General features: G+C 46.0%; 1 protein-coding gene across 1 annotated transcript; it reads right to left on the reverse strand.

Annotated features, from left to right (window-relative positions):
• Positions 1-31,552: 31,552 nt before the first annotated feature.
• On the reverse strand, positions 31,553-35,993 carry LOC109786487 (uncharacterized). Its single transcript, XM_020345059.4, has 10 exons — positions 35,703-35,993; positions 35,174-35,338; positions 34,700-34,880; positions 34,449-34,505; positions 34,294-34,364; positions 34,045-34,120; positions 33,891-33,950; positions 33,701-33,798; positions 33,561-33,621; positions 31,553-32,261 (listed from the first exon to the last, which is right to left on the reverse strand). The coding sequence occupies exons 1-10, from the start codon at positions 35,834-35,836 to the stop codon at positions 31,878-31,880; spliced, it is 1,287 nt and encodes a 428-aa protein (XP_020200648.1). The 5' UTR covers positions 35,837-35,993; the 3' UTR covers positions 31,553-31,877.
• Between the last annotated feature and the right edge of the window lie 36,096 nt (positions 35,994-72,089).

Consider the following 72,089-nt stretch of genomic DNA (forward strand, 5'->3'; position numbering starts at 1 on the left):
AAGGAGTGTTTGAAAGGACTTTTTCAAAGAAAGACCTCGGCGAAGCTGCTTACATATTGAGCATCAAGATCTATAGAGATAGATCAAGACGCTTGATAAGTTTTTTCAATGAGTACATACCTTAACAAGATTTTGAAGTGGTTCAAAATGGAACAGTCAAAGAAAGAGTTTCTTGCCTGTGTTACAAGGTGTGAAATTTGAGTAAGACTCAAAGCCCGACCACGGCAGAAGATAGAAAAAGAATGAAAGTCATTCCCTATACCTCGGCCATAGGTTCTATAAAGTATGCCATGCTGTGTACCAGATCTATTGTATACCCTACACTGATTTTGGCAAGGGAGTACAATAGTGATCTAGGAGTAGATCACTGGACAGCGGTCAAAATTATCCTTAGTGGAAAAAGGATATGTTTCTCGATTATGGAAGTGACAAAAGGTTCGTCGTAAAGGGTTACGTCGATGCAAGTTTTGACACTAATCTAGATGACTCTAAGTCTCGGTCTAGATACATATTGAAAGTGGGAGCAATTAACTAGAGTAGCTCCGCGCAGAGCATTGTCGACATAGAAATTTGCAAAATACTTACGGATCTGAACGTGACAGACCCGTTGACTAAAATTATCTCACAAGCAAAACATGATCAGATCTTAGTACTCATTGGGTGTTAATCACATAGTTATGTGAACTAGATTATTGACTCTAGTAAACCCTTTGGGTGTTGGTCACATGACGATGTGAACTATGGGTGTTAATCACATGGTGATGTGAACTATTGATGTTAAATCACATGGCGATGTGAGCTAGATTATTGACTCTAGTGCAAGTGGGAGACTGAAGGAAATATGCCCTAGAGGCGATAATAAAGTAATTATTTATTTCCTTATATCATGATAAATGTTTATTATTCATGCTAGAATTGTATCAACCGGAAACTTGATACATGTGTGAATACATAGACAAACAGAGTGTCACTAGTATGCCTCTACTTGACTAGCTCGTTGATCAAAGATGGTTATGTTTCCTAGCCATAGACATGAGTTGTCATTTGATTAACGGGATCACATCATTAGGAGAATAATGTGATTTACTTGACCCATTCCGTTAGCTTAGCACTCGATCGTTTGGTATGTTGCTATTGCTTTCTTCATGACTTATACATGTTCCTATGACTATGAGATTATGCAACTCCCATTTACCGGAGGAACACTTTGTGTGCTACCAAACGTCACAACGTAACTGGGTGATTATAAAGGTGCTCTACGGGTGTCTCCAAAGGTACTTGTTGGGTTGGCGTATTTCGAGATTAGGATTTGTCACTCCGATTGTCGGAGAGGTATCTGTGGGCCCACTCAGTAATACACATCACTATAAGCCTTGCAAGCATTGTAACTAATGAGTTAGTTGCGGGATAATGTATTACGGAACGAGTAAAGAGACTTGCCGGTAACGAGATTGAACTAGGTATCGAGATACCGACGATCGAATCTCGGGCAAGTAACATACCGATGACAAAGGGAACAACGTATGTTGTTATGCGGTTTGACCGATAAAGATCTTCGTAAAATATGTGGGAGCCAATATGGGCATCCAGGTCCCGCTATTGGTTATTGACCGGAGACGTGTCTCGGTCATGTCTACATAGTTCTCGAACCCGTAGGGTCCGCACGCTTAACGTTACGATGACAGTTTTATTATGAGTTTTGATGTACCGAAGGAGTTCGGAGTCCCGGATGAGATCGGGGACATGACGAGGAGTCTCGAAATGGTCGAGACGTAAAGATCGATATATTGGACGACTATATTCGGACATCGGAAAGGTTCCGAGTGATTCGGGTATTTTTCGGAGTACCGGAGAGTTACGGGAATTCGTATTGGGCCTTAATGGGCCATACGGGAAAGGAGAGAATGGCCTCAAAAGGTGGCCGCGCCCCTCCCCATGGTCTGGTCCGAATTGGACTAGGGAAGGGTGGCGCCCCCTTCCTTTCTTCTCCTTTTCCCTTCCCTTTTTCCTATTCCATGTGGGAGGAGGAATCCTACTAGGACTAGGGAGTCCTAGTAGGACTCCACCCTTCTGGCGCGCCCCAGGGGCTTGGCCGGCTGCCTCCCCCTTGCTCCTTTATATAAGGGGGCAGGGGGCACCCCATAGACACAACAATTGATCTATTGATCTCTTAGCCGTGAGCGGTGCTTAGGCGAAGCCCTGCGTCGGTAGAACATCAACATTGTCACCACGCCGTCGTGCTGACAAAACTCTCCCTCAACACTCGGCTGGATCGGAGTTCGAGGGACGTCATCGAGCTGAACGTGTGCTGAACTCGGAGGTGCCGTGCGTTCGGTACTTGATCGGTCGGATCGTGAAGACGTACGACTACATCAACCGCGTTGTGTTAAACGCTTCCGCTTTCGGTCTACGAGGGTACGTGGACAACACTCTCCCCTCTTGTTGCTATGCATCACCATGATCTTGCATGTGCGTAGGAAATTTTTTGAAATTACTACATTCCCCAACAGTCCCCCCATGCAGGTGGGCCCCACTCCGGAATCTTCTAGAACCTTCCCGGTACAATACCAAAAATCCCGAACATTTTCGGGTGGCCAAAATAGTACTTCCCATATGTAGATCTTTACCTCCGGACCATTCCAGAACTCCTCGTGACGTCCGGGATCTCTTCCGAGACTCCGAACAATTTTCGGTAACCACATACAATTCCCATTACAACTCTAGCGTCACCGAACCTTAAGTGTGTAGACCCTACGGGTTCGGGAACCATGCAGACATGACCATGATGCCTCTTCGGCCAATAACAGTAGCGGGATCTGGATACCCATATTGGCTCCCACATGTTCCGTGATGATCTCATCGGATGAACCACGATGTCGGGGATTCAATCAATCCCGTATACAATTCCCTTTGTCCATCGGTATGTTACTTGCCCGAGATTCGATCGTCGGTATCCCTATACCTTGTTCAATCTCGTTATCGGCAAGTCTCTTTACTCGTTCCGTAACGCATGATCCCGTGGCTAACTCCTTAGTCACATTGAGCTCATTATGATGATTCATTACCGAGTGGGCCCAGAGATACCTCTCCGTCATATGGAGTGACAAATCCTAGTCTCGATTCGTGCCAACCCAACAGACATTTTCGAAGATACCTGTAGTGCACATTTATAGCCACCCAGTTACGTTGTGACGTTTGATACACCCAAAGCATTCCTATTGTATCCGGGAGTTGCACAATCTCATGGTCTAAGGAAATGATACGTGACATTAGAAAAACTCTATCAAACGAACTACGCGATCTTGTGCTATGCTTAGGATTGGTTCTTGTCCATCACATCATTCTCCTAATGATGTGATCCCATTATCAACGACATCCAATGTCCATGGTCAGGAAACCACAACCATCTATTGATCAATGAGCTAGTTAACTAGAGGCTCACTAGGGACATGTTGTGATCTATGTATTCACACATGTATTACGGTTTCTGGTTAATACAATTATAGGATGAACAATAGACAATTATCATGAACAAGGAAATATAATAATAACCATCTTATTATTGCCTCTAGGGCATATTTCTAACAGTCTCCCACTTGCACTAGAGTCAATAATCTAGTTAGATTGTGATGAATCAAACACCCATAGAGTTCTGGCGCTGATCATGTTTTGCTCGTGGAAGAGGTTTAGTCGACGGATCTGCGGCATTCAGATCCGTATGTACTTTACAAATATCACATGTACATGTCGCCACGACGCTTTGCTTGCAACTGCACCAGCTGACTGCCCCATCATTCAAAATATACACGTATCCGGTTTGTGACTTGGAGTCATCCGGCTCTGTGTCGAAGCTAGCATCGACTTAACCCTTTACGACGAGCTCTTTGGCACCTCCATAAATGAGAAACATATCCTTAGTCCTTCTCAGGTACTTCAGGATATTCTTCACCGCTGTCCAGTGTTCTATTCCGGGATCACTTTGGTACCTCCCTACCAAATTTATGGCAAGGTTCACATCAGGTCTGGTACACACCATGGCATACACAATAGAGCCTATGGCTGAGGCATAGGGGATGACACTCATCTTTTCTCTTTCTTTAGCCAAGGCCGGGCGTTGAGCTGCGCTCAATCTCACACCTTGCAATACAGGCAAGAACCCCTTCTTGGACTGATCCATATTGAACTTCTTCAATATGTTGTCAAGGTATGTGCTTTGTGAAAGACCAATGAGGCGTCTCGATCTATCTCTATAGATCTTGATGCCTAATATGTAAGCAGCTTCTCCAAGGTCCTTCATTGAAAAACACTTATTCAAGGCCTTTATGCTTTCCAAAAGTTCTATATTAGTTCCCATCAACAATATGTCATCCACATATAATATGAGAAATGCTACAGAGCTCCCACTCACTTTCTTGTAAATACAGGCTTCTCCATAAGTCTGTATAAACCCAAACGCTTTGATCATTTCATCAAAGCGAATGTTCCAACTCCGAGATGCTTGCACCAGCCCATAGATGGAGCGCTGGAGCTTGCATACCTTGTCATTATTCTTAGGATCGAAAAAACCTTCCGGCTGCATCATATACAATTCTTCCGTAAGGAAACCGTTAAGGAATGTCGTTTTGACGTCCATTTGCCAGATCTCATAATCATAGAATGCGGCAATTTCTAACATGATTCGGACGGACTTCAGCTTCGCTACGGGTGAGAAGGTCTCATCGTAGTCAACTCCTTGAACTTGTCGATAACCCTTAGCGACAAGCCGAGCCTTATAGACGGTCACATTACCATCCGCGCCAGTCTTCCTTTTAAAGATCCACTTATTCTCTATGGCTTGCCGATCATCGGGCAAGTCCACCAAAGTCCATACTTTGTTCTCATACATGGATCCTATCTTGGATTTCATGGTTTCAAGTCATTTGTTGGAATCCGGGCCCGCCATCACTTCTTCATAGTTCGAAGGTTCACCATTGTCTAACAACATGATTTCCAGGACATGGTTGCCGTACCACTCTGGTGCGGAACGTGTCCTCATGGACCTAAGAAGTTCAGTAGCAACTTGACCCGAAGTTTCATGATCATCATCATTAACTTCCTCTCTAGTCGGTGCAGGCACCACAGAAACATCTTCCTGAGCTGCGCTACTCTCCGGTTCAAGAGGGGGTACCTCGTCAAGTTCTACTTTCCTCCCACTTACTTCTTTCGAGAGAAACTCTTTCTCCAGAAAGGATCCATTCTTGGCAACAAAGATCTTGCCTTCAGATCTGAGGTAGACGGTATACACAATAGTTTCCTTAGGGTATCCTATGAAGACGCATTTTTCCTATTTGGGTTCGAGCTTTTCAGGATGAAGTTTCTTGACATAAGCATCGCATCCCCAAACTTTCAGAAATGACAGCTTAGGTTTCTTCCCAAACCATAATTCATACGGTGTCGTCTCAACGGATTTAGACGGTGCCCTATTTTAAGTGAATGCGGCTGTCTCTAAAGCATAACCCCAAAATGATAGCGGTAGATCGGTAAGAGACATCATAGATCGCACCATATCCAATAGAGTGCGATTATGACATTCGGACACACCATTACGCTGAGGTGTTCCAGGCGGCGTAAGTTGTGAAACAATTCCACATTTCCTTAAGTGCGTGCCAAACTCGTGTCTCAAGTATTCTCCTCCACGATCTGATCGTAAGAACTTTATTTTCCTGTCATGTTGATTCTCTACCTCGCTCTGAAATTCCTTGAACTTTTCAAAGGTATCAGACTTGTGTTTCATTAAGTAGACATACCCATATCTGCTTAAGTCATCAGTGAGGGTGAGAACATAACGATAGCTACCGCGAGCCTCGACGCTCATTGGACCGCATACATCAGTATGTATTATTTCCAATAAGTTGGTTGCTCGCTCCATTGTTCCGGAGAACGGAGTCTTGGTCATTTTTCCCATGAGGCATGGTTTGCACGTGTCAAATGATTCATAATCAAGAGACTCCAAAAGTCCATCTGCATGGAGTTTCTTCATGCGTTTGACACCAATGTGACCAAGGCGGCAGTGCCACAAGTATGTGGGACTATCATTATCAACCTTACATCTTTTGGCATTCACACTATGAATATGTGTAACATCACGTTCGAGATTCAATAAAAATAAACCATTGACCAGCGGGGCATGACCATAAAACATATCTCTCATATAAATAGAACAACCATTATTCTCGGATTTAATGAGTAGCCATCTTGCATTAAACGAGATCCAGATACAATGTTCATGCTCAAAGCTGGCACTAAATAACAATTATTGAGATTTAAAACTAATCACGAATAGAGGTAGCGTGCCGACGGCGATCACATCGACCTTGGAACCTTTCCCGACGCGCATCGTCACCTCGTCCTTCGCCAGTCTCCGCTTATTCCGCAGCTCCTGTTTTGAGTTACAAATGTGAGCAGCTGCACCGGTATCAAATACCCAGGAGCTACTACGAGCGCTGGTAAGGTACACATCAATAACATGTATATCATATATACCTTTGACGTTGCCGGCCTTCTTATCCGCTAAGTACTTGGGGCAATTCCGCTTCCAGTGACCATTTCCCTTGCAATAAAAGCGTTGGGGAACGTAGTATTTCAAAAAAAATCCTACGATCACGCAAGATCTATCTAGGAGAAGCATAGCAACGAGTGGGGAGAGTGTGTCCACGTACCCTTGTATGACCGATCCTAGCACCAAACGTACAACACCTCCGTGTTCAGCACACGTTTGGCTCGATGACGTCCCTTGTACTCTTGATCCATTTGAGGCCGCGGGAGAGTTTCGTCAGCACGACGGCATGGCGACAGTGATGATGAATTTACCAGCGCAGGGCTTCGCCTAAGCACTACGACGATATGACCGAGGTGTGTTTCTGTGGAGGGGGGCACCGCACACGGCTAAAAGATCAACTTGTGTGTTCTAGGGTGCCCCCTCCCCACGTACATAAAGGAGGGAGGGAGGGAGGAGGAGGCCGGCCAAGGGTGGCACGCCCAAGGGGGGGAGTTCAAGATGGGAATGGGCCGGGTCGGCCCGCTGGGTCACTGACCCGGCCCAAAATGTCGAGGCCAATGGGTCTGGTGGGTTGGGCTTGAATCATAAACGGGTCAGTGCAGCCGGCACCATGCTACCCGATGGGTCACACGGGTCGACCCAACCATCTGATTGCGCTGCTCCCGACGATCTCTGTCTGCCGCCGTCGGCTGCCCCCGACCATCTCTGTTGGCCTGCTGCCGCCGGTGTTCCTCCTGCCTGTCGTTCGTCATCTCAGTCGCCGTCGAGCTCGCCGACCTGCAGTCCCGTTCGCCGTCGAGCTCGCCGACCTGCAGTCGCAGGTGAGACTCTAGCTGGCTTCCTCCCCTTCCCCTTCCCAGCTCAAAGCCAATCCTAGTTTCGTTCTTGGGCAGTGCTGTATGGTAGCTCAACCTACAGTGTGTTTGGTCAGTGATGTGTTCTTGGTCAATGCTGATAATTCAACTCGGTCCTACAGTGTGTGTGTGTGTGTGTGTGTGTGTGCAAGTTTTCCTACATGTGAAGCCAACCATCAGGATGGCCTTTGAGTTTTCTCGTATAGTAGTGCTTGGTGTTGGTTCTTTAGTAGTTTCAGGAATGGTGTTGGTTCTGCTTGGAGTTTCCTATATGTGACTTCTTTCATTCTACTATGAATCTGCAGTAGTTCTTTCCTCAATGAATGTAGATTGTCATGTACTGGATGTGAAAAGAGTTGAAATTGGACTTGTGATTCTTTTGTAACTTCTATTTATTTCATATTATAGCTAAATTTCGGGTCGGCCCTAGGGTACCCAATGGGCCAGCGAGGCCATAGGATTTTGTCAGCATGGGTCGACCCATGGCCCCCTGAAATTGGCCTTGAGGCCACGGGCCAGGTCCAAGGCCAGGTCCGGGCCGGCCCATTCCCATCTTGAGGGGGAGTCCTACTCCAAGTAGGATTCGCCCCCCCCCCCTTTCCTATTCCCACAAGGAGAAGGGGGGAAGGAGGAGGAGGAGAGAAGGAAAGGGGGGCCGCCCCCCAACCCTAGTCCAATTCGGTTTGGGCTAGGGGGGCACACGCCACTCCTTGGACTGCCTCCTCTCTTCCACTACTAGGCCCATGAGGCCCAATAACTTCCCGGGGGTGTTCCGGTAACCCCCGGTACTCCGAAACTTATCCGAAACAACCCAAACCATTCCGGTGTCCGAATGTGGCCTTCCAATATATTAATCTTTATGTCTCGACCATTTCGAGACTCCTCGTCACGTCCGTGATCTCATCCGGGACTCCGAACAACCTTCGGTCATCAAATCACATAAACCCATAATACAAATCGTCATCGAACGTTAAGCGTGCAGACCCTACGGGTTCGAGAACTATGTAGACATGACCGAGACACATCTCCGGTCAATAACGAATAGCGGAACCTGGATTCTCATATTGGCTCCTACATATTCTATGAAGATCTTTATCGGTCAAACCGCATAACAACATGCGTTGTTCCCTTTGTCATCGGTATGTTACTTGCCCGAGATTCGATCGTCGGTATCATCATATCTAGTTCAATCTCGTTACAGGCAAGTCTCTTTACTCGTTCTGTAATGCATCATCCCGCAACTAACTCATTAGTTACATTGCTTGGAAGGCTTATAGTGATGAGCATTACCGAGAGGGCCCAGAGATACCTCTCCGACAATCGGAGTGACAAATCCTAATCTCGATCTATGCCAACTCAACAAACACCATCGGAGACACCTATAGAGCATCTTTATAATCACCCAGTTACGTTGTGACGTTTGATAGCACACAAGGTGTTCCTCCGGTATTCGGGAGCTGCATAATCTCATAGTCAGAGGAACATGTATAAGTCATGAAGAAAGCAATAGCTATAAAACTCAACAATCATAATGCTAAGCTAACGGATGGGTCTTGTCCATCACATCATTCTCTAATGATGTGATCCCGTTCATCAAATGAAAACACATGTCTATGGTCAGGAAACTTAACCACCTTTGAATAACGAGCTAGTCTAGTAGAGGCATACTAGGGACACTTTGTTTTGTCTATGTATTCACACATGTATCAAGTTTCCGGTTAATAAAATTCTAGCATGAATAATAAACATTTATCATGATATAAGGAAAAAAATAACTTTATTATTGTCTCTAGGGCATATATCCTTCAGTCTTCCACTTGCACTAGAGTCAATAATCTAGTTCACATCGCCATGTGATTTAACACCAATAGTTCACATCGTCATGTGATTTAACACTCTATAGTTCACATCGCCATGTGACTAATACCCAAAGGGTTTACTAGAGTCAATAATCTAGTTCACATCGCCATGTGATTAACACCCAAAGAGTACTAAGGTGTGATCATGTTTTGCTTGTGAGAGAGGTTTAGTCAATGGGTCTGCCACATTCAGATCCGTGTGTATTTTGTAAATTTCTTTGTCTACAATGCTCTACAATGAGCTACTCTAGCTAAATGCTCCGACTTTCAATATGTATCCAGATCGAGACTCAGGGTCATCCAAATCGGTGTCAAAGCGTGCATCGACGTAACTCTTTACGATGAACTCTTTATCACCTCCATAACCGAGAAATATTTCCTTATTCCACTAAGGATAATTTTGACCGCTGTCCTGTGATCCACTCCTGGATCACTATTGTACCCTCTTGCCAAACTCATGGTGAGGTTCACAATAGGTCTGGTACACAGCATAGCATACTTCATAGAACCTATGACTGAGGCATAGGGAATAAATTTTCATTCTCTTTCTATTTTCTGCCGTGGTCGGGTTTTGAGTCTTTACTCAACTTCACACCTTGTAACACAGGCAAGAACTCCTTCTTTAACTGTTCCATTTTGAACTACTTCAAAATCTTGTCAAGGTATGTACTCATTGAAAAAACTTATCAATCGTCTTGATCTATCTCTATAGATCTTGATGCTCAATATGTAAGCAGTTTCACCGAGGTCTTTCATTGAAAAATTCTTATCCAAGTATCCTTTTATGCTATCCAGAAATTCCGTATCATTTCCGATCAACAATATGTCATCCACATATAATATCAGAAATGCAACAGAGCTCCCACTCACTTTCTTGTAAATACAGACTTCTCCAAAAGTCTGTATAAAACCATATGCTTTGATCACACTATCAAAGCGTACATTACAACTCCGAGATGCTTGCACCAGTCCATAAATGGATCGCTGGAGCTTGCACACTTTGTTAGCACCTTTTGGATCGACAAAACCTTCTGGTTGCATCATATACAACTCTTCTTTAAGATATCCATTAAGGAATGCAATTTTGACATCCATTTGCCAAATTTCATAATCATAAAATGCGGCAATTGCTAACATGATTCGGACAGACTTAAGCATCGCTACGGGTGAGAAGGTCTCATCGTAGTCAACTCCTTGAACTTGTCGAAAACCTTTCGCAACAAATCGAGCTTTGTAGACAGTAGCATTACCGTCAGCATCAGTCTTCTTCTTGAACATCCATTTATTCTCTATGGCTTGCCGATCATCGGGTAAGTCAACCAAAGTCCGCACTTTGTTCTCATACATGGATCCCATCTCACATTTCATGGCCTGAAGCCATTTTGCGGAATCTGGGCTCATCATCGCTTCCTCATAGTTCGTAGGTTCGTCATGGTCAAGTAACATGACCTCCAGAACAGGATTACCGTACCACTCTGGTGCGGATCTTACTCTGGTTGACCTACGAGGTTCGGTATTAACTTGATTAGAAGTTTCATGATCATCATCATTAGCTTCCTCACTAATTGGTGTAGGAATCACTGGAACCGATTTCTGTGATGAACTACTTTCCAATAAGGGAGCAGGTACAATTACCTCATCAAGTTCTACTTTCCTCCCACTCACTTCTTTCGAGAGAAACTCCTTCTCTAGAAAGGATCCATTCTTAGCAACGAATATCTTGACTTCGGATCTGTGATAGAAGGTGTACCCAACAGTCTCCTTTGGGTATCCTATGAAGACGCATTTCTCTGATTTGGGTTCGAGCTTATCAGGTTGAAGCTTTTATAAGCATCGCAGCCCCAAACTTTAAGAAACGACATCTTAGGTTTCTTGCCAAACCATAGTTCATATGGTGTCGTCTCAACGGATTTAGATGGTGCCCTATTTAACGTGAATGCAGCTGTCTCTAATGCATAACCCCAAAATGATAGTGGTAAATCGGTAAGAGACATCATAGATCGCACCATATCTAATAAAGTACGGTTATGACGTTTGGACACATCATTACGATGTGGTGTTCCAGGTGGCGTGAGTTGCAAAACTATTCCACATTTTTTCAAATGAAGACCAAACTCGTAACTCAAATATTCGTCTCCGCGATCAGATCTTAGAAACTTTATTTTCTTGTTACGATGATTTTCCACTTCACTCTGAGATTCTTTGAACTTTTTAAATGTTTCAGATTTATGTTTCATCAAGTAGATATACCCATATCTTCTCAAATCATTTGTGAAGGTAAGAAAATAACGATCCCGCCGCGAGCCTCAACACTCATCGGACCGCATACATCAGTATCTATTATTTCCAATAAGTCAGTTGCTCGCTCCATTGTTTCGGAGAACAGAGTCTTTAGTCATCTTGCCCATGAGGCATGGTTCGCAAGCATCAAGTGATTCATAATCAAGTGATTCCAAAAGCCCATCAACATGGAGTTTCTTCATGCGCTTTACACCAATATGACCTAAACGGCAGCGCTACAAATAAGTTGCACTATCATTATTAACTTTGCATCTTTTGGCTTCAATATTATGAATACGTGTATCACTACGATCGAGATTCAATAAACCATTTATATTGAGTGTATGACCATAGGAGGTTTTATTCATGTAAATAGAACAACAATTATTCTTTGACTTAAATGAATAACCGTATTGCAATAAACATGATCCAATCATATCCATGCTCAACGCGAACACCAAATAACATTTATTTTAGGTTCAACACTAATCCCGAAGGTAATGGGAGTGTGCGATGGTGATCTTATCAACCTTGGAATCGCTTCCAACACACATCATCACCTCGCCCTTAACTAGTCTCTGTTTATTTTGCAACTCCCATTTCGAGTTACTACTCTTAGCAACTAAACCAGTATCAAATAACAAGGGGTTGCTATAAACACTAGTAAAGTACACATCAATAACATGTATATCCAATATACCTTTGTTCACTTTGCCGTACTTCTTATCCGCCAAGTATCTAGGGCAGTTCCACTTCCAGTGACCATTTCCTTTATAGTAGAAGCACTCAGTTTCAGGCTTGGGTCTAGCTTTGGGCTTCTTCATGGGAGTGGCAACTTTCTTGTCATTCCTTTTGATGTTTTCCTTTCTTTTCCTTGCCCTTTATCTTGAAACTAGTGGTCTTGTTAACTATCAACACTTGATGTTTTTCTTGATTTCTACCTTCGCCGATTTCTGCATCGCGAAGAGCTTGGGAATCGTTTCTGTTATCCCTTTCATATTATAGTTCATCACAAAGTTCTAGTAACTTGGTGATAGTGACTAGAGAACTCTGTCGATCACTATCTTATCGGGAAGATTAACTCCCACTTGATTCAAGTTATTGTAGTACTCAGACATAATGAGCACATGCTCACTAGCTGAGCTATTCTCCTCCATCTTGTAGGCAAAGTACTTTGTCAGAGGTCTCATACCTCTTAACACGGGCATGAGTCTGAAATACCAATTTCAACTCTTGGAACATCTCATATGCTCTGTGGCGTTTAAAACGTTTTTGAATTCCCGGTTCTAAGCCGTAAAGCATGGTGCACTAAACTATCAAGTAGTCATCATACCGAGCTTTGTCAAACATTCATAACATCTACATCTGCTCCTGCAATAGGTCTGTCACCAAGCGGTGCATCGAGGACATAATTCTTCTGCGCAGCAATGAGGATAATCCTCAGATCACGGACCCAGTCTGCATCATTGCTACTATCATCTTTCAACTTATTTTTCTCTAGGAACATATCAAAAATAAAACAGGGGAGCTATACGCGAGCTATTAATCTACAACATAGATATGCAAATACTATCAGGACTAAGTTCATGATAAATTAAAATTCAATTAATCATATTACTTAAGAACTCCCACTTAGAGAGATATCCCTCTAGTCATCTAAATGATCACGTGATCCATATCAACTAAACCATGTCCGATCATCACGTGAGATGGAGTAGTTTTCAATGGTGAACATCACTATGTTGATCATATCTACTATATGATTCACGCTCGACCTTTCGGTCTCAATGTTCCGAGGCCATATCTGCATATGCTAGGCTCGTCAAGTTTAACCAGAATATTCTGCGTGTGCAAAACTGGCTTGCACCCGTTGTATGTGAACGTAGAGCTTATCACACCTGATCATCACGTGGTGTCTCGGCACGACGAACTGTAGCAATGGTGCATACTCAGGGAGAACACTTGTACCTTGAAATTTAGTGAGAGATCATCTTATGATGCTACCGTTGTACTAAGCAAAATAAGATGCATAAAGGATAAACATCACATGCAATCAAAATAAGTGACATGATATGGCCATCATCATCTTGTGCTCATGATCTCCATCACCGAAGCATCGTCATGATCTCCATCGTCACTGGCGCGACACCTTGATCTCCATCGTAGCATCGTTGTCGTCTCGCCAACTATTGCTTCCATGACTATCGCTACCGCTTAGTGATAAAGTAAAGCAATTACATGGCGATTGCATTTCATACAATAAAGCGACAACCATAAGGCTCCTGCCAGTTGCCGATAACTTTTACAAAACATGATCAACTCATACAACAATTTATATATCATCACGTCTTGACCATATCACATCATAGCAAGCCCTGCAAAAACAAGTTAGACGTCCTCTACTTTGTTGTTGCAAGTTTTACGTGGCTGTTACGGGCATAGCAAGAACCGTTCTTACCTACGCATCAAAACTACAACGATTTTTCGTCAAGTGTGTTGTTTTAACCTTCAACAAGGACCGGGCGTAGTCACACTCGATTCAACTAAAGTTGGAGAAACAGACACCCACTAGCCACCTATGTGCGAAGCATGGTGGTAGAACCAGTCTCATGAATGCGGTCATGTAATGTCGGTCTGGGCCGCTTCATCCAACAATACCACCGAATCAAAGTATGACATGCTGGTAAGCAGTATGACTATTATCGCCCACAACTCTTTGTGTTCTACTCGTGCATATAACATCTACGCATAGACCTGGCTCTGATACCACTGTTGGGGAACGTAGTACTTCAAAAAAATTCCTACGATCAAGCAAGATCTATCTAGGAGAAGCATAGCAATGAGTGGGGAGAGTGTGTCCATGTACCCTTGTAGACCGAAAGCGGAAGCGTTTATCAACGCGGTTGATGTAGTCGTACATCTTCACGATCCGACCGATTCTAGCACCGAACATACGGCACCTCCGTGTTCAGCACACATTCAGCTCGATGAAGTCCCTCGTACTCTTGATCCAGTTGAGGCCAAGGGAGAGTTTCGTCAGCACGACGGCATGGCGACGGTGATGATGAAGTTACCGGTGCAGGGCTTCGCCTAAGCACTACGACGATATGACCGAGGTGTGTTTCTGTGGAGGGGGGCACCGTACACGGCTAAAAGATCAACTTGTGTGTTCTAGGGTGCCCCCCTCCCCACGTATATAAAGGAGGGAGGGAGGAGGAGGCCGGGCAAGGGTGGCGCGCCTAAGGGGGGAGTACTACTCCAAGTAGGATTCGGCCCCCCTTTCCTATTCCCACAAGGACAAGGGGGGAAGGAGGAGGAGGAGAGAAGGCAAGGGGGGCCGCCCCCCAACCCTAGTCCAATTCGGTATGGGCTAGGGGGCGCTCGCCACTCCTTGGCCTGCCTCCTCTCTTCCATTACTAGGCCCATATGGCCCAATAACCTCCGGGGGGGTTCCGGTAACCCCCGGTACTCCGAAACTTATGCGAAACAACCCGAACCATTCCGGTGTCCGAATGTAGCCTTTCAATATATGAATCTTTATGTCTCGACCATTTAGAGACTCCTCGTCATGTCCGTGATCTCATCCGGAACTCCAAACAACCTTCGGTTATCAAATCACATAAACTCATAATACAAATCGTCATCGAACGTTAAGCGTGCGGACCCTACGGGTTCGAGAACTATGTAGACATGACCGAGACACATCTCCGGTCAATAACCAATAGCGGAACCTGGATGCTCATATTGGCTCCTACATATTCTACGAAAATCTTTATCGGTCAAACCGCATAACAACATACGTTGTTCCCTTTGTCATCGGTATGTTACTTGCCTGAGATTCGATCGTCGGTATCATCATTTCTAGTTCAATCTCGTTACCGGCAAGTCTCTTTACTCGTTCCGTAATGCATCATCCCGCAACTAACTCATTAGTTACATTGCTTGCAAGGCTTATAGTGATGAGCATTACCGAGAGGGCCCAGAGACACCTCTCCGACAATCGGAGTGACAAATCCTAATCTCGATCTATGCCAACTCAACAAACTCCATCGGAGACACCTGTAGAGCATCTTTATAATCACCATAAGTTGTGACGTTTGATAGCACACAAGGTGTTCCTCCGGTATTTGGGAGTTGCATAATCTCATAGTCAAAGGAACATGCATAAGTCATGAAGAAAGCAATAGCTATAAAACTCAACAATCATAATGCTAAGCTAACGGATGGGTCTTGTCCATCACATCATTCTCTAATGATGTGATCCCGTTCATCAAATGACAACACATGTCTATGGTCAGGAAACTTAACCATCTTTGATTAGCGAGCTAGTCTAGTAGAGGCATACTAGGGACACTTTGTTTTGTCTATGTATTCACACATGTATCAAGTTTTCGGTTAATACAATTCTAGCATGAATAATAAACATTTATCATGATATAAGGAAATAAAATAATAACTTTATTATTGCCTCTAGGGCATATATCCTTCAAAAAGCACTCAGTCTCAGGCTTGGGTCCATTCTTTGGCTTCTTCTTCCCGGGAACTGAATTACCGGGCACGGCAACTCCCTTGTCGTCCTTCTTGAAGTTCTTCTTACCCTTGCCTTTCTTGAAACTAGTGGTCTTATTCGCCATCAACACTTGATGTTCATTTTTGATTCCCACCTCCGCTGATTTCAGCATTAAATATAACTCAGGAATGGACTTCTCCGTCCCTTGTATATTGTAGTTCATCACAAAGCTCATATAACTAGGTGGAAGCGACTGGAGGATTCTGTCAATGACCGAGTCATCTGGAAGATTAACTCCCAGTTGAGACAAGCGGTTGTGCAACCCAGACATTTTGAGTATATGCTCGCTGACAGAACTATTTTCCTCCATCTTACAACTGTAGAACTTGTCGGAGACTTCATATCTCTCGACCCGGGCATGATCTTGGAAAACCATTTTCAGCTCTTGGAACATCGCATATGCTCCGTGTTGCTCAAAACGCTTTTGGAGTCCTGATTCTAAGCTGTAAAGCTTGCTGCACTGAACTAGGGAGTAATCATCACTACGCGACTGCCAGGCGTTCATAATGTCTTGAGTTGCTGGGAAAATGGGTGTGTCACCTAGCGGTGCTTCAAGGACATATGCTTTCTTGGAAGCTATGAGGATGATCCTCAAGTTACGGACCCAGTCCGTATAGTTGCTTCCATCGTCTTTTAGCTTGGTTTTCTCTAGGAACGTGTTGAAGTTAAGGGCAACATTAGCGTGGGCCATTGGATCTACAGGATAGATTGTAAAGACAATTTTAGACTAAGTTCATGACAATTAAGTTCATCTAATCAAATTATTTAATGAACTCCCACTCAGATAGACATCCCTCTAGTCATCTAAGTGATACATGATCCGAATCGACTAGGCCGTGTCCGATCATCACATGAGACGGACTAGTCATCAACGGTGAACATCTCCATGTTGATAGTATCTACTATACGACTCATGTTCAACCTTTTGGTCTCTCGTGTTCCGAGGCCATGTCTGTACATGCTAGGCTCGTCAAGTCAACCTAAGTGTTTCGCATGTGTAAATCTAGCTTACACCCGTTGTATGCGAACGTTAGAATCTATCACACCCGATCACCACGTGGTGCTTCGAAACAACGAACCTTCGCAACGGTGCACACTTAGGGGGAACACATTTCTTGAAATTTTAGTGAGGGATCATCTTATTTATGCTACCCTCGTTCTAAGCAAATAAGATGTAAACAGGATAAACATCACATGCAAATCACAAAGTGACATGATATGGCCAATATCATCTTGCGCCTTTGATCTCCATCTTAGAGGCGCGGCATGGTCACCATCGTCACCGGCATGACACCATGATCTCCATCATCGTGTCTTCATGAAGTTGTCTCACCAACTATTACTTCTACTACTATGGCTAACGGTTAACAATAAAGTAAAGTAATTACATGGCGCTTATATTGACTCGCAGGTCGTACAATAAATTAAGACAACTCCTATGGCTCCTGCCGGTTCTCATACTCATCGACATGCAAGTCGTGATTCCTATGACAAGAACATGATCAATCTCATACATCACATATATAATGCATCACATCCTTTTGGCCATATCACATCACATAGCATACCCTGCAAAAACAAGTTAGACGTCCTCTAATTGTTGTTGCATGTTTTACGTGGCTGCTATGGGTTTCTAGCAAGAACGTTTCTTACCTACGCAAAAGCCACAACGGTGATATGCCAATTGCTATTTACCCTTCATAAGGACCCTGTTCATCGAATCCGATCCGACTAAAGTGGGAGAGACAGACACCCGCTAGCCACCTTATGCAACAAGTGCATGTCAGTCGGTGGAACCTGTCTCACGTAAGCGTACGTGTAAGGTCGGTCCGGGTTGCTTCATCCCACAATGCCACCGAATCAAGATAGGACTAGTAACGGCAAGCAAATTGACCATATCATCGCCCACAACTACTTGTGTTCTATTCGTGCATAGAATCTACGCATAGACCTAGCTCATGATGCCACTGTTGGGGAACGTAGTAATAATTCAAAATTTTCCTACGTGTCACCAAGATCAATCTAGGAGATGTTGGGGAACGTAGTATTTCAAAAAAAACTACGATCACGCAAGATCTATCTAGGAAAAGCATAGCAACGAGCGGGGAGAGTGTGTCCACGTACCCTCGTAGACCGAAAGCGGAAGCGTTTAACGCGGTTGATGTAGTCGAACATCTTCGCGATCCAACCGATCAAATACCGAACGCACGGCACCTCTGTGATCTGCACATGTTCAGCTCGGTGACGTCCCACGAACTATAGATCCAGCTGAGGTCGAGGGAGAGTTTCGTCAACACGACGGCGTGATGACGGTGATGATGAAGTTATCGACGTAGGGCTTCGCCTAAGCACTACGACAATATGACCGAGGTGGAAATCTATGGAGGGGGGCACCGCCCACGGCTAAGAAATCAACTTGTGTGTCTATGGGGTGCCCCCCTCCCCCGTATATAAAGGTGTGGAGGAGGGGGCCGGCCGGCCTCATGAGGCGCGCCCCAAGGGGGGAACCCTACTCCTACTAGGAGTAGGTTCCCCCCTTTCCTAGTCCAACTAGGACGGGGGAGGAAGGGGAAGAGGGAGAGAAGGAAAGGGGGGCCGGCCCCCCTCCCCAATTTGGATTGGGCTTGGGGGGGGCTCCACTTGGCCGCCTCCTCCTCTCTTCCACTATGGCCCATGAAGGCCCATTAACCCCCCGGGGGGTTCCGGTAACCCCCCGGTACTCCGGAAAATGCCCGAACCTATCCGAAACCTTTCCGGTGTCCAAACATAACCTTCCAATATATCAATCTTCATGTCTCGACCATTTCGAGACTCCTCGTCATGTTCGTGATCACATCCGGGACTCCGAACTACCTTCGGTACATCAAAACACATAAACTCATAATACCGATCATCATCGAACGTTAAGCGTGCGGACCCTACAGGTTCGAGAACTATGTAGACATGACCGAGACTCATCTCCGGTCAATAACCAATGGCGGAACCTAGATGCTCATATTGGTTCCTACATATTCTATGAAGATCTTTATCGGTCAAACCGCATAACAACATACGTTGTTCCCCTTGTCATCAGTATGTTACTTACCAGAGATTCGATCATCGGTGTCATTATACCTAGTTCAATCTCGTTACCGGCAAGTCTCTTTACTCGTTCCATAATGCATCATCCCGCAACTAACTCATTAGTCACATTGCTTGCAAGGCTTATAGTGATGTGCATTACGGAGAGGGCCCAGAGATACCTCTCCGACAATCGGAGTGACAAATCCTAATCTCGATCTATGCCAACTCAACAAACACCATCGGAGACACCTGTAGAGCATCTTTATAATCACCCAGTTACGTTGTGATGTTTGATAGCACACTAAGTGCTCCTCCGGTATTCGGGAGTTGCATAATCTCATGGTCATAGGAACATGTTTAAGTCATGAAGAAAGCAATAGCAACAAACTAAACGATCATCGTGCTAAGCTAATGGATGGGTCTTGTCAATCACATCATTCTCTAATGATGTGATCCCGTTCATCAAATGACAACTCATGTCTATGGCTAGGAAACTTAACCATCTTTGATTAACGAGCTAGTCAAGTAGAGGCATACTAGTGACACTCTGTTTGTCTATGTATTCACACATATACTAAGTTTCCGGTTAATACAATTCTAGCATGAAAAATAAACATTTATCATGATATAAGGAAATATAAATAACAACTTTAATATTGCCTCTAGGGCATATTTCCTTCAGTCTCCCACTTGCACTAGAGTCAATAATCTAGTTCACATCTTTATGTGATTAACACCAATAATTCACATCTTTATGTGATTAGTTCACATCTCCATGTGACTAATACCCAAAGGTTTTACTAGAGTCAATAATCTAGTTCACATCGCTATGTGATTAACACCCACAGAGTGATCATGTTTTGCTTGTGAGAGAAGTTTAGTCAACGGGTCTGCCACATTCAGATCCGTATGTATTTTTCAAATTTGTATGTCTACAATGCTCTGCACGGAGCTACTCTAGCTAATTGCTCCCACTTTCAATACGTATCCAGATTGAGACTTAGAGTCATCTGGATCAGTGTCAAAGCTTGCATCGACGTAACCCTTTACGACTAACTTTTTGTCACCTCCATAACCGAGAAACATATCCTTATTCCACTAAGGATAATTTTGACCGTTGTCCAGTGATACACTCCTGGATCACTATTGTACCCTCTTGCCAAACTCATGGTGAGGTATACAATAAGTCTGGTACACAGCATAGCATACTTTATAGAACCTATGACTGAGGCATAGGGAATGACTTTTCATTCTCTTTCTATTTTCTGCCGTGGTCGGGTTTTGAGTCTTTACTGAACTTCACACCTTGCAACATAGGCAAGAACTCCTTCTTTGATTGTTCCATTTTGAACTACTTCAAAATCTTGTCAAGGTATGTACTCATTGAAAAAACTTATCAAGCGTCTTGATCTATCTCCATAGATTTTGATGCTCAATATGTAAGTAGCTTCACCGAGGTCTTTCTTTGAAAAACTCCTTTAAAACACTCCTTTATGCTTTCCAGAAAATTCTACATTATTTCCGATCAACAATATGTCACTCACATATACTTATCAGAAATGATGTAGTTCTCCCACTCACTTTCTTGTAAATACAAGCTTCACCGCAAGTTTGTATAAAACTATATGCTTTGATCAACTCATCAAAGCATATATTCCAACTCTGAGATTCTTGCACCAGTCCATAGATGGATCGCTGGAGATTGCACACTTTGTTAGTACCTTTAGGATTGACAAAACCTTCTTGTTGCATCATATACAACTCTTCTTTAAGAAATCCATTAAGGAATGCAGTTTTGACATCCATTTGCCAGATTTCATAAAATGTGGCAATTGCTAACATGATTCGGACAGACTTAAGCATCGCTACGAGTAAGAAAATCTCATCGTAGTCAACATCTTGAACTTGTCAAAAATCCTTTTCGATAATTCGAGCTTTGTAGATAGTAACACTACTATCAGCGTCCGTCTTCCTCTTGAAGATCCATTTTATTCTCTATGGCTTGCCGATCATCGGGCAAGTCAACCAAAGTCCATACTTTGTTCTCATACATGGATCCTATCTCAGATTTCATGGCCTCAAGCCATTTTGCGGAATCTGGGCTCATCATCGCTTCCTCATAGTTCATAGGTTCGTCATGCTCAAGTAACATGACCTCCAGAACAGGATTGTCGTACCACTCTGGTGCGGACCTTACTCTGGTTGACCTACGAGGTTCGGTAGTAACTTGATCTGAAGTTTCATGATCATCATCATTAGCTTCCTCACTAATTGGTGTAGGCATCACTAGAACTGATTTCTGTGATGAACTACTTTCCAACTCGGGAGAAGGTACAATTACCTCATCAAGTTCTACTTCCCTCCCACTCACTTCTTTTGAGAGAAACTCCTTCTCTAGAAAGGATCCATTCTAAGCAACGAATATCTTGCTTTTGGATCTATGATAGAAGGTGTACCCAACAGTCTCCTTTGGGTATCCTATGAAGACGCATTTCTCCGATTTGGGTTTGAGCTTATCAGGTTGAAGCTTTTTCACATAAGCATCGCATCTCCAAACTTTAAGAAATGACAACTTGGGTTTCTTGCCAAACCACAGTTCATATGGTGTCGTCTCAACGGATTTAGATGGTGCCCTATTTAACGTGAATGCAGCCGTCTCTAAAGCATAACCCCAAAATGATAGCAGTAAATCAGTAAGAAACATCATAGATCGCACCATATCTAATAAAGTGCGGTTACGACGTTCGGACACACCATCACGTTGTGGTGTTCCGGGTGGCGTGAGTTGCGAAACTATTCCGCATTGTTTCAAATGAAGACCAAACTCGTAACTCAAATACTCTCCTCCACGATCAGATCGTAGAAACTTTATTTTCTTGTTACGATGATGAAATTCTTTGAATTTTTCAAATGTTTCAGACTTATGTTTCATCAAGTAGATATACCCATATCTGCTCAAATCATCTGTGAAGGTAAGAAAATAACGATACCCGCCGCGAGCCTCAACACTCATCGGACCGCATACAAAAGTATGTATTATTTCCAACAAGTCTGTTGCTCGCTCCATTGTTCGGGAGAACGGAGTCTTAGTCATATTGCCCATGAGGCATGATTCGCGAGCATCAAGTGATTCATAATCAAGTGATTCCAAAAGCCCATCAGCATGGAGTTTCTTCATGCATTTTACACCAATATGACCTAAACGGCAGTGCCACAAATAAGTTGCACTATCGTTATTAAACTTATATCTTTTCGCTTCAATACTATGAATATGTGTGTCACTACTATCGAGATTTAGTAAAAATAGACCACTCATCAAGGGTGCATGACCATAAAAGATATTACTCACATAAATAGAACCACCATTATTCTCTGATTTAAATGAATAACCGTCTCGCAACAAACAAGATCCAGATATAATGTTCATGCTTAACGCTGGCACCAAATAACAATTATTCAGGTATAAAACTAATCCTGAAGGTAGATGTAGAGGTAGCGTGCCGACGGCGCTCACATCGACTTTGGAACCATTTCCCACGCGCATCGTCACCTTGTCCTTAGCCAATCTCCGCTTAATCCGTAGTCCCTGTTTCGAGTTGCAAATATGAGCAACAGAACCAGTATCAAATACCCAAGCACTACTGCGAGCATTAGTAAGGTACACATCAATTACATGTATATCAAATATACCTTTCATTTTGCCATCCTTCTTATCCGCCAAATATTTGGGGCAGTTTCGCTTCCAGTGACCATTTCCATCGCAGTAGAAGCACTCAGTTTCAGGCTTGGGTCTAGCTTTGGGCTTCTTCATGGGAGTGGCAACTTGCTTGCCATTCTTCTTGATGTTCCCTTTCTTTCCCTTTCTTTCCCTTTCTACTTGAAACTAGTGGTCTTGTCAACCATCAACATTTGATGCTTTTCTTGATTTCTACCTTCGTCGATTTCAGCATCACGAAGAGCTCGGGAATCGTTTTTGTCATCCCTTGCATATTATAGTTCATCATGAAGTTCCAGTAACTTGGTCATAGTGACTAGAGAACTCTGCCAATCACTATTTTATCTGGAAGATTAACTCCCACTTGATTCAAGCGATTGTAGTACTCAGACAATCTAAGCACATGCTCACTGGTTGAGCCATTCTCCTCCATCTTGTAGGCAAAGTACTTGTCAGAGGTCTCATACCTCTTGACTCGGGCATGAGTCTGAAATACCAATTTCAGCTCTTGGAACATCTTATATGCTCCGTGGCGTTCAAAATGTTTTTGATGTCCCGATTCTAAGTCGTAAAGCATGGCGCACTAAACTATCAAGTAGTTATCATACCGAGCTTGCCAAACGTTCAAAACGTCTGTATTTGCTCCTGTAATAGGTCCTTCACCTAGCGGTGCATCAAGGATATAATTCTTCTGTGCAGCAATGAGGATAATCCTCAGATTACGGACCTAGTCCGCATCATTGCTACTATCATCTTTCAACATAGTTTTTCTCTAGGAACATATCAAAAATAAAAGGGGAGCTACATCGCGAGCTATTGATCTACAAGATAGTTATGGAAATACTATCAGGACTAAGTTCATGATAAATTAAAGTTCAATTAATCATATTACTTAAGAACTCCCACTTAGATAGACATCCCTCTAATCATCTAAGTGATCGCGTGATCCATATCATTTAAACCATGTCCGATCATCACATGAGATGGAGTAGTTTTCAATGGGGAACATCACTATGTTGATCATATCTACTATATGATTCACGCTCGACCTTTCGGTCTTAGTGTTCCGAGGCCATATCTTCATATGCTAGGCTCGTCAAGTTTAACCCGAGTATTCTGCGTGTGCAAAACTGGCTTGCACCCTTTGTATGTGAACGTAGAGCTTATCACACCTGATCATCACGTGGTGTCTCGGCACGACGAACTGTCGCAACGGTGCATACTCAGGGAGAACACTTGTACCTTGAAATTTAGTGAGAGATCATCTTATAATGCTACCGCCGTACTAAGTAAAATAAGATGCATAAAAGATAAACATCACATGCAATCAAAATAAGTGATATGATATGGCCATCATCATCTTGTGCCTTTGATCTCCATCTCCAAAGCACCGTCATGATCACCATCGTCACCGGCTTGACACCTTGATCTCCATCGAAGCATCGTTGTCGTCTCGCCAACTATTGCTTCTACGACTATCGCTGCCGCTTAGTGATAAAGTAAAGCAATTACATGGTGATTGCAGTTCATACAATAAAGCGACAACCATATGGCTCCTGCCAGTTGCCGATAACTGTTACAAAACATGATCATCTCATACAACAATTTATATATCATCACGTCTTCACCATATCACATCACAGCAAGCCATGCAAAACAAGTTAGATGTCCTCTACTTTGTTGTTGCTGCTACGGGCTTAGCAAGAACCATTCTTACCTATGCATCCAAACCACAACGATTTTTTGTCAAGTGTGTTGTTTTAACCTTCAACAAGGATTGGGCGTAGTCACACTCGATTCAACTAAATTTGGAGAAACAGACACCCACTAGCCACCTGTATGCGAAGCACGACGGTAGAACCAGTCTCATGAATGTGGTCATGTAATGTCGGTCTGGGCCGCTTCATCCAACAATACCGCTGAATCAAAGTATGACATGCTGGTAAGCAGTATGACTATTATCGCCCACAACTCTTTGTGTTCTACTCGTGCATATAACATCTACGCATAGACCTGGCTCGGATGCCACTTTTGGGGAACGTAGTATTTAAAAAAATTCCTATGATCACGCAAGATCTATCCAGGAGAAGCATAGCAACAAGCGAGAAGAGTGTGTCCACGTACCCTCGTAGACCGAAAGCGGAAGCGTTTAGTAACGCGATTGATGTAGTCGAACGTCTTCGCGATCCAAACGATCAAGTACCGAACGCACAGCACCTCCGCGATCTGCACACGTTCAGCTCAGTGACATCCCGCGAACTCTAGATCCAGCTGAGGTCAAGGGAGATTTTCGTCAGCACGACGGCGTGATGACTGTGATGATGAAGTTACCAACGCAGGGCTTCGCCTAAGCACTACGACAATATGACCGAGGTGGACATCTGTGGAGGGGGCACCGCACACGGCTAAGAAATCAACTTGTGTGTCTATGGGGTGCCCCCCTCCCCCGTATATAAAGGAGTGGAGGAGGGGGCCGGCCGGCCTCATGGGGCGCGCCCCAAGGGGGGAATCCTACTCCTACTAGGAGTAGGTTCCCCCCTTTCCTAGTCCAACTAGGAGGGGGAAGGAAGGGGAAGAGGGAGAGAAGGAAAGGGGGGCCGGCCCCCCTCCCCAATTTGGATTTGGCTTGGGGCGGCGCGCCCCTCCACTTGGCCGCCTCCTCCTCTCTTCCACTATGGCTCGTGAAGGCCCATTAACCCCCCGGGGGGTTCCGGTAACCCCCCGGTACTCCGGAAAATGCACGAACCTATCTGAAACCTTTCCGGTGTCCAAACATAACCTTCCAATATATCAATCTTCATGTCTCGACCATTTTGAGACTCCTCGTCATGTTCGTGATCACATAAGGGACTACAAACTACCTTCGATACATCAAAACACATAAACTCATAATACCGATCGTCATCGAACATTAAGCGTGCGGACCCTACGGGTTCGAGAACTATGTAGACATGACCGACACTCATCTCCGGTCAATAACCAATAGTGGAACCTGGATGCTCATATTGGTTCCTATATATTCTACAAAGATCTTTATCGGTCAAACCGCATAACAACATATGTTATTCCCTTTGTCATTGGTATGTTACTTGCCCGAGATTCGATCGTCGGTATCATCATACCTAGTTCAATCTCGTTACCGGCAAGTCTCTTTACTCGTTCCGTAATGCATCATCCCGCAACTAACTCATTAGTCACATTGCTTGCAAGGCTTATAGTGATGTGCATTACCGAGAGGGCCCAAAGATACCTCTCGGACAATCGGAGTGACAAATCCTAATCTCGATCGATGCCAACTCAACAAACACCATCAGAGACACCTGTGGATCATCTTTATAATCACCCAGTTACGTTGTGATGTTTGATAGCACACTAAGTGTTCCTCCGGTATTCGGGAGTTGCATAATCTCATAGTCATAGGAACATGTATAAGTCATGAAGAAAGCAATAGCAACAAACTAAACGATCATCGTGCTAAGCTAACGGATGGGTCTTGTCAATCACATCATTCTCTAATGATGTGATCCCGTTCATCAAATGACAACTCATGTCTATGGCTAGGAAACTTAACCATCTTTGATTAACGAGCTAGTCAAGTAGAGCCATATTAGTGACACTATGTTTGTCTATGTATTCACACATGTACTAAGTTTCCGGTTAATACAATTCTAGCATGAATAATAAACATTTATCATGATATAAGGAAATATAAATAACAACTTTATTATTGCCTCTAGGGCATATTTCCTTCAGGAGATGCTAGCAACGAGAGAGAGAGAGTGCATATTCATACCCTTAAAGGTCGCTAAGCGGAAGCGTTACAAGAACGCGGTTGATGGAGTTGTACTCGCGGCGATTCAAATCGCGGAAGATCCGATCCAAGCGCCGAACGAACGGCGCCTCCGCGTTCAACACACGTACAGCCCGGGGACGTCTCCTCATTCTTCATCCAGCAAGGGGAGAGAAGAATTTTAGGGAGAGCTCCGGCAACACGACGGCGTGGTGGTGGAGCTCGTGGTTCTCCGGCAGGGCTTCGCCAAGCACTACGGAGGAGGAGGAGGAGGTGTAGGAGGAGGGAGGGTTGCGCCAGGGGCAAGGGGTAAAGCTCCCATGCACCTCCCCACTATATATAGGGGTGGAGGGGGCTGGTTTCTTGCCCTCCAAGTCCATTGGGGCGTTGGCAAAGGTGGGAGGAAAGAAATCCCATCCTTTCTCTTCCCCACTGATTGTTATCCCCCTTTTTAGGGATCTTGATCTTATCCCTTCGGGATATGATCTTATTCCTTCTAAGGGGGATCTTGGTGCGCCTTGACAAGGGGTGTGGGGCCTTGCCCCACTACCCACGTTCATGTGGGTCCTCCCATGCAGGTGGGCCCCAGTCCGGAATCTTCTAGAACCTTCCCGGTACAATACCGAAAAATTCCGAACATTCTCGGGTGGCCAAAATAGGACTTCCCATATATAGATCTTTACCTCCGGACCATTCCAGAACTCCTCGTGACGTCCGGGATCTCATCCGAGACTCTGAACAATTTTCGGTAACCACATACAATTCCCATTACAACTCTAGCGTCACCGAACCTTAAGTGTGTAGACCCTACGGGTTCGGGAACCATGCAGACATGACCATGATGCCTCTCCGGCCAATAACAGTAGCGGGATCTGGATACCCATATTGGCTCCCACATGTTCCGTGATGATCTCATCGGATGAACCACGATGTCGGGGATTCAATCAATCCCGTATACAATTCCCTTTGTCCATCGGTATGTTACTTGCCCGAGATTCGATCGTCGGTATCCCTATACCTTGTTCAATCTTGTTATCGGCAAGTCTCTTTACTCGTTCCGCAACGCATGATCGCGTGGATAACTCCTTAGTCACACTGAGCTCATTATGATGATGCATTACCGAGTGGGCCCAGAGATACCTCTCCGTCATATGGAGTGACAAATCCTAGTCTCGATTCGTGCCAACCCAACAGACATTTTCGAAGATACCTGTAGTGCACATTTATAGCCACCCAGTTACGTTGTGACGTTTGATACACCCAAAGCATTCCTACGGTATCCGGGAGTTGCACAATCTCATGGTCTAAGGAAATGATACTTGACATTAGAAAAGCTCCAGCAAACGAACTACGCGATCTTGTGCTATGCTTAGGATTGGGTCTTGTCCATCACATCATTCTCCTAATGATGTGATCCCGTTATCAACGACATCCAATGTCCATGGTCAGGAAACCACAACCATCTATTGATCAACGAGCTAGTCAACTAGAGGCTCACTAGGGATATGTTGTGATCTATGTATTCACACATGTATTACGGTTTCCGGTTAATACAATTATAGCATGAACAATAGACAATTACCATGAACAAGGAAATATAATAGTAACCATTTTATTATTGCCTCTAGGGCATATTTCCAACAACAGCCTCCCGACGCTGAAACTCCTCCCTCCACTCGGCGTTCGACATGCCGGTGGTTTTGCCATCGGCGCCCTCAGCTTCCTCTGGTTCGGCTGGGTAGAATCGGCAGCGGCAGTGGCGCGAGGGGCCGAATACTTCTTCGGCAGCATGGCGGGCCGGCAGCCAGATGGCGGGGAGCGGGAGGAGAATGGCGGGAGCAGAGGGGCAGAAGGGAGGAAGCAATGAGAAAATGGAGGGAAAAGTGGGGGAACGGCGGGAAAAGTTCTGTCTGTCGCCGACAAAGCGGACCCACGCGCCTTTTCGCTTCGGCCAGCACCCCCTGGGGGATGGGTTCGGCTCGGGTTCGCCGGCTGTTATTTCGGCCCAAACCGGCGACAAACAAGGACCTGGGGGCGCGACTGGGCCGATTTTTCGCTGCCGGCGCTAAAAAAGAGCCCTGGGGGCATGTTAGGGGGCGAGTGGAGATGCTCTGAGTGTAACTCTGCCCAGAAACGTCGTATTGGACCAATCCTCATAATACTCACTTTGTAGCAAAATGTAAAACTTTTTTTTGCATAGGGATATAAACGTTACTGTGGGAGTAAGGGCACCACCAATGCCGACTCTCGAACCATCCACAACCGTTCGAACTGTACGGTCCGAACGTGTTTTGCCATCCAACGAGGTCCTGCATCGGCCCGTCGACCGGTCTAGATGCATTTTCTCCCTTAAACCGGAAACATACTGGGGGCGTTGGGGGCGTCTGAACCGCTGCCACGCCCGCGTTTGACTAATCTAGACCACCAAAAAACCCTTCCACGCCCGCACGCTTTTCCACCCGAAGCCAGATGTCTGCATTCGCGTCACTCTAAAGCGGCCGCTCCGCATTGATGCCGGCCCAGAGTGGACATGACCTCTCGCTGACGCCGACATGAAGCGGCTCGCCGGCTGAGGGCGCCACCCGCGCCGCGTCCCTGATCTCCGCGCTTGTTCAATGCAGGAGAGACGTTTACTGGACGGGGAGGGACGGATATCTACCACGCCCGTTCAATGCCCGTCCCTCCTCTGCTGCCTCTAAACAGGCTCGTCGGCTGAGAAACCAATTCCGGCGTCCGCGCATTGACGCCCTGGACTCTTGGCCTCACCGGCATCCACTATTCAAAGGCGGACACACTCGGCGAACAACACACCACAACCCCATCTTCTCCACGTCTTCCTCCCGTGCACCACATTTATCATGACCGCGAGCGGGAACGCTCTGTGGGAGGACCTGAAGACGGAGATGAAGCACGAGGTCGCTGCCCCTGCGGCCGCCTGGCAGAGTCGTCGTGCCAGGCGGATCGAGGTCGGCATGCCGGCCAGCTCCCCCGAGGTCACCGACAAAGACAACCCCTATGATGGAGACGGGTTCCGACGATGACTCAGCGTCGGAGCCCGCACCGGTGCATGTCGGCTTGACCATGGAGCAGGCAGACGCACTTCAACACCGTCATGGCGGAGCAGCCTGTGTCGGCACCTATGTCGCTGTTCTGGCAGGCGCAGGAGGAGCAACGGTACAACTTGATCCTCCTCGTTTAGCACCGGTTGGCGGAGGGCCAGAGCTATGGCGAGCGAGCGAGCGAGAAAGCCATGGCGGCCATGGCCCGCAGCGAACCCCAACTTCGTCGTCGAGCAGTAGGCGCTCTACGAGGCCGTCCGCACTCAGACACCGCTCACAATGCAAATGCGGAAGCGGCGCTAGCGATCGCGGACTAGAACGCCGCCAATTGCGCGTCCTACGCGTCGCCAAACACTGTTTGACCGCATCGGTGGGATGACGACAGTGCCGGTCCCTCCATTTTCATCGTGGACCTCATGTCCACCGGCGATGGACATGTTGCGGACTCCTCTGAGGATGAGTAGGGCATGAGATGCAGCAGGGCCTTGTGTCCCAAGTGGGCCGGTCCGTCTGCCATGTTCTACTCTTTTTCGCCGGAGACCGCACCTTCAATTCACGGATCTTGTCCTCGTCTCTCATGGAGACGGCAGATGGAGGAAGTAGTCGCCGGAAGGGAACAATAAGGACTTGGACGACGAATGCCGCCGTAGTCTAGGTTTTGGTCTGGTCTCTCCCCCCCCCCCCCCCCCCCCCCCCCCCAATGAAAACTATTTGAAATATAATGAATGTGCTCCGTTTTTTTTTAATATCATTCGGTTTGCGTGAATTTTGTTGTTTAAATTTGTTTTTAAAATATATGCGGACGGATGCGGTGTTCGGTTTGCGGGTGAGATACCCTGACCGCCAATATGATAATTGTCACTTGCCGCCAATATGAGGCGATAGATGATCATTGCACGGACGCGTCGCTCGTCGCGGGGCAAACCTTGTCCTGGCCGCCGTCATATCGTAGGTCGTGTCACGGCAAAGGGAAGACGGCCGGGGGCCGACGGAGTACTCTCGCTCACGACCTCCCAACCGACCGTCGGTCGAGATCACGACGCCAAATTGGCAATCAGGGAGGACGTGCGTACGGAGTTAGAGCTGCAGCAAGCAATTCGATGCGTTCCGAGGACGAGCTCGTGTGATTAGTACTGGTAATAATTGTTGCGCGATGGAGATACAGTTACGTGCGGTTATCTTGGACCGGCGACTTGGTTCGGATTGAGTCCAGTTTTGTAATGACAGGTTGACACTTTCAAGTCACGGCTCTCCCAAACAGTCACGGACTGCTGATTAACGGGGCATGGCAGGCAGCCGTCTTAGTCAGCTTAAGACGGAAAATGCTTTCTTGTGCAGAACTCTTAACCATCTCATCAACCGTGCTCGCCTTTGCATCTCTCCCTAATTAATCAGCACCGGACAGGGTTCTTATCTTAGGTGCGTGAGAATAAATTCCCCGGCCGGGCCCCTGATTAGCAACCCTTCGTCTGGCCCTGGACGACAAGCTGTGAACTCCCTAATAATGTAGAGTACAAAATACTAAAGACAAACCGGCGATCGCTGGGAAATATTCTTCTCCGTTTCAGAGCTAAGACACGACATGTGCGGAGAAACGCCAAGAGGCAGGCCGGCGCATCACGTTGAGACGATCATTGCACGGAAGCCTTCCGCGTTGCGTCGCGAAAGCGGAAGGGCCACGAGAACCTTGTCCTCACCGCCGTCATATCCAAGATCGTGTCACGGCAAAGGGACGACAACGGCCTGGGCCGGGGCCGGGTAGGCATCCTCGCACGCCTTCCATCTGTTGAGGTCGCGACGGCAAAGCAATCAGGGAGCACGCAGTTTAGAGCTGCAGGCTGCAGCAATTCCCTAAAAACGAACTCGTCTGACGGTGATTACCAGACGATAGTGATGCGTGCAGCTAACATTCCATGTCACAGCTCGTGACAATCACGGGCTGCAACTTAACAGACAATGTGCCATTTCGACCGAAACAGTTTGCGTAACCAGCCGCCCTGCCATTGGATTACGACTCGCAAGAAAAGATGGTCGCTGAGCCTGTTCTCACATTTTGTCAGTGCATTTCTTTCTTGCACTCTCGGCCTCTCATGGTACAACGCGGCGGCGAGGACCCGTGATCTGGTGGTGTTTGCAGGCCAGGCAGGGCTTACTTCTTGATCTTCTTATCGTTCCTGCCCCTCTTCCGCTGCTCCCGCCTCTCCTCCGAGTAGTTCTTCTTCACCAGCATCTTGTGCATCGAGACTCTGAGGGCGGCCAGCACCGCCGCCAGCACCTCCTCCTGCTTTGAGGCGTCAAGGCTTCCCTGCAGCGCCAGCAGAAGCTTCTCGCCATGTGGTACTTCGCTGTCCTCCAGGACCGCAGGGTCGGCTGATAGATCCTTCTGGGAGCGGGGGATGATTCTGACACGGGTTAGTAACTGGGAGGTGGCCTGGTTAGGCATGTTTGATGCGCCCATGACAGTCCACAGAAGATCTGCGGATGAGCTGTAGGCTAAGCTAGTGGGAATGTAGCTCTTTTCCGTTGTAATCACCTGCAAGTGGGCACGAGGCATAAGTTATAGGTAGATGATTTGTAAACAACTCTGCAAACAAGAGATTATTAGGTTGCGAGTCAAAAGGGAAACGGGCAATGCACACAACCAAAACAACCGCTGGCCTTTGCAATAACATGATGATTTCAAGAGCTTGTTGGCACATGCAGGATGCATACACCCAGAATTACCAGTAAGCAGACCGAGGATGCAGCAAGATGGCAAGAGACATGTATTAAGCATCAAATCTTTAAATTTAACTAACTAGTAGTTACTAATTAGCAGGCCTAGTAAAGCTACTCCAAATCATTCTTTAACCAGATTAGTTAATCAGTCTTGCTAAGTCTCAGTCGACTGAGACTTCGTTAAGTCTCAGTCAATGCTATATCCGTGAGATCTCACATTAAGAATCCGTGCAAAATTTTCTTTTCAGTTTTTTCTTTTTCTCTCTTGCATGCTATGTCACTTGACTGAGACTTGGTTAAATCTCAGTTGACTGAGACCTAGCCACACCTTAGTTAAGAAACTCTATTTGTTATGTCAGGACAGCAACATACAGTCTCGTGGTCAGGTGCGGCTGAGGAACTAGCCAATAGCCATGTACAGCAACCAGCCCAACTGATAGATTGCTCATCCTTCAATTTGCTTGCTTTCTTCTGTTAGCCTTATTACCTAACCCTTTTAGTTCAAACTTTTATACAAGATTGTTAGGCCTTAGGATACGGCCTACTCAAGGGATTCGGCTGAATATTCACTCACAAACAACACTAAAGACAAAAGAAGTGCATCCTTTCAGGCTTTCAGCTGTCCCGTCCTGGGCCTCGGTACAGTAGTTACCAAAACGAGCTCCGGTTTATCACATATTAGGTAGTGCAAATGGATATTTATACCAGTTATTTTAATTGCAAAGGCATGCGCTAGGCTTCATAGCTACTCCCTCCGTTCCAAAATAGATGACCCAACTTTATACTAACTTTGTACTAAAGTTAATACAAAGTTGACTCATCTATTTTGGAACGGAGGGAGTAGTAAATTAAGTATGATCTAACCGGCACAGGCTAAACTGCTGCAAGACACCTATAACTAATATGAAAAGCTTTTCTGGAACCAAGGCCTAGCAAGTGGATAGCGCAGACACTAAGCCTTTAATAAATCAACACAGAGCCATTGATCAGCATAAGACTAACAGCAGTAGTAATGATACGAAAAATATCATTTTAAAACAAGATTCTGCTAATGCTCTTCTATCTGAATCCGTTGTGTTGAAGAACGTGAAGATTGCTTGACAAAGAGATGTACCTTCAGAAAAGACAACTTCTTCGCTACGAGATCACATGCTAAGAGCATTATGCCATTCAAACTGCAGTGTTTTAAAAGAACCCAAGTTACTGACAAACCACTTTATTAGATGTTGAATAAATGCCATCACTCAACCTTACCTTTGAATAGCTACAGCAACCAGTGAGTCATCATTTGTCAAACACAAGTCTGCAATGGCTAGATTGCTATCTTCAGTTTCATTTGGCTGTTCTCCCACCTGTAAGTAGTTTTAAGAACTAATTAGCTACAGTATAGCTTGAAATTTTGCGAACTGGCATAAAGCTTGAGACAATATTTTCCAGCTTTTACCTTGTCTTTGACTTCATATGTATCAAGGAGGCAGCCAGTTATGTAATCCCATAACCGAACCTTAAACAGATAAAAAAGGGAACAACATCACAAGAAAGCTTTGGCTAAGTTTATTCGGACAACATGCCAGATTTCAAAATGAATATGTACACACAGATGAATCACCGCCTCCCGATAATAGAAAGCTTGATCCTCCAGAATGGCTTGTGAAGGCAATGGAAGAAACGAATCTGCATGAGTAGTCACCTCAATTATGGAATACATAAACCACTATGTTAAAACATTTAGTTGTGAAACTACAACAACTGGGATAATGATTTAAAAAAAATCATGGCTGTGTAGATATGGTAGGAACTTGAACTGTAAAAAATGAAGAAAAAGATACACTGTGAACTGAACATACTCTGTATGTCCAAGGCAAAAGCTCTGTATTTCAGGAGCCCCTTTTATGGGATTCTTTGGAAATGATGTAACCTGCAAAAACAATTACATGAGTAAGACAAATAACTCAGAACTGTCCCACCAAGGCAACTACTTTGAAGTACAGAAGTCCCATACTCGGATTTTGAAGTCCCGGTCAGCAGTGGCAATGAAGCGTCCATCCGGTGAGAATTTCTACATTATCAAATAAATTATATAAGTAAGCATGGTTATATCGACATGAACAGAAAAAATTATTGAAGTGTGACACAGTGACAATCTGACAGACTACAATAGATTTGTCAACAGGTTTACTAATTAATAGAATATGAAATGGAGGAGGCACAGATAAATCACACATGGTGCATAAGGTGAAAATTTGTCCATACCATGCTAGTAATAATACTGCAGTAGTGACCATAAAGTGAGACAGGTTTGTTATCAGATGACACCTGCCCTCCACCATGTTCCCCCACAGTAACTAACCAAATGACACCAAATTTATCTGCAAATGTCACATACAGGCCATCTTTGCTAATAGCAACTGCGCTAACCCTCTTTTCAGAAGTTCTGCAGAAGTGAAAATATTGCAAAATAAATCATATGCATGCTCAACAAATTTAGTAGTGTTAACAAGAGCACAATAATAAACATATGCACTCTTCAAATACCAAGTTCATTGCAGTTATCAACTGAATACATGCAAAATAAAAGGCTACTAAGATAAGGAGAGGGTTCTCATACAGACACACACCATATAACAGAACGACACTTTATTGACTGAATATGTGCAAAATAACAGGTCCACTATTTGGTGTCTTCATCGTGTTAGCAAGATTGAGAAAAAAAAAAGCAGCACTCACATAGTCTGGATGCAGCGCCATGAGTCAGTCTTCCAGATCTTCACAAGCTTATCATCACCGGCAGATGCGAACAAGGCACCATCAGCACTAAACGAAATTGCTCTAATAGCATCCGAATGAGAACAACCACCAGAATCATCTGACAATGAAACTGCACAGCCGCCCCTGGACGCACAAAACAAATCATCATTCGCATTGCTCATCAAGCAAATTGCATTAAAAATAAAACTTTACAATGAGAAGTATGTATGTGTATTAGACAGTACAAAACTAAGCACCCGAGCTTTTACAAAATAGACAGCAGAAACGTTTTACACATCTAAAATTCAGTAGCCATTCTTCCACACATAAGACATCTGAATCCAAACTACTGTCGGTACAAGATAAGCACCTAGCTCGGCTCAAGAGCGCATTACCCCCAATCTCCACCAAAATCTAGCGGTACTGTGGTCTAAACACGAACTTCACTACACACAGGACCCCAGGTTATGCAGGAAGCCCCACCGGACGCGAAGAGATCAATCCTTACTTGAGATCGAACACGCGGAGCTCGGGCCCGACGGCGACGGCGACGGAGTTGCCGAGCGGGTGGGCGGCGACGAGCGCCGGCGCGAACTCGCCGGCGCCGCTCACCTCCGCCTCCTCCACCGCGGCGTCCTCCATGGCGGCAAGCAGCGGAGAGCGTGGATTTGCTGTCGGGTTCGAATCGAGCGCGAGGAGCGGGAGGCGGGGAGGGAGCTCGGGAGTGGGGAAATTGCTAGGGTTTGTGGCCGCTCTTCGTGGGACCCGGTGGCCAGTGTAGTTCTATTTTTCTCTTTCTGAGGGAAACGTTAGAGAGTGTGTGGATTGAAGATGTTGAACCTCGGGATGTTGATCGAGCCCAGAGCCCATAATTTACTGGGCCTCGCCAATGGCAGGCAAGGCCTAGTGGAGAATCTTGGGCATGCTTAGTTGAATGCGAGTTGGCGGATCCTATTTAGCGCTGCAGGCGCCGGATACTAGTATTTTTGCAAACAGGCATTTGAACGAAATCACTAATTGAGGAGTACTCATTGGAAAGATCACTCCCATCTTTTCAGGTTGTGACAAGTGGCACGTTGCATGTGCGCCACTTGTCGCAACCTGGGAGTTTTTCTTTTTTTTCGTAGATCCGTTTATTCAAAATGTTTTATCTATTAAATCTTGCGTCCAAATCTCGAACCGTTTTCACCGTTGGATTCATCGCGTTGAGATCTTCAAAACTAGATCCCAGGTTGATAGGTTTTGACGAACTTTTTTTCATGAAAAAACCGGAGGAAAAAACCAAACCGGGAGCACGGGTTTTTTCCCTTTCCGAAGAGGCCCGTGCCTCTCGCGAAAGCAAAATCGTGCCTATAATGAAAGAAAAAAAGAATAGAAAACACGTTTTTTTGTTTCTGAGGAGGCACGGCCGTGCCTCTCGCGAAAGCACACCCGTGCCTCTAGTGCAACCAAAACCATGCCTCCCGTGGAAGAAAAAAAACAGAAAAGACGTTTTTTTCGTTTCCGAGAGGCACGGCCGTGACTCTCGCGAAATCAAAACTGTAACTCTCGTGGAAGGAAAAAAACACGTTTTTTCACGCAATTTTTTTATCCAAAAGCTAAGGAAAACCGAAACGTTGAAAAAACCAGGAAAAAATCGTTTAAAAAGCCGAAAACGTGTGCAAAAAAATAAAAATAAAAACAAAATCTGGAGGAAGCGACTAAAGCGCGACACGTGGCTGGCGGCTGACCGCTGATCGTTGTTGTTGGAAATATGCCCTAGAGGCAATAATAAAATGGTTATTATTATATTTCCTTATTCATGATAATTGTCTATTGTTCATGCTATAATTGTATTAACTGGAAACCGTAATACATGTGTGAATACATAGACCACAACATGTCCCTAGTAAGCCTCTAGTTGACTAGCTCGTTGATCAATAGATGGTTATGGTTTCCTGACCATGGACATTGGATGTCATTGATAACGGGATCACATCATTAGGAGAATGATGTGATGGACAAGACCAATTCCTAAGCATAGCACAAGATCGTGTAGTTCATTTGCTAAGAGCTTTTCTAATGTCAAGTATCGTTTCCTTAGACCATGAGATTGTGCAACTCCCGGATACTGTAGGAATGCTTTGGGTGTACCAAACGTCACAACGTAACTGGGTGGCTATAAAGGTGCACTACAGGCATCTCCGAAAGTGTCTGTTGGGTTGGCACGAATCAAGACTGGGATTTGTCACTCCGTATGACGGAGAGGTATCTCTGGGCCCACTCGGTAATGCATCATCATAATGAGCTCAATGTGACTAATGAGTTAGCCACGGGATCATGCGTTACGGAACGAGTAAAGAGACTTGCCGGTAACGAGATTGAACAAGGTATTGGGATACCGACGATCGAATCTCGGGCAAGTAACATACCGATAGACAAAGGGAATTGTATACGGGATTGATTGAATCCCCGACATCGTGGTTCATCCGATGAGATCATCGTGGAACATGTGGGAGCCAATATGGGTATCCAGATCCCGCTATTGGTTATTGGCCGGAGAGGTGTCTCGGTCATGTCTGCATGGTTCTCGAACCCGTAGGGTCTACACACTTAAGGTTCGGTGACGCTAGAGTTGTTATGGGAAATAGTATGTGGTTACCGAAGGTTGTTCGGAGTCCCGGATGAGATCCCGGACATGACGAGGAGCTCCGGAATGGTCCGGAGGTGAAGATCGGTATATTGGACGAAGGGTATTGGAGTCCGGAATTGTTCCGGGGGTACCAGGCTATAGCCAGCATGTCAAAGGGGTTTCGGAGGCCCCGGCAAGCGTTGGGGGGCCTTATGGGCCAAGGGGGAGGGGCAAACCAGCCCACTAAGGGGATGTGCGCCCCTCCCAACCCCTCTCACGTAACCAGGAGAGGTGGGGGCCGCCACCCCTAGGGCAGCCGCCCCTCCAGGCTTGGGGGCAAGTTTCCTAGGGGGTGGGGGCGCCCAAACCCATCTAGGGTTTCCCCTGGCCGCCGCCTCCTCCTCTAGATCCATCTAGAGGGGCCGACCCCCTCTCCCCTTCCCCCTATATATAGTGAAGGGGTGGGAGGGCAGCCATACCCTTCCCTTGGCGCAGCCCCTTCCTCCTCATACATCTCCTCCTCCTCCGTAGTGCTTGGCGAAGCCCTGCCGGAGAACCACGAGCTCCATTGCCACCACGTCGTCGTGCTGCTGGAGTTCTCCCTCAACTTCTCCTCTCCCCTTGCTGAATCAAGAAGGAGGAGATGTCCCCGGGTTGTACGTGTGTTGAACGCGGAGGCGCCGTCCGTTCGGTGCTAGATCGGATCTTCCGCGATTTGAATCGCCGCGAGTACGACTCCATCAACCGCGTTCTTGTAACGCTTCCGCTTAGCGATCTTCAAGGGTATGAAGATGCACTCCCTCTCTCGTTGCTAGCATCTCCTAGATTGATCTTGGTGACACGTAGGAAAATTTTGAATTATTGCTACGTTCCCTAACAGTGGCGTCATGAGCTAGGTCTATGCGTAGATTGTATGCACGAGTAGAACACAAAGTAGTTGTGGGCGATGATTTGTTCAATTTGCTTACCGTTACTAGTCTTATCTTGATTCGGCGGCATTGTGGGATGAAGCGGCCCGGACCGACCTTACACGTACTCTTACGTGAGACAGGTTCCACCGACTGACATGCACTTGATGCATAAGGTGGCTAGCGGGTGTCTGTCTCTCCCACTTTAGTCGGATCGGATTCGATGAAGAGGGTCCTTATGAAGGGTAAATAGCAATTGGCATATCACCGTTGTGGCTTTTGCGTAGGTAAGAAACGTTCTTGCTAGAAACCCATAGCAGCCACGTAAAACATGCAACAACAATTAGAGGACGTCTAACTTGTTTTTGCAGGGTATGCTATGTGATGTGATATGGCCAAAAGGATGTGATGAATTATATATATGTGTGATGTATGAGATTGATCATGTTCTTGTAATAGGAATCACGACTTGCATGTCGATGAGCATGACAACCGGCAGGAGCCATAGGAGTTCTCTTAATTTATTGTATGACCTGCGTGTCAATGAAAAACGCCATGTAATTACTTTACTTTATTGCTAACCATTAGCCATAGTAGTAGAAGTAATAGTTGGCGAGACAACTTCATGAAGACACGATGATGGAGATCATGGTGTCATGCCAGTGACGAAGGTGATCATGCCGCGCCTCGAAGATGGAGATCAAAAGGCGCAAGATGATACTGGCCATATCATGTCACTTTATGATTTGCATGTGATGTTTGTCATGTTTACATCTTATTTGCTTAGAACGACGGTAGCATAAATAAGATGTTCCCTCGCTAAAATTTCAAGAAAGTGTTCCCCCTAACTGTGCACCGTTGCGACGGTTCGTTGTTTCGAAGCACCACGTGATGATCGGGTGTGATAGATTCTAATATTCGCATACAACGGGTGTAAGCCAGATTTACACATGCGAAACACTTAGGTTGACTTGACGAGCCTAGCATGTACAGACATGGCCTCGGAACACAAGAGACCTAAAGGTCGAACATGAGTCGTATAGTAGATACGATCAACATGGAGATGTTCACCGTTGATGACTAGTCCGTCTCACGTGATGATCGGACACGGTCTAGTCGATTCGGATCATGTATCACTTAGATGACTAGAGGGATGTCTATCTAAGTGGGAGTTCATTAAATAATCAGATGAACTTAATTATCATGAACATAGTCAAAAGGTGTTTGCAAATTATGTCATAGCTTACGCTTTAGTTCTACTGTTTAAGATATGTTCCTAGAGAAAATTTAGTTGAAAGTTGATAGTAGCAATTATGCGGACTGGGTCCGTAAACTGAGGATTGTCCTCATTGCTGCGCAGAAGGATTATGTCCTTAAATGCACCGCTCGGTGTGCTGAACCTCGAGCGTTGTCTGTGGATGTTGCGAACATCTGACATACACATTTTGATGACTACATGATAGTTTAGTGCGTAATGTTAAACGGTTTAGAATTGAGGCACCGAAGACATTTTGAAACGTCGCGGAACATATGAGATGTTCCAAGAGCTGAAATTGGGATTTCAGGCTCGTGCCCACGTCAAGAGGTATGAGACCTCTGACAAGTTTCTTAAGCCTGCAAACTAAGGGAGAAAAGCTCAATCGTTGAGCATGTGCTCAGATTGTCTGAGTACTACAATCGCTTGAATCGAGTGGGAGTTAATCTTCCAGATGAGATAGTGATGGTTCTCCATAGTCACTGCCACCAAGCTATTAGAGCTTCGTGATGAACTATAACAATCAGGGATAGACATGATGATCCTTGAGCAACTCGCGATGTTTGACACCGCGAAAGTAGAAATCAAGTAGGAGCATCAATTATTGATGGTTAGTAAAACCACTAGTTTCAAGAAAGGCAAGGGAAAGAAGGGATACTTCATGAAACGGCAAATCAGTTGCTGCTCTAGTGAAGAAACCCAAGGTTGAACCCAAACCCGAGACTAAGTGCTTCTGTAATGAGGGGAACGGTCACTGAAGCAGAACTACCCTAGATACTTGGTAGATGAGAAGGCAGGCAAGGTCGACAGAAGTATATTGGATATACATTATATTAATGTGTACTTTACTAGTACTCCTAGTAGCACCAGTGTATTAGATACCGGTTCGGTTGCTAAGTGTTGGTAACTCGAAATAAAAGGCTACGGAATAAACGGAGACTAGCTAAAGGTGAGATGACGATATGTTGGAAGTGTTTTCAAGGTTGATGTGATCAAAAATCGCACGCTCCCTCTACCATCGAGATTGGTGTTAAACCTAAATAATAATTATTTGGTGTTTGCGTTGAGCATAGGCATGATTGGATTATGTTTATCGCAATACGGTTATTCATTTAAGGAGAATAATGGTTACTCTGTTTATTTGAATAATACCTTCAATGGTCTTGCACCTAAAATGAATGGTTTATTGAATCTCGATCGTAGTGATACACATGTTCATGCCAAAAGATATAAGATAGTAATGATAGTACCACATACTTGTGGCACTGCCATTTGAGTCATATTGGTATAAAACGCATGAAGAAGCTCCATGTTGATGGATCTTTGGACTCACTCATTTTTTTAAAAGATTGAGACATGCGAACCATGTCTATTGGTAGATATGCATGAAGAAACTCCATACAGATGGATCGTTTGGACTCACTTGATTTTGAATCACTTGAGACATGCAAATCATACCACATGGGCAAGATGACTGAAAGGCCTCGTTTTCAGTAAGATGGAACAAGAAAGCAACTTGTTGGAAGTAATACATTTTGATGTGTGCAGTCCAATGAGTGCTGAGGCACGCAGTGGATATCGTTATGTTCTTACTTCACAGATGATTTGAGTAGATGCTGAGAATATTTACTTGATGAAACACAAGTCTGAATTATTGAAAGGTTCAAGTAATTTCAGAGTGAAGTTGAAGATCATCGTGACAAGAGGATAAAATGTCTATGATATGATCATAGAGATGAATATCCGAGTTACGAGTTTGGCACACAATTAAGACATTGTGGAAATTGTTTCACAACTAATACCGCCTAGAACACCATAGTGTGATGGTGTGTCCGAACATCATAACTGCACCCTATTGGATATGGTGCATACCATGATGTCTCTTATTGAATTACCACTATCGTTTATGGGCTAGGCATTAGAGACAACCGCATTCACTTTAAATAGGGCACCACGCAATTCCGTTGAGACGACACCGTATGAACTATGGGGCTGCGACGCTTATGTGAAAAAGTTTTCAGGCTGATAAGCTCGAACCCAAAGCGGATAAATGCATCTTCATAGAATACCCAAAACAGTTGGGTATACCTCCTATTTCAGATCTGGAAGCAAAAGCGATTGTTTCTAGAAACGGGTCCTTTCTCGAGGAAAAGTTTCTCTCGAAAGAATTGAGTGGGAGGATTGTGGAGACTTGATGAGGTTATTGAACTGTCACTTCAACTAGTGTGTAGCAGGGCACAGGAAGTTGTTCCTGTGGCACCTACACCAATTGAAGTGGAAGCTTATGATAGTGATCATGAAACTTCGGATCAAGTCACTACCAAACCTCATAGGTCGACAAGGATGCGTACTACTTAAGAGTGGTACGTAATCCTGTCTTGGAAGTCATGTTGCTAGACAACAATGAACCTACGAGCTATGGAGAAGCGATGGTGGGCCCGGATTCCGACGAATGGCTCGGGGCCATAAAATCTGAGAGGGGATCCATGTATAAAAACAAAGTATAGACTTTGGAAGAACTACTTGATGGTCGTAAGGCTGTTGGGTGCAGATGGATTTTAAAAGGAAGACGGACAATGATGGTAAGTGTCACCATTAAGAAAGCTCGACTTGTTGTTAAGATGTTTTCCGACAAGTTCAAGGAGTTGACTACGATGAGATTTTCTCACTCGTAGCGATGCTAAGAGTCTGTTGGAATTATATTAGCAGTTACTGCATTATTTATGAAATCTTGCAGATAGGATGTCAAAACATTGTTTCCTCGACGATTTTCTTGAGGAAAGGTTGTATGTGATACAACCAGAAGGTTTTGTTAATCCTGAAAGATGCTAACAAGTATGCAAAGCTCCAGCAATCCTTCTAAGCACTGGAGTAAGCATCTCGGAGTTGGAATGTACGCTTTGGTGAGATGATCAAAGTTTTTGGGTTTATACAAAGTTTATGAGAAACTTGTATTTCCAAAGAAGTGAGTGGGAGCACTATAGCATTTTTGATGAGTATATGTTGTTAACATATTGTTGATCAGAAATGATGTAGAATTTCTGAAAAGCATACAGGGTTATTTGAAAAGTGTTTTTCAATGGAAAACCTGGATTAAGCTACTTGAACATTGAGCATCAAGATCTATAAGGATAGATCAAAAACGCTTAATAGTACTTTCAAATGAATACATACCGTGACAAGATTTTGAAGGAGTTCAAAATAGATCAGCAAAGAAGGAGTTCTTGGCTGTGTTACAAGGTGTGAGTATTGAGTAAAACTCAAGAGATGACCACGGCAGAAGAGAGAGAAAGGACGAAGGTCGTCCCCTATGCTTTAGACGTAGGCTCTACAGTATGCTATGCTGTGTACCGCACCTGAAGTGTGCCTTGCCATGAGTCAGTCAAGGGGTACAAGAGTGATCCAGGAATGGATCCCATGACAGCGGTCGAACTTATCCTTAGTATCTAGTGGACTAAGGAATTTTCTCGATTATGGAGGTGGAAAAAGAGTTCGTCGTAAAGGATTACGTCGATGCAAACTTTGACACTAATCCAGATGACTCTGAGTAGTAAACCGGATTGTATAGTAGAGCAGTTATTTGGAATAGCTCCAAGTAGCGCGTGGTAGCTGCATCTACAAGATGACATAGAGATTTGTAAAGCACACACGGATCTAGAAGGTTCAGACCCGTTGACTAAAAACCTCTCTCACAAGCGAGATACGAACAAACCCCATGGGTGTTGGATTCTTTACAATCACATAGTGATGTGAACTAGATTATTGACTCTAGTGCAAGTGGGAGACTGTTGGAAATATGCCCTAGAGGCAATAATAAAATGGTTATTATCATATTTCCTTGTTCATGCTATAATTGTCTATTGTTCATGCTATAATTGTATTAACTGGAAACCGTAATACATGTGTGAATACATAGACCACAACATGTCCCTAGTAAGCCTCTAGTTGACTAGCTCATTGATCAATAGATGGTTATGGTTTCCTGACCATGGACATTGGATGTCATTGATAACGGGATCACATCATTATGAGAATGATGTGATGGACAAGACCCAATCCTAAGCACAGCACAAGAACGTGTAGTTCGTTTGCTAAGAGCTTTTCTAATGTCAAGTATCGTTTCCTTAGACCATGAGATTGTGCAACTCCCGGATACTGTAGGAGTGCTTTGGGCGTACCAAATGTCACAATGTAACTGGGTGGCTATAAAGGTGCACTACAGGTATCTCCGAAAGTGTTTGTTGGGTTGGCACGAATCAAGACTGGGATTTGTCACTCCGTATGACGGAGAGGTATCTCTGGGCCCACTCGGTAATGCAACATCATAATGAGCTCAATCTGACTAATGAGTTAGCCACGGGATCATGCGTTACGGAACGAGTAAAGAGACTTGCCGGTAACGAGATTGAACGAGGTATTGGGATACCGAGGATCGAATCTCGGGCAAGTAACATACCGATAGACAAAGGGAATTGTATACGGGATTGATTGAATCCCCGACATCGTGGTTCATCCGATGAGATCATCGTGGAACATGTGGGAGCCAATATGGGTATCCAGATCCCGCTATTGGTTATTGGACGGAGAGGTGTCTCGGTCATGTCTGCATGGTTCTCGAACCCGTAGGGTCTACACACTTAAGGTTCGGTGACGCTAGAGTTGTTATGGGAAATAGTATGTGGTTACCGAAGGTTGTTCGGAGTCCTGGATGAGATCCCGGACATGACGAGGAGCTCCGAAATGGTTCGGAGGTGAAGATCGGTATATTGGACGAAGGGTATTGGAGTCTGGAATTGTTCCGGGGGTACCAGGCTATAGCCAGCATGTCCGAAAGGGGTTTCGGAGGCCCCGGCAAGCGTTGGGGGGCCTTATGGGCCAAGGGGGAGGGGCAAGCCAGCCCACTAAGGGGCTGTGCGCTCCTCCCAACCCCTCTCACGTAACCAGGAGAGGTGGGGGCGCCACCCCTAGGGCAGCCGCCCCTCCCGGCTTGGGGGGCAAGTTTCCTAGGGGGTGGGGGCGCCCAAACCCATCTAGGGTTTCCCCTGGCCGCCGCCTCCTCCTCTAGATCCATCTAGAGGGGTCGGCCCCCTCTCCCCTTCCCCCTATATATAGTGAGGGGGTGGGAGGGCAGCCATACCCTTCCCTTGGCGCAGCCCCTTCCTCCTCATACATCTCCTCCTCCTCCGTAGTGCTTGGCGAAGCCCTGCCGGAGAACCACGAGCTCCATTGCCACCACGCCGTCGTGCTGCTGGAGTTCTCCCTCAACTTCTCCTCTCCCCTTGCTGGATCAAGGAGGAGACGTCCCCGGGCTGTACGTGTGTTGAACGCGGAGGCGCCGTCCGTTCGGTGCTAGATCGGATGTTCCGCGATTTGAATCGCCGCGAGTACGACTCCATCAACCGCGTTCTTGTAACGCTTCCGCTTAGCGATCTTCAAGGGTATGAAGATGCACTCCCTCTCTCTCGTTGCTAGCATCTCCTAGATTGATCTTGGTGACACGTAGGAAAATTTTGAATTATTGCTACGTTCCCTAACAGTTGTGAGGCTCCCGAAGGAGCGCTCGTCAACTAGTTGCTCCCGCGTTTGAAGCTGCTCCTTCACGCGCCACTTCCTCTTCAAGCTGAGCTGGCCCACTAACTATTTTTTTCTTTCTGTTTTTAAACAGAAAAGGTGTGCTCGATGGGATTGAGCCTGCGATTTGTACTCGAGATATAAACGACCTAACCACCAGGACACCACAACACTTGTGGCTAGGGACTTCTTTTTTCTTTCCACGGTTCACGGAAGCCCCCATACTGCGAAGCTTTTAAGCCTTTTTTTCTCTTTTCATTCCATTTTTAATCTTGGACCGGTTTTTTTGTCGTTTTTTCTTTCTTTTTCCTTTTTTCTTTATATTATTTTCTAAACGCATGAACTTTTCAAAAATCGATGAACTTTTCTTCAAATTAAATGAACATTTTTGAAATTTGATGAAGTTTTTTCAAATTCATTGATTTTTTTAAAAAATCAATGAACTTTTTCTCGAGTTCAATGAATTTTTTCCGATTTCAATGATTTTTTTTAAATGATAAAATATTTTTTAAATTCTATGAACTTTTATCCAAAATGATGAACTTTTTTTATATCAAATTTGATGAATTTGTTTTTCTCAAATTCATTGAATTTTGATTTCTTTCCAAATCTATGAACTTTTTTTGATTTTGATGAACTCTTTCTCAAAATTGATGATTTGTTTTCAAATTCGATGAACCTTTTCAAATTCGATTTTTTTAATCAATCAATGAACTTAAAAATATATTTTCCTATTTTTACAAAAGTAAAAAATGGTTGACTTTTGGTCAAGAGCTGACTGGTAACGCTGACCAATTAACCTGATTATTTTTAGACACCAATGACCCTTTGTTGACCCGAGCGATCTGAATGATCGATGAAACAACAAGCGACCAACCGCAAGGGACCATCGATCCTTGTTGGGCCAGGCCCTGAGACGCTCACTGTCAGCGCCAGGAAGCTGTTCGCATGGTTAAGGCGCCAAACAGGAGCTCCCCTAAGAGTTTGCTAGTTTTGACAAATCATTTTTTTTGCAAGAAGACAAATCAATATTTAGCAAAACTAAAAGTTTTCCAACATTTGGCAATTTAACTTGATGGCATATAAACATTGGGAGCCAGCCAAGGCCTCAAACAAGGCAGTCGCCACATGATGCCCACACCACTCGAGCGATGGGACATTTTTTCTATTTAATTTTTCTTTCGTTCTCATTTAATATTTCTTATATTGATTCTTGTATTTATTTGTCTGTTCATTTCCTTTGTGATATTATATTTTTTCTCCATTTTCCTTTTTGTTTGTTGTTTTACTTTATATGACTAGTTTGATTTAAGTTATCTATTTTTATTTCTTGATCTAATTTTCCTATCCTTCAGATACATGAACATTATTTTTAGATAAACAAACATTTGTTTTGACATTTGCGAACATTTTTAAGTAAAGAAATGATTACTCTCAAATAACTTAATGTTTTTAAAATACACTACATTTTTTGGGTGTTGTGGATTTTTTTGGAAAAATGAACAATTTAAACATATATTAGATGAAAGGTAGGTTGATATGGCACCAATTTTTTTTTTGTGATTTTACTGAAGTTATTCCTAAAAGTAGGCTAAAGATGTTTTAGATGTTGGACTTCTTTTAGCACACATATATTTTTTCGGAGTTGGTGAAACGTATTTGAGGAAAAACTTATTATATGAAGTGTAGTTTAGATAGTATATCATAGACTCACTTTGTAATCAAACACAATTTACAAATCATTCTTTTTAATTTGTAAAAATATAAACTTAGATAGATATATTTTTTAGTTGGCATGCACATGTATATTATAATTTTAGAATAAAGCAAACCCATTTTTTATTCTACAGATTCTAAATCAAGACATGTACTGTAAGCCAGGTCCACCGCCACCCCATGTGTATGGTGTGTTCTACTGCTGTGTTTTTCACCCGAAGATTGGAAGAATGTTGGGAGGCAAATGTGAAGATATAGACCATTTCTTCAATGATAAGAAAATACTTTGACTAACATGGACATTTATCAATTGATTTTTTTTCATTTTAATTGACCCAAAATACTGTATTTAGTTAAGAAATGTGCAAAGTAGTGTGGTGTGATAAAGAATTGAGTGTTAAGTTTTCTTTCAGAATATGAGAGTGAAGTTTTCAACCTGTTTTATTGCTCAAAAGTAGGCTTCTTTTTTCGCATGGTTACGTCGGACTTTGAGATGAGAATATGTACGGAGAAACTAGAGAATACCCCACGTGTTGCTGCGGGAATTGGTGGATAAAAACTTGGGTTGATAACGTGAGAATGAAAATTAAATATACATATATGAATTAATATATTTTATTATGTATAGTTGTAAAATATTTATTGAATATAAGTAGAATAATTGAATGAAAAACATTTTCCCATGCATGGTTGAATGTCGTGGTGGGTCTTTTCCCATGCATAATTGCATGTGAGGTGAACCTTATCCCCTTCATAATTAGGTGACAGGGTTGCATGTTGAGATAAATATAAGTTAGCGGGGATGACTTTCTTAGGTATATAGGATAAGGATATATGATACATGGATGTACTATCGGTATGATAACATGAACACTTGCCAAGATTTGTGCAAAATGATGACCCTTTTGTGTACCTTGAAAAACAAGAAACGAATTATGAGTATACCAACTATAAACACTCATTTTTTCATAAGGTTCACAAGTGTTCTTTGTTTTGTGTATACTTTGTTAGTTGTTACCCTCATTATGCTAACGTTTTAAACGTGTACCTTTGAACTCACAAACACCTTGACAACACAGTGTCCCCGCACTAAGCTGCGGTGATATTTTAAAGCCGGTTAGTCCAGTCATTTCAATCGAAAGTAGAAATATCTTTTATCTTGTCCGTGTCCACCGTTAGCTTTGTTGGTTTCTACACAGAAAGTGGATATCCAACCGGTGAGTTCAGTTCCATCATTCAGAAACAAATATCACGCATCTGTCTAATGAACACGTTAGCTTTGTTAGTTTCCACACAGGAAGAAGATATCCACATCCACCAACTCAAAAAGAAAAGAAAAGAAGAAGATATCCATGAGAGGACGTGAGAGCGTTCCTGATGAGCGGACGTAGAAGCGACACTACCGGAATCGCACCCTATGCCGACGGCCAGGGCCGTCGGCATAGCCCTGACTAGCCGTCGGGACAGGCCTATGCCGACGGCCCCCGTCGGCATAGGGCCGTCGGCAACATATCCGTCGGCGTAGCCAGGATGACCGTCGGCAACATATCCGTCGGCGTAGCCAGGATGACCGTCGGCATAGCCCCTATCCCGACGGTGGCCGTACATCTATGCCGACGGCCCTGGCCGTCGGCGACGTCATCGCCTAACGGCGGCCGCCGTCAAGTGTTGACCAATGGCTTCTCGTCACGTGGCGAGAAGCCGTTGCTCCTGGGGCGGGTCTATGCCGACGGCCTAGCCGTCGGCTTAGTTTGAAACTATGCCGACGGCTAGGCCGTCGGCATAGACATGCCACGTGTCAGAAACTGGGCGCTCCTGGGGCAAGTCTATGCCGACGGCTAGCCGTCGGCATAGTTTCAAACTAAGCCGACGGCAAGGCCGTCGGCATAGACATGCCACGTGTCAGAAACTGGGCGCTCCTGGGGCAGGTCTATGCCGACGGCCTAGCCGTCGGCATAGACCTGCCACGTGTCGGCCACTGGGAGCTCACGCCAGGCCTATGCCGACGGCCAGGCCGTCGGCATAGTTTCTGTCCAGTTTTTTTTTCTTTTTTCTGTTTCTTTTCAGCTCAATTCATTTGAATATACACATCATATATAAGAAGCAGCATCACGTAACAATAAGGAGCAGCATCACACAACAAATTCATCATCACACATCATAAGAAGCATCGCAAAGCATAAACATATAAGTATCAGCACCACCAAGCATATAAGAATCTCACAAACAACAATAAGATAAGAAACATCACAAGAATATAAGTATCCTAGCATCGAGAACCGCCACAATGTGACCCAAAGGCTTAAGCGCCAGGACGTCGAGCACCGCGGAGGTCGTCACCGCCAAGACCGCCGAAGCCCAGGTCATCACTGCTAGCGGCAGCGGTACCACCAAGACCGCCTCCACCTCCGCCTCCGCCTCCGTGGATCGGAGTGGTCGGGCTTCGTGACTCGGGAGTGCTGCGAAGACCACCGCCAACGGTTGATCCACCGGTTCCCTGGATGTTGAAAAGACATATTAACGGGATATATGACTGTGTTGAAAGGCATGATATGCTTTGAGTGAATAGATTGGGGATGAACTAACCGGCGAGGGGCCAGCGTTCTGTGCCACAAACTCCTCAAAGGTCAGCAACGTTGGTTGTGCTGGAGGACCCTCTGCTGATGGCCATTGAGGACACCTGCCGGCCGCCATTTCCTGAAAAGCGTGCTGCATCTGGCGATCCCTCTGCTGATGGTATGCATGAAGGAGGTCGTGCCACGCCATGGTCTCCTGGCGTGTGTACTCCATGTAGGCCTACAATATGACATGATGAAACTCATAAAACTACTAAATGCGGAAAATAAAGTGAGCAATGAAGATAAAAGGGAAAAATACTTACAGTTTGCTGCTCCTGAAAGAGGGACTATGACGGTGCACTGCTCATGGGCGTGCTCGTGCGCTGGCTCAGGGTCGGGTTGATCCGACGGAGCTGTGTGTAGGAGATAGTAGGAGTGATCACAACATCGAGAACCGCCTCCCGACCGTGCTCCTTCGGCCCCATGCCCACCACCACCCTTTCGTCCAGATCCGCCGCAATGGGGTCAGGTGTGTCAGGATGTAACGCCAGATACCCATCGGAGTAGGCCTTCTTCCTATGCGCGGTCTTCTTGCCGTAGTACTTGGGCTCGCCAGGCTTGGGGTCCTTCCGCGTATGGGCGATCTCCCATGCCTGCATGTGTGAGAGCGGCCGCTTCAGTTTCTCCTCCTGCACCACCAAACAGAGGTTAGTCATACATAAGAAAGTGATGGTAAATAGAAGAAGAAGAATGTTTAATGGGGTTAGTCATACATTAACTGCCTTGTGGAGATAGTGGTTTCAGTTTCCCTGAGCATGTACTCCCTCCTTCCCTCGATTAGCCTTGTTTTTGACTCTCATAGCCGCCTAGGCTCCAGCCTCATCACACCAAAGATCCACCAATGCCGCCCAGGACTCGTCTTTTCCATAACACCAATTTGGTAACACCTACATAATGAAAGCATAATGGCATGTCAACACGAAACAGTGAAATGTACCACAAGGTAATGAAAGCATAATGAAAAATCTTTTATACTTACCTTCAAGAACTCGTCCCTCTCCAAGGTAATGCCCATCCTCCGCGCGTCTTCCTTGGTCATCTTCACACCAAGATAGTCGTGATGGTATGTCGAGACGGCCACATAGCGCACCGCGTACTACATCTGGCGGGCCTTCTTCTTGCATTGGCGCAACACGATCTGGTCCGCTCTGGCCCTGTGCTCTGGAAGAACTCGATAGAATTTCTACAATCATGCCGCGCACCCCCTCCCCCTCTAGTCATAGTGGGCCTTAGTGGAGAAGAGGAGGGGCGGCCAGGGCAGGCCGCGCACCCCCTCCCCCTCTAGTCCGAATAGGAAAAGGAGGGGGTGGCGGTGCCCCCCTTTCCTTCCCCTCTCTCTCCTCCTTCCCCCCTTCTCCTAGTCCAACAAGGAAAGGGAGGGAGTCCTACTCCCGGTGGGAGTAGGACTCCTCCTGGCGCGCCCCTCCTGGCCGGCCTCCTCTCCCTCCTTACTCCTTTATATACGGGGGTAGGGGGCGCCCCATAGACACAACAATTGATCATTGATCTTTTAGCCGTGTGCGGTGCCCCCCTCCACCATAGTCCACCTCGATAATATCGTAGCGGTGCTTAGGCAAAGCCCTGCGTCGGTAGAACATCATCATCGTCACCACGCCGTCGTGCTGACGAAACTCTCCCTCAACACTCGGCTGGATCAGAGTTCGAGGGACGTCATCGGGCTGAACGTGTGCTGAACTCGGAGGTGCCGTGCGTTCGGTACTTGATCGGTCGGATCATGAAGACGTACGACTACATCAACCGCGTTGTGCTAACGCTTCCGCTTTTGGTCTACGAGGGTACATGGACAACACTCTACCCTCTCATTGCTATGCATCACCATGATCTTGCGTGTGCGTAGGAATTTTTTGAAATTACTACGTTCCCCAACAGTGGCATCTGAGCCTGGTTTTATGCGTAGATGTCATATGCACGAGTAGAACACAAGTGAGTTGTGGGCGATATAAGTCATACTACTTACCAGCATGTCATACTTTGGTTCGGCGGTATTGTTGGATGAAGCGGCCCGGACCGACATTACGCGTACGCTTACGCGAGACTGGTTCTACCGACGTGCTTTGCACACAGGTGGCTGGCGGGTGTCAGTTTCTCCAACTTTAGTTGAACCGAGTATGGCTACGCCCGGTCCTAGCGAAGGTTAAAACAGCACCAACTTGACAAACTATCGTTGTGGTTTTGATGCGTAGGTAAGAACGGTTCTTGCTCAGCCCGTAGCAGCCACGTAAAACTTGCAACAACAAAGTAGAGGACGTCTAACTTGTTTTTGCAGGGCATGTTGTGATGTGATATGGTCAAGGCATGATGCTAAATTTCATTGTATGAGATGATCATGTTTTGTAACCAAGTTATCGGCAACTGGCAGGAGCCATATTGTTGGGGATATTACTACTGGGCGTAAACCGGTCAGGAGAGGCCGGGTTAACCCCTTAATGGTTCACTGTACCTGAAGCCCATGAAGAGAAGGACGATGACGCTTTATGAAGGCCCAAGGCCCAGAGCCGGTTTAAGGCCTGTAGACATAAACCGACATTAATATGTAAACTTGTGTTGTAAGATAGAAAGAACAGAGACCAAGCCGGACACGTTTATGAGCCGGCCTCGGGGTTCTGTAAACCGACGGGCGTCAACCCATGTATATAAGGGGACGACCCGGCGGCGGTTTAGGGAGACGGACAACAACTCGAGACTCAGGCAAAGCGTATTCGCTCCCTGGTCATCGAAACCCAAGCAATCCCACAACAACTGGATCGTAGGATTTTACCTTCACCGCAAGGGGCCGAACTAGTATAAACTCTCTGCGTCCCTTGTCCGCTTTAACCCCTTTAAGCTAACCCGTAGCGATGGCTCCACGACTAAGTCCTTTCTCTAGGACATCTGCCGTGACAAAACCACGACAATTGGCGCCCACCATGGGGCTATAGCACGATGGTTTCGAGTTCTTAGAGGGCAGCTTCGAAGGACTCAAGGGTTATGCCGTGGGCCGGATGACTAAGAGTCATCGCGGCAAGATCTACATCGATGATGCAGGCTGGGGTCCCGAGGCCGGCTCAATCGAGTACGGGTACTGGGTCCCCTTCGGCGGTATGCACGTTTTCATTGGTAAGATCGGCGAACCGGGCCCTGAGCCGGACATCTGCACCGACATCGTCGAGATGTCTCAGCGTGCGAGATCTGCCCGGGTTAAGCCTGCCGTGAAGCGTGCCTTCGTGGGAGTCATCCACGGAGTGGAATCTGAGGATAGATCGGAATCTGGTGGTGAGACCGTCGTTTATTCCGGCGACGAGTCATCGATCGGAGAGACCGACTCATTGTACCAGTTGCAAGATGGCCGGATTGGGGGCTGCTCCGATGGTGACAGTATTCCGGACCCCTTTGATCCGCCAAACCGGGTTGCGATCTTCATGGCCGGTACGCAGCCAACGCTTCACTCTTCGACCGCAGCGGCGATGATTTCCGGATCAACAGCGACAACGGCAGCTGGGGCAGGAGGCCCGGTACGGCCGCCGGCTCAGGTTCTATCTGATTTATTCGACGCTTTGGCGACACTGATGGCGGAGGTTAACCCGGCGGATCAAGAGGCGCATAATGCGGAAATCGCGAAGGTGAAAGATCAGATCACCCAGGCCAAAGCCGACTTGGCAGCTGAGGATACCAGGATGGCTGCGGAACGGGCCACATTGGATGCACAGGCTTACTGGCTTATGCTGGATCAGAGCGCGTCAAACGATGTCTTGAAGAGGAGGTACCAGTCTCGCCTGCCGCCGGTTTATGAGGCCAGGAACCTCTTTAATACCCCAGGAGCGGGGTCCAGTAATCCGCCGGTGGTAAACCGGGCGGAGGCACCTGGAGCAGGGGCGCCGGTTCAGCCACGCTTGGTGGATCCGCCTCGTCAGAACAACGTTTCGACACAGCATGTCCCAACACCATCGGGTCATTATTCTAACCCGATGGACAACATTGTCGCAGCCGCTTCACGGCTGGCGGCCCTCCCGATCGAAGGCGAGTCTCCGGTGGCAATCGAGACGCGACGGGCTAGGGAGCTTCTTCAGACAGTTTTGGTTCAGTAGCACGCTTATTCATATAGTCGTGAGAGGATCCATTCTACTCCCCGCCCAAGCCGGAGCTACAGCAGGCGTATTGATGAACCGGCCGTGTCAAGCAATGCGCGAAACCGTGATCCACCCTGTGGCCATAACTCGACGGGTGGTGGCGGTGATGCTCAGGATGTGGTGGATCGCGCTAGAGCTCGTCGAGAGGCCGAGTTAGCAGCACAACATGAAGCTCGCCAACTTACTCCGGTTCGTCCAACCACATCGGTGGAACCAGGAGTTACCTCTAGCTCTTTGGGAGTACCATGTCTCGTCCCAGCACTGAGCAACGTGCGCCTGCCCAAGGATTTCAAAGGCCCACAAAAGGTGCCGAATTACACCGCCGATTTATCCCCCGAGTCATGGGTGGAAAGCTATGAGATGGCAATGGAGATGCTGGATGTGGACGATGCTGCGTGCACTAAATACTTTACCATGATGTTGGAAGGAACGGCTCACACTTGGTTGAAAAAATTGCCGGCTAACTCCATTGGGTCATGGGCCGAGCTGAGGGCCCGCTTTATCCAGAATTTCAAGGATATGTGCAAGCAGCCCATGTCAATTGTGGACCTAGCTGCCTGTGTCCAGGAGGAAGGAGAATCAACAACCCATTGGGTGCGCCGGGTTTCAGAGTTTTTGCATTCATCGGACCGCATTAACGCTGATACAACAGTTTTGACGTTGGAAGGCAATTGCCGGTTTGCACCTCTGAAGCTGAAGTTGGGATGGCTCAAACGCCACTGCAATGATATGGGGACTCTCATGGCTGCTCTGGTGAAATATGCCTACTCTGATGGTACAAAGGACCCCGAGTCTGACGATGACAAGACAGGGAAGGGAAAGAAGAGCGGACATACCAAGGGACAACAGCACAACCCGACGGGCCATGGAAACAACGGGAAGCGTAAAGCGGATAATAGCTTGGATTTTGTGGCTAATACCAACGCGCATGACAAAGGCCAACGGCGTAAAGGTAAACCGCCCCAGCGTGGTGGAGGACCAAATCCTAACCCGGACTGCCTGTCTTATCTGTTGAACCAGCCTTGCCCAAAGCACGGGATGAAGGAGAACACGTCCACGCACCTCTGGAAAGATTGTTATATCATGCAGGAGTTCAAAAATTCTGATTCTTTTCGGTATGATCATGGACCGGGTGGCGGTTCAGGCCCCGGATCTCATGGGCCGGGTTACGGTGGAGGTAGTTCCGTTTCAGGCTTTCACGGTAACCAGAGTGGACATGGCAATCAAGGCAATCAGGGCAACCAACATGGTTATAATAATCAGGGGAATCAACAAAAGCAGCAGCAGCAGTCGGGTTACCAGAGCAACCCGAAGCAGTTGAATAGCGGGCAGTACCATGTCTTCACCACTAGTCTGGACAAGCGCGGTCAGAAGCTTCATAAAAGGGCAGTAAATTCCGTTGAACCGGCGGTTCCCCGATATTTACGCTGGTCTGAACAGCCTATTGCGTGGAGTCGAGAGGATCATCCGCCCCGGGTTGATAATCCGGGCCATCTGGCGTTGGTGGTGGCACCTCAGGTGGGAGGTTATAAGTTCACCAAAGTACTCATGGATGGGGGGAGTAGTATCAATATCCTTTATTATGAAACCTTCCGTCGCATGGGGTTAACAGATAAAAATCTTAAACCGTCCAAGACGGTCTTCCATGGTGTGGTACCTGGTAAATCGGCATATCCCGTTGGTAAGATAGCCCTGGAGGTTGCTTTTGGCGATGAGCATGATTCAAGATCAGAGAAGTTAACCTTTGAGGTGGTGAAAATCAAAAGCCCATATCACGCCCTGTTTGGACGGCCGGCTTATGCTAAGTTCATGGCAAGGCCCTGTTATGTCTATCTGCAGCTCAAGATGCCGGGTCATAAGGGGACTATCACAGTACACGGGAGTCGCAAGATCGCTTTGGAATGTGAAGAAGGCGATGCGGCATACCCTGAGTCGGTTTGTGCAACCGAGGAATTGAAGTTCTATAAGGACAATGTTGATCCGGCGGATATGACTTCTCTGAAAAAGCCAACTACCGAGCATGAACCGGCCTTGAAGTTTAAAACGGCTGATGAGACTAAGCTGGTTGATTTCATTCCTGGCGATTCATCCAAGCAGTTTAGCATCAGGGCTAACTTGGATCCGAAATAGGAAAGCGCGCTTATCGAGTTCATCCGTGAGAACCGGGATATCTTTGCATGGAAGCCTTCTGACATGCCAGGTGTACCGAGGGAACTCGCTGAGCACACACTTAATGTTGATCCCAAGTTTAAACCGGTCAAGCAGTTTCTTCGCCGGTTCAATGAAGAAAGACGCAAGGCTATTGGTGAGGAAGTAGCAAGGCTCTTGGCGGCTGGATTCATCGTCGAAGTATTTCATCCTGAGTGGTTGGCTAATCCGGTGCTGGTCCTTAAGAAGAATGGCACTTGGCGTATGTGTGTGGACTACACAGATCTCAACAAAGCTTGTCCAGCAGATCCTTTTGCCCTCCGCCGGATTGATCAAATTATTGATGCTACGGCGGGTTGCGAGCGTTTGAGCTTTCTGGATGCATATTCTGGTTACCATCAGATCAAAATGGCAGTTAAGGACCAGGAGAAGACAGCCTTCATAACTCCCTTTGGAGCCTTCTGCTATGTGTCTATGCCCTTTGGGCTCAAGAGTGCCCAGGCGACTTATCAACGGTGTGTACAGAATTGTCTTCATGATCAGAACGGCCGCAATGTTCATGCCTATGTGGATGATATTGTGGTGAAATCCAGAAAGGAGGAGACATTGATTGATGACTTGAAGGAGACTTTTGATAACCTCCGGGTTTATAAAATGATGCTTAACCCGGCCAAGTGTGTCTTTGGTGTACCGGCAGGCAAGCTCTTGGGTTTTCTGGTGTCTAACAGGGGCATTGAAGCTAATCCAGAGAAAATCAAGGCTATAACTTCCTTGGCTAAACCGAGGTGTATCAATGATGTCCAACGACTGACAGGCCAGATTGCCGCGTTGAGCCGGTTTATCAGTCACCTCGGTGAGAAGGCCATTCCTTTATATCAGATGCTGAAGAAAACGGATAACTTCGTCTGGAGTGACGCCGCCAATGAAGCATTTGAGGACTTAAAGCGGTAGCTTGCTAATCCGCCGGTGCTTGCTGCTCCAGTTGATAAAGAGCCGTTGTTGCTATATGTGGCAGCTAACGCCCGGGCTGTTAGCGTGGCTATTGTGGTGGAGCGCAAGGAGGCCGGGAAGGAGTATCCGGTTCAGCGGCCGGTTTATTATATCAGTGAGGTACTTATTGAGTCCAAGCAAAGGTATCCGCATTGGCAGAAGCTGGTGTATGGAGTTTTCATGGCAAGCCGGAAGCTTAAGCAATATTTCCAAGGTCATCCTATCACGGTGGTCAGCTCTGCTCCTTTGGGGGATATAATCCAGAACAGGGAAGCAACTGGCCGGATTGCTAAGTGGGCTATTGAGCTTGGGCCTCACGGATTAAAATATATTCCCCGGACGGCGATCAAATCTCAGGCCCTTGTGGATTTCATCAATGATTGGACAGAACTACAAGCGCCAGAGGAGAAGCCAGATCATACTTATTGGACTATTCATTTTGATGGGTCCAGGCAATTGGAAGGCTCGGGGGCTGGAGTCGTTTTAACTTCCCCATGAGGTGATAAGTTTTGTTATGTTCTCCGTTTAATGTTCTCTTGCACTAACAATGCAGCTGAATATGAGGCTTTACTCCATGGTCTTCGGATGGCTAAAGAGATGAATCTCAGCCGAGTTAAGTGCTTTGGTGATTCGGACCTGGTGGCTCAACAAGTGTCCGGCACTTGGGATTCCAAGGACCCACTCATGGCGGCATATCGTCGTGAAGTGGATATTGTTGCAGGTCACTTCAAAGGGTATCAGGTGGATCATGTGGAACGGCGGAAGAATGAAGCGGCGGACGCTTTAAGCCGCTTGGGTTCCCAGCGTAAACCGGTTCCACCTAATGTCTTCCTGGATGTGCTGCATAATTCGTCCGTCAAGCTCCCTGGGGAAGAGGATTTGGCTGTTCCTGATCCGGAGGCTTAGTTGGTGGCGGCTCTTCATGTTATCTTGGATTGGACGGTTCCATATCTGGCGTATATGAACCGGGGCGAGTTACCAGAAGATGAAACTTCGGCAAGGCAGATAATCCGGCGGTCCAAGTCCATGACTATTATCAATGGAGAGTTACATCATTGCAGTGTGACAGGGGCGTTTCAACACTGCGTATCTCCTGAAGAAGGCCATGAAATTTTGCATGAGATCCACGAAGGAGATTGTGGTCACCACGCCGGTTCAAAATATTTGGTAGCCAAGGCGTTTTGTCACGGTTTCTATTGGTTGACAACTCATGCTGATGCCGAGGACTTGGTCAAAAGATGTGATGGCTGTCAAGAATTCTCAAGGCGCGCTCATGTACCGGCTCAAGAATTGAGGATGATTCCAATCACCTGGCCGTTTGCAACTTGGGGGCTCGATATGGTTGGACCCTTTAAGAGATCCAAGGATAAGAAGACCCACCTTCTGGTGGCGGTTGATAAGTTCACTAAGTGGGTGGAGGCAGAGCCAGTCAGTAAGTGTGATGCAGCTACGGCGGTTCAGTTCATCAAGAAAGTGATCTTCCGGTTTGGCTTTCCACACAGTATTATAACAGATAATGGTACGAATCTATCAAAGGGTGCCATGAAGGAGTTCTGTCAACATGAGCACATCCGGCTTGACGTATCATCAGTGGCTTACCCCCAGTCCAATGGTCAAGCGGAGAGGGCCAACCAAGACATCTTGAGAGGCATCAAACCCCGGCTTATGGTTCCTTTGCAACGGACGCCGGGTTGTTGGGTTGAGGAGTTACCTTCTGTGTTATGGAGCATCAATACCACACCCAACAGATCGACGGGGTACACACCGTTTTTCATGGTTTATGGAGCAGAGGCGGTACTCCGAAGTGATATCCGTCATGATTCGCCTCGTGTGGCGGCTTATGTTGAAGCTAACAATGAGAAGGCATGGCAGGAAGCGCTTGACCTGTTAGATGAGGAGCGTGACATGGCAGCAGCCCGCTCGGTGATTTATCAGCAAGATTTGCGTCGCTATCACACCCGCCGGGTTAGAACCAGAACCTTTCAAGAAGGCGATTTGGTGCTCCGGCTCATCCAGGATCAGACAGATATGCACAAGCTATCCCCACCTTGGGAAGGACCTTTTGTGGTTAGCAAGAATCTGCACAACGGGTCATACTATCTTATAGATGTTCGAGAGCGCAAAGACTCACGTAAATCGGAGGAGGAGACCCACCGGCCATGGAATATTGCTCATCTTTGGCCCTACTATACTTGAGCCATAGGCCCTGCTTATGTACATATTATGACAATGTATATATTATGATAAATATAATAAACCGGAACCTCAGCTAAAGCGGGGTATCTGTTGATTTTATCATGTGTGGTTACATGGGGGCTTCTATTCATAAAGCGGCGTCCGGTTTACCCCTTGATTCAGCTTGTTAAAGCTTTATATAAAGATCACTTGGGGGCTTGGTCGTATTCGAACCATAGTCACACCTCTTGATCGGTGCAATGCCACAAATTCACTTGGGGGCTTGGTCGTATTCGAACCATGGTCACACCTCTTGATCGGCTCAAACGCCAAAATTATTTCGAGGCCAAAGAGTGTTGCAAAAGAGCAACTCAAACATAGGCACCCACTGAGCACAGCTCAAAATGTTACTTGGGGATTCTTTGCTGTCACAAATGAACAAAGAATCTACACTTGTAATAGGCTATCAAGCCATGGCTTGGAAGCCTGGTGTATACACCTAAAACCCCGGGTTAGCCTGCCTATTTAAGTAAGTCACTCCACCCAGGTAAACTTGGTATGACCCTTCGAACTTTGACAAGTTACTCTAAATAAGACCCTGAACTTGTCAAGTTAAAACGATGATTGGTTAAGGATTGAGGACCATCTTAAAAGGCTTTGTGAAATGGTTTAACTCAGTGGCCTGGCAGCCCATGAAAGGCCTCGAATTTGGGGCCTGGCAGCCCGTGAAAAGCCTCGACTACAAGGGTTTCATTTGCTTTTATTTGCTAAGTTTTTCCCCTTGGATGATATTTCTAATGTTTTGATAAACCGGTGTTTGTTAAACCGGCTTGACTTTCAACTACAAGTTGTCAGTACATGATCAGTTATAATCCGGAGACTATCAGCCCGGTCTGGTTTTGACTCAAAGTCACCAGTATTGAATAAACTGGTGTTTATCACAACCCGGAACGGTTTTATTGTAAACCGGCATCATATAACAGGAGTTACTGATACTCCGGATTAGGGTTGTTACCCTCACTACAAAATTGGTCAGCCAACATTATGACTCAAGGTCACAGGTATCACGTATTTCCATATCTGGTTATCTTTTTATAACTTTGGTTATAAACCTTGGTTATATATAATTGGGCATTATAACCCGCCCGGTGATAAACCGCCAGGGCGCTTTAAGCTTCTTATCTGCAGGGATAGTTTGAATAAATTGCTATGGATTATGAACATCATATCTTAAGCATGGCGGATTAGCAAGCATCAGTCGCAGATAAATATGCACGAAGGCATAACAGACCAAGTGTTTTAACTAGCCTATTACAAGGCGTCTCAGTGCCCAAAAGGATAATTGTTTTTCAAGTAAGTGTTGCAGCACGTGGAAGACTAAACCGGCCTCCGGATTATGGTTGGTCACCAGCCTGACCTGACGGCTGCGGATCATCTTGCACCGGGTCATCTTCTTCGTCTCTACCCAGTGGTTGGAAGTCAACAGTTGCCTAGTCGATCCCAGTTAGGGCTTGGAATACAGCTTCATTGCTTATAAGGGTGGACGGTTCAATATCAGGGGCATAGGTGTGCTTACGGATTGGTGGGATAAGATTTTGCGCTTCCGGAATTGGTGCAGCAACCCGTCTGTTCTTATCATCATAACTCGCCTGATAATACGAGAGATCTGCCTCTTCAGCCAGTTGACAAGCCAGTGGACGTACTTCCCGGTTTATGGCTCGGAGATCATCATTGCCGAATTCTGATCCGTCCTCTTTCAAGCTAGGATAGCCTTTGGCTGCTTCCACTGGATCAAAGTCAGGTACCCATGTTTTTGCCCGGGTTAGGGCGGTCAGAGCGCCTGCTCTGGCATCAGATTTTTTAAGCTCTTCTACCCGGGCAGGAAGCCTAGATAACCTTTCTAAGGTTTCCTTGATTAAAGTGGGGGGAGGCTTATTGTGTGAAGCGGTGTAGATGATCCGCTGTGCACCGGTATACAACTGCTCTATCAGAGTATAGGCAGCCTTCAGCTTCTTCTGTACATCAGAGCCCAGATGGCTAATGCGAGTTCCTGTTGTTGGGGAACGTTGTAATTTCAAAAAATTTCCTACGCACACGCAAGATCATGGTGATGCATAGCAACAAGAGGGGAGAGTGTTGTCCACGTACCCTCGTAGACCGAAAGCGGAAGCGTTAGCACAACGCGGTTGATGTAGTCGTACGTCTTCACGATCCGACCGATCAAGTACCGAACGCACGACACCTCCGAGTTCAGCACACGTTTAGCCTGATGACGTCCCTCGAACTCCGATCCAGCCGAGTGTTGAGGGACAGTTTCGTCAGCACGACGGTGTGGTGACGATGATGATTTTCTACCGACGCAGGGCTTCGCCTAAGCACCGCTACAGTATTATCGAGGTGGACTATGGTGGAGGGGGGCACCGCACACGGCTAAAAGATCAAACGATCAATTGTTGTGTCTAGGGTGCCCCCTGCCCCCGTATATAAAGGAGCAAGGGGGGGAGGTGCGGCCGGCCAGGAGGAGGCGCGCCAGGAGGAGTCCTACTCCCACCGGGAGTAGGACTCCCTCCCTTCCTTGTTGGACTAGGAGAGGAGAGGGAAGGAGAGAGGGGGAAAGGAAAGGGGGGCGTCCCCCCCTTGTCCAATTCGGACTTGGGGGGGAGGAGTGCGCGGCTGCCCCTTGGCCGCCTCTCCTCTTCCACCAATTGGGCCCATGAGGCCCAATAGCCTCGGGGGGGGGGGGTTCTGGTAACCCCCCGGTACTCCGGTATATATCCGATAACCCCCGAAACCATTCCGGTGTCCGAATATAGTCATCCAATATATCAATCTTCATGTCTCGACCATTTTGAGACTCCTCGTCATGTCCGTGATCACATCCGGGACTCCGAACAACCTTCGGTACATCAAAACATATAAACTCATAATATAACTGTCATCGAAACGTTAAGCGTGCGGACCCTACGGGTTCGAGAACTATGTAGACATGACCGAGACACGTCTCCGGTCAATAACGAATAGCGGAACCTGGATGCTCATATTGGCTCCCACATATTCTACGAAGATTTTTATCGGTCAGACCACATAACAACATACGTTGTTCCCTTTGTCATCGGTATGTTACTTGCCCGAGATTCGATCGTCGGTATCTCAATACCTAGTTCAATCTTGTTACCGTCAAGTCTCTTTACTCGTTCCGTAATACATCATCCCACAACTAACTCATTAGTTGCAATGCTTGCAAGGCTTAAGTGATGTGCATTACCGAGAGGGCCCAGAGATACCTCTCCGACGATCGGAGTAACAAATCCTAATCTCAAAATACGCCAACCCAACAAGTACCTTTGGAGACACCTGTAGAGCACCTTTATAATCACCCAATTACGTTGTGACGTTTGGTTGCACACAAAGTGTTCCTCCGGTAAACGGGAGTTGCATAATCTCATAGTCATAGGAACATGTATAAGTCATGAAGAAAGCAATAGCAACATACTAAACGATCGAGTGCTAAGCTAACGGAATGGGTCAAGTCAATCACATCATTCTCCTAATGATGTGATCCCGTTAATCAAATGAAAACTCATGTATATGGCTAGGAAACATAACCATCTTTGATCAACGAGCTAGTCAAGTAGAGGCATACTAGTGACACTCTGTTTGTTTATGTATTCACACAAGTATTATGTTTCCGGTTAATACAATTCTAGCATGAATAATAAACATTTATCATGATATAAGGAAATAAATAATAACTTTATTATTGCCTCTAGGGCATATTTCCTTCAGTCTCCCACTTGCACTAGAGTCAGTAATCTAGATTACACAGTAATGATTCTAACACCCATGGAGCCTTGGTGCTGATCATGTTTTGCTCGTGGAAGAGGCTTAGTCAACGGGTCTGCAACATTCAGATCTGTATGTATCTTGCAAATTTCTATGTCTCGCACCTAGACTAAATCCCGGATGGAATTGAAGCGTCTCTTGATGTGCTTGGTTCTCTTGTGAAATTTGGATTCCTTCGCCAAGGCAATTGCACCAGCATTGTCACAAAAGATTTTCATTGGACCCGATGCACTAGGTATGACACCTAGATCGGATATGAACTCCTTCATCTAGACTCCTTCATTTGCTGCTTCCGAAGCAGCTATGTACTCCGCTTCACATGTAGATCCCGCCACGACGCTTTGTTTAGAATTGCACCAACTGACAGCTCCACCGTTCAATGTAAACACGTATCCGGTTTGCGATTTAGAATCGTCCGGATCAGTGTCAAAGCTTACATCAACGTAACCATTTACGATGAGCTCTTTGTCACCTCCATAAACGAGAAACATATCCTTAGTCCTTTTCAGGTATTTCAGGATGTTCTTGACCGCTGTCCAGTGATCCACTCCTGGATTACTTTGGTACCTCCCTGCTAAACTTATAGCAAGGCACACATCAGGTCTGGTACACAACATTGCATACATGATAGAGCCTATGGCTGAAGCATAGGGAACATCTTTCATCTTCTCTCTATCTTCTGCAGTGGTCGGGCATTGAGTCTTACTCAACTTCACCTTGTAACACAGGCAAGAACCCTTTCTTTGCTTGATCCATTTTGAACTTCTTCAAAACTTTGTCAAGGTATGTGCTTTGTGAAAGTCCAATTAAGCGTTTTGATCTATCTCTATAGATCTTGATGCCCAATATATACGCAGCTTCACCGAGGTCTTTCATTGAAAAACTCTTATTCAAGTATCCCTTTATGCTATTCAGAAATTCTATATCATTTCCAATCAGCAATATGTCATCCACATATAATATTAGAAATGCTACAGAGCTCCCACTCACTTTCTTGTAAATACAGGCTTCTCCAAAAGTCTGTACAAAACCAAATGCTTTGATCACACTATCAAAGCGTTTATTCCAACTCCGAGAGGCTTGCACCGGTCCATAAATGGATCGCTGGAGCTTGCACACTTTGTTAGCTCCCTTTGGATCGACAAAACCTTCCGGTTGCCTCATATACAACTCTTCTTCCAGAAATCCATTCAGGAATGCAGTTTTGACATCCATTTGCCAAATTTCATAATCATAAAATGCGGCAATTCCTAACATGATTCGGACAGACTTAAGCATCGCTACGGGTGAGAAGGTCTCATCATAGTCATGTTGGGGATCGTAGCAGAATTTTAAAATTTCCTACGCATCACCAAGATCCATCTATGGAGTATACTAGCAACGAGGGGAAAGGAGTGCATCTACATACCCTTGTAGATCGCGAGCGGAAGCGTTCCAATGAACGGGGTTGATGGAGTCGTACTCGCCGTGATCCAAATCACCGATGACCGAGTGCCGAACGGACGGCACCTCCGCGTTCAACACACGTTTGGAGCAGCGACGTCTCCTCCTTCTTGATCCAGCAAGGGGGAAGGAGAGGTTGATGGAGATCCAGCAGCACGACGGCGTGGTGGTGGATGTAGCGGGATCTCAGCAGGGCTTCGCCAAGCTTCTGCGAGAGGGAGAGGTGTTGCAGGGGGAGAGGGAGGCGCCAGGGGCTGTCGTATTGCTGCCCTCCCTCCCCCCACTATATATAGGCCCCCTGGGAGGGGGGGGGGGGGCGCCGGCCTAGAACCCATCTACATGGGGGGGCGGCCAAGGGGGAAAGGGGGGTGGCTTCCCCCCCAAGCCAAGTGGGGCGCCCCCACCCCTAGGGTTTCCAACCCTAGGCGCAGGGGGAGGCCCAAGGGGGGGCGCCCCAGCCCACTAAGGGCTGGTTCCCTTCCCACTTCAGCCCATGGGGCCCTCCGGGATAGGTGGCCCCACCCGGTGGACCCCCGGGACCCTTCCGGTGGTCCCGGTACAATACCGATAACCCCCGAAACTTTCCCGGTGGCCGAAATTGGACTTCCCATATATAATTCTTCACCTCCGGACCATTCCGGAACTCCTCGTGACGTCCGGGATCTCATCCGGGACTCCGAACAACTTTCGGGTTTCCGCATACTCATATCTCTACAACCCTAGCGTCACCGAACCTTAAGTGTGTAGACCCTACGGGTTCGGGAGACATGCAGACATGACCGAGACGCCTCTCCGGTCAATAACCAACAGCGGGATCTGGATACCCATGTTGGCTCCCACATGTTCCACGATGATCTCATCGGATGAACCACGATGTCGAGGATTCAATCAATCCCATATACAATTCCCTTTGTCAATCGGTACGTTACTTGCCCGAGATTCGATCGTTGGTATCCCAATACCTTGTTCAATCTCGTTACCGGCAAGTCACTTTACTCGTACCGTAATGCACCTTTATAGTCACCCAGTTACGTTGTGACGTTTGGCACACCCAAAGCACTCCTACGGTATCCGGGAGTTGCATGATCTCATGGTCTAAGGAAAAGATACTTGACATTGGAAAAGCTCTAGCAAACAAACTACACAATCTTTTATGCTATGCTTAGGATTGGGTCTTGTCCATCACATCATTCTCCTAATGATGTGATCCCGTTATCAATGACATCCAATGTCCATAGTCAGGAAACCATGACTATCTGTTGATCAACGAGCTAGTCAACTAGAGGCTTACTAGGGACACGTTGTGGTCTATGTATTCACACATGTATTACGATTTCCGGATAACACAATTATAGCATGAACAATAGACAATTATCATGAACAAAGAAATATAATAATAACCATTTATTATTGCCTCTAGGGCATATTTCCAACAGTCTCCCACTTGCACTAGAGTCAATAATCTAGTTACATTGTGATGAATCGAACACCCATAGCGTCCTGGTGTTGATCATGTTTTGCTCTAGGGAGAGGTTTAGTCAACGGATCTGCTACATTCAGGTCCATATGTACTTTACAAATATCTATGTCTCCATTCTGAACACTTTCACGAATGGAGTTGAAGGGACGCTTGATATGCCTGGTCTTCCTGTGAAACCTAGGCTCCTTGGCAAGGGAAATAGCTCCAGTGTTGTCACAGAAGAGAGTCATCGGGCCCGACGCATTGGGAATCACCCCTAGGTCGGTAATGAACTCCTTTATCCAGACTGCTTCCTGTGCTGCCTCTGAGGCCGCCATGTACTCCGCTTCACATGTAGATCCCGCCACGACGCTTTGCTTGCAACTGCACCAGCTTACTGCTCCTCCATTCAAAATATACACGTATCCGGTTTGTGACTTCGAGTCATCCAGATCTGTGTTGAAGCTAGCGTCGACGTAACCCTTTACGACGAGCTCTTCGTCACCTCCATAAACGAGAAACATATCCTTAGTCCTCTTCAGGTACTTCAGGATATTCTTGACCGCTGTCCAGTGTTCCATGCCGGGATTACTTTGGTACCTTCCTACCAAACTTATGGCAATGTTTACATCAGGTCTGGTACACAGCATGGCATACATAATAGAACCTATGGCCGAGGCATAGGGGATGACACTCATCTTTTCTCTATCTTCTGCCGTGGTCGGGCATTGAGCCGTGCTCAATTGCACACCTTGCAATACAGGCAAGAACCCCTTCTTGGACTGATCCATATTGAACTTCTTCAATATCTTGTCAAGGTACGTACTCTGTGAAAGACCAATGAGGCGTCTTGATCTATCTCTATAGATCTTGATGCCTAATATATAAGCAGCTTCTCCAAGGTCCTTCATTGAAAAATACTTATTCAAATAGGCCTTTATACTTTCCAAGAATTCTATATCATTTCCCATCAATAGTATGTCATCCACATATAATATGAGAAATGCTACAGAGCTCCCACTCACTTTCTTGTAAACACAGGCTTCTCCATAAGTCTGTGTAAACCCAAACGCTTTGATCATCTCATCAAAGCGAATGTTCCAACTCCGAGATGCTTGCACCAGCCCATAGATGGAGCGCTGGAGCTTGCATACCTTGTTAGCATTCTTAGGATCGACAAAACCTTCCGGCTGCATCATATACAATTCTTCCTTAAGAAAGCCGTTAAGGAATGCCGTTTTCACGTCCATCTGCCATATCTCATAATCATAGTATGCGGCAATTGCTAACATGATTCGGACGGACTTCAGCTTTGCTACGGGTGAGAAAGTCTCATCGTAGTCAACCCCTTGAACTTGTCGATAACGCTTAGCGACAAGTCGAGCCTTATAGATGGTCACATTACCATCCGCGTCTGTCTTCTTCTTAAAGATCCATTTATTTTCTATGGCTCGCCGATCATCGGGCAAGTCAGTTAAAGTCCATACTTCGTTTTCATACATGGATCCTATCTCGGATTTCATGGCTTCCAGCCATTTGTCGGAATCCGGGCCCGCCATCGCTTCTTCATAGTTCGAAGGTTCACCGTTGTCTAAAAACATGATTTCCAGGACAGGGTTGCCGTACCACTCTGGTCCGGAACGTGTCCTTGTGGACCTACGAAGTTCAGCAGTAACTTGATCTGAAGCTTCATGATCATCATCATTAACTTCCTCCCCAGTCGGTGTAGGCACCACAGGAACATCTTCCCACGCTGCGCTACTTTCCGGTTCGGATGGAGTGACTATCACCTCATCAAGTTCCACTTTCCTCCCACTCAATTCTTTCGAGAGAAACTCTTTCTCCAGAAAGGACCCATTCTTGGCAACAAAGATCTTGCCTTCGGATCTGAGGTAGAAGGTATACCCAACGGTTTCCTTAGGGTATCCTATGAAGACGCATTTTTCCGACTTGGGTTCGAGCTTTTCAGGTTGAAGTTTCTTGACATAAGCATCGCATCCCCAAACTTTTAGAAACGACAGCTTAGGTTTCTTCCCAAACCATAATTCATACGGTGTCGTCTCAACGGATTTTGACAGAGCCCTATTTAAAGTGAATGCGGCAGTCTCTAAAGCATAGCCCCAAAATGAGAGCGGTAGATCGGTAAGAGACATCATAGATCGCACCATATCCAATAGAGTGCGATTACGACGTTCGGGCACACCATTTCACTGAGGTGTTCCAGGCGGCGTGAGTTGTGAAACGATTCCACATTTCCTTAAGTGCGTACCAAATTCGTGAATTAAATATTCCCCTCCACGATCTGATCGCAGGAACTTTATTTTCCTGTCACGTTGATTCTCAACCTCACTCTGAAATTCCTTGAACTTTTCAAAGGTTTCAGACTTGTGTTTCATTAGGTAGACATACCCATATCTACTTAAGTCATCAGTGAGAGTGAGAACATAACGATATCCTTCGCGAGCCTCAACACTCATTGGACCGCACACATCGGTATGTATGATTTCCAATAAGTTGGTTGCTCGCTCCATTGTTCCGGAGAACGGAGTCTTGGTCATCTTACCCATGAGGCATGGTTCGCACGTGTCAAATGATTCATAATCAAGAGACTCCAAAAGTCCATCTGCATGGAGCTTCTTCATGCGCTTGACACCAATGTGACCAAGGCGGCAGTGCCACAAGTATGTGGGACTATCGTTATCAACTTTACATCTTTTGGTATTCACACTATGAATATGTGTAACATCATGTTCGAGATTCATCAAGAATAAACCATTGACCAGCGGGGCATGACCATAAAACATATCTCTCATATAAATAGAACAACCATTATTCTCGGATTTAAATGAGTAGCCATCTCGAATTAAACGAGATCCAGATACAATGTTCATGCTCAAAGCTGGCACTAATTAACAATTATTGAGGTTTAATACTAATCCCGTAGGTAAATGCAGAGGTAGCGTGCCGACGGCGATCACATCGACCTTGGAACCATTCCCGACGCGCATCGTCACCTCGTCCTTCGCCAGTCTCCGCTTATTCCGCAGCTCCTGTTTTGAGTTACAAATATGAGCAACCGCACCGGTATCAAATACCCAGGAGCTACTACGAGTACTGGTAAGGTACACATCAATTACATGTATATCACATATACCTTTGGTGTTGCCGGCCTTCTTGTCCGCTAAGTATTTGGGGGCAGTTCTGCTTCCAGTGACCACTTCCCTTGCAATAAAAGCACTCAGTCTCAGGCTTGGGTCCATTCTTTGACTTCTTCCCGGCAACTGGCTTACCGGGCGCGGCAACTCCCTTGCCGTCCTTCTTGAAGTTCTTTTACCCTTGCCCTTCTTGAACTTAGTGGTTTTATTCACCATCAACACTTGATGTTCCTTTCTGATCTCCACCTCCGCTGATTTCAGCATTGAATATACCTCAGGAATGGTCTTTTCCATCCCTTGCATATTGAAGTTCATCACAAAGCTCTTGTAGCTTGGTGGAAGCGACTGAAGGATTCTGTCAATGACCGCGTCATCCGGGAGATTAACTCCCAGCTGAGACAAGCGGTTGTGTAACCCAGACATTCTGAGTATGTGCTCACTGACAGAACTATTTTCCTCCATTTTATAGCTGAAGAACTTGTCGGAGACTTCATATCTCTCGACCCGGGCATGAGCTTGGAAAACCATTTTCAGCTCTTTGAACATCTCATATGCTCCATGTTTCTCAAAACGCTTTTGGAGACCCGGTTCTAAGCTGTAAAGCATGCCGCACTGAACGAGGGAGTAATCATCAGCACGCTGCTGCCAAATGTTCATAACGTCTTGGTTCTCTGGGATTGGTGCTTCACCTAGCGGTGCTTCTAGGACATAATCTTTCTTGGCAGCTATGAGGATGATCCTCAGGTTCCGGACCCAGTCCGTATAGTTGCTGCCATCATCTTTCAGCTTGGTTTTCTCTAGGAACGCGTTGAAGTTGAGGACAACGTGGGCCATTTGATCTACAAGACATATTGTAAAGATTTTAGACTAAGTTCATGATAATTAAGTTCATATAATCAAATTATTCAATGAACTCCCACTCAGATAGACATCCCTCTAGTCATCTAAGTGAAACATGATCCGAGTTAACTAGGCCGTGTCCGATCATCACGTGAGACGGACTAGTCAAGATCGGTGAACATCTCCATGTTGATCGTATCTTCTATACGATTCATGCTCGACCTTTCGGTCCTTCGTGTTCCGAGGCCATGTCTGTACATGCTAGGCTCGTCAAGTCAACCTAAGTGTATTGCGTGTGTTCCGAGGCCATGTCTGTACATGCTAAGCTCGTCAACACCCGTTGTATGCGAACGTTAGAATCTATCACACCCGATCATCACGTGGTGCTTCGAAACAACGAACCTTCGCAACGGTGCACAGTTAGGGGGAACACTTTCTTAAAATTATTATAAGGGATCATCTTACTTACTACCGTCGTTCTAAGCAAATAAGATGCAAAACATGATAAACATCACATGCAATCAAATAGTGACATGATATGGCCAATATCATTTTGCTCCTTTGATCTCCATCTTCGGGGCACCATGATCATCTTCGTCACCGGCATGACACCATGATCTCCATCATCATGATCTCCATCATTGCGTCTTCATGAAGTTGTCATGCCAACGATTACTTCTAATTCTATGGCTAACGCGTTTAGCAACAAAGTAAAGTAATTTACATGGCGTTATTCAATGACACGCAGGTCATGCAAAATAATAAAGACAACTCCTATGGCTCCTGCCAGTTGTCATACTCATCGACATGCAAGTCGTGATTCCTATTACAAGAATATGATCAATCTCATACATCACATATATCATTCATCACATCTTCTGGCCATATCACATCACATAGCACATGCTGCAAAAACAAGTTAGACGTCCTCTAATTGTTGTTGCAAGTTTTTACGTGGCTTGTATAGGTTTCTAGCAAGAATGTTTCTTACCTACGTAAAACCACAACGTGATATGCCAATTTCTATTTACCCTTCATAAGGACCCTTTTCATCGAATCCGTTCCGACTAAAGTGGGAGAGACAGACACCCGCTAGCCACCTTATGCAACTAGTGCATGTCAGTCGGTGGAACCTGTCTCACGTAAGCGTACGTGTAAGGTCGGTTCGGGCCGCTTCATCCCACAATACCGCCGAAACAAGATAAGACTAGTAGTGGCAAGAAGAATTGACAACATCTACGCCCACAACTGCTTTGTGTTCTACTCGTGCATAGTAACTACGCATAGGCCTGGCTCATGATGCCACTATTGGGGATCGTAGCAGAATTTTAAAATTTCCTACGCTTCACCAAGATCCATCTATGGAGTATACTAGCAACGAGGGGAAAGGAGTGCATCTACATACCCTTGTAGATCGCGAGCGGAAGCGTTCCAATGAACGGGGTTGATGGAGTCGTACTCGCCGTGATCCAAATCACCGATGACCAAGTGCCGAACGGACGGCACCGCCACGTTCAACACACGTACGGAGCAGCGACGTCTCCTCCTTCTTGATCCAGCAAGGGGGAAGGAGAGGTTGATGGAGATCCAGCAGCACGACGGCGTGGTGGTGGATGTAGCGGGATCTCAGCAGGGCTTCGCCAAGCTTCTGCGAGAGGGAGAGGTGTTGAAGGGGGAGAGGGAGGCGCCAGGGGCTGTCGTATTGCTGCCCTCCCTCCCCCCACTATATATAGGCCCCCTGGGAGGGGGGGGGGGCGCCGGCCTAGAACCCATCTACATGTGGGGGGGGGGGTGCGGCCAAGGGGGAAAGGGGGGTGGCTTCCCCCCCAAGCCAAGTGGGGCGCCCCCACCCCTAGGGTTTCCAACCCTAGGCGCAGGGGGAGGCCCAAGGGGGGCGCCCCAGCCCACTAAGGGCTGGTTCCCTTCCCACTTCAGCCCATGGGGCCCTCCGGGATAGGTGGCCCCACCCGATGGACCCCCGGGACCCTTCCGGTGGTCCCGGTACAATACCGATAACCCCCGAAACTTTCCCGGTG

This window comes from Aegilops tauschii, chromosome 5 (genome assembly GCF_002575655.3).
Source record: "Aegilops tauschii subsp. strangulata cultivar AL8/78 chromosome 5, Aet v6.0, whole genome shotgun sequence".
Taxonomy (NCBI): Eukaryota; Viridiplantae; Streptophyta; class Magnoliopsida; order Poales; family Poaceae; genus Aegilops; species Aegilops tauschii.

Excerpts from the sequence above, each read along its gene's own strand:
- LOC109786487 (XM_020345059.4), bottom strand. The coding sequence starts at position 35,836 with ATGGAGGACGCCGCGGTGGAGGAGGCGGAGGTGAGCGGCGCCGGCGAG. Across the intron at positions 35,339-35,702 it reads CTCCGCGTGTTCGATCTCAA|GGGCGGCTGTGCAGTTTCAT; the intron begins GTAAGGATTGAT and ends TTGTGCGTCCAG. Across the intron at positions 32,262-33,560 it reads AGAAGTTGTCTTTTCTGAAG|GTGATTACAACGGAAAAGAG; the intron begins GTACATCTCTTT and ends GCCCACTTGCAG.